The sequence below is a fragment of the Carassius auratus genome, chromosome 7 (assembly GCF_003368295.1).
Source record: "Carassius auratus strain Wakin chromosome 7, ASM336829v1, whole genome shotgun sequence".
Lineage (NCBI taxonomy): Eukaryota > Metazoa > Chordata > Actinopteri > Cypriniformes > Cyprinidae > Carassius > Carassius auratus.
The window spans coordinates 3,550,569-3,622,657 of NC_039249.1; the positions used below are offsets into that span (position 1 = coordinate 3,550,569).

At 36.2% G+C, this 72,089-nt stretch overlaps 1 protein-coding gene across 1 annotated transcript; it reads right to left on the reverse strand.

Annotated features, from left to right (window-relative positions):
* Window positions 1-3,371: 3,371 nt before the first annotated feature.
* Window positions 3,372-53,276, reverse strand: mpped2a (metallophosphoesterase domain containing 2a). Its single transcript, XM_026266670.1, has 7 exons — window positions 52,205-53,276; window positions 49,562-49,808; window positions 38,939-39,120; window positions 31,355-31,580; window positions 8,808-8,923; window positions 7,883-7,996; window positions 3,372-4,698 (listed from the first exon to the last, which is right to left on the reverse strand). Exons 2-7 carry the CDS (start codon window positions 49,687-49,689, stop codon window positions 4,580-4,582), a joined length of 885 nt encoding a protein of 294 aa, XP_026122455.1. The 5' UTR covers window positions 49,690-49,808; window positions 52,205-53,276; the 3' UTR covers window positions 3,372-4,579.
* Window positions 53,277-72,089: the final 18,813 nt, after the last annotated feature.

The window sequence follows — 72,089 nt, forward strand, 5'->3', positions numbered from 1 at the left end:
GAATGCACATTTGATCATATTCAACTGCAGTCACAATTTAAGAGATGCATTATTCAAAAGCTTGGCGAAAGAAATGCGTTTTTAAACATCAAGAGAAAAATATACTGTCGCTCAAAATAGTGATGCATTTATCATGGAAATCCATGGAGAGTCATTTTTCTAACGTAATGAGGCCATGTAATGTCTCTGAGCTTTAGAGAGGCTGTGCGTTTGTAAGTGACCAGGACAGTCATGAGCTGGGGTGTTTTAATTTTTCCAGCCCAGATACGGCTAATCTTTTAATCACAACTGAAACAATAAAATAATATTACAGTGATTTCTTTGATAATGCGCAACACATGGGCAATGAGGAAATGGGTAACAAAGGAACCTAACACGTCTCTTCTTCCCCCAGACTTTCCTTCATTATTTCAAGGGTGAGTCAAGTCAGGCCCAAATTAAATCCAGATTACAATGAAGGCAAGGCTGGGTTCAATTAGGAAAGCGTAAACACTGCATACTAAGCTCCCGGCAGCACAGTCAGACTTATGAAGGCGGTTTTATACACATTTACACACATATGCAGTAACATGTAAGCCCACACAGAAACGACACAAGCAGGAAGATCTACAAAGGTCTAAACATCCCTGTCACATGTATGTTCTTTAAATATTTTGGCTAATTTTTTCATGCTTTTGGTCAAATCTGCATATATTCTAAGTCTTCTGAAGCCATATGATAGTTTATAATAATAATAATAATATAATAATATATATATACATACATATATATATATATATATATATATATATATAAACCAAAAAAAAAAGTACTTTGCTCTTTTCAGTCTAAACCTTATCTTATATATCCATGTAGTGTGCATGCACACACACACACACACAAACACACACACACAAAATCTCTCAAGTAGTGATGGTGGGTATTAGCCTTCAGAGTTGCGTGTCATTCATCACAGTGGCACGAAGGCTAAGTTGACAAATTTCCAATATTAATAGAAGCTGTCGGGGCGTCGTAGGGTAATAGCAGTCCCTGTCACGGGCACCTATTAATGCCTGGCCCCCGCTGCCAGACAAGGTAATTAATACACTCACACATGCTCCCAACACAATTTAGATTGACATACACACTTTCACCTTCATTTAAGGTAGGGACAGCTGGGAGAGAGAGAGAAAAGGGCTATGCTTTAGTGTATCTAGGAAGCAACTTAGCTGTAGTTAACGGCTACTCAAGCTGTGCACTTATATAAATAGTACAGCTAGTAAGCTACACATTTGAAAGCACTCAGCTTGATTAATACACATGAGGAGTGGTATATCAGTCCAATGTGCATTTATTGTGGGTGTGGCTACTCAGTGTAAAAGAGTGCAACAGTGCCCACCCACTTTTTCAGCAGCCTTGTTTCTGAAAGTATTTTCCCATAGGGATTTTTCAGAAGTCTTTAGTATGGTGATAAACCATGACCCAAACCAGCCATGTATGAGGTGTTCACAACATCTGACAAAAAGACAAAGGTATATGACTGTGTACTTTAATGAGGAAAAGAACTACAATCGCATGAAGCATTGTCAGTGACTTAATAAAAATGATAGATAAGTATAAAAATGATTTACAGTTTAAACAAAGTTTATACAATTGATAAACAACCTCATATCTCAAAGTTGGTTTGTCTTTAAAATGTTTAAGTTAGCATTAAAAACCAATTCCCCTTTGGACGGGGACCTGATTGCAGTCGCTAGAAACAAAACATCAAAATGTAATGCTAATCATCACAGGTTGGGACAAAAAATGGAATTGACATGGATAAGAAACGTTTTTCATTTAGTTAGTACACAGTTAAGCGTTGTGTGTGCAATATAATTCAACAAAAACAGCAATATTGCCGTTACCGGGAAATCTACATAGAATCATGCTACTGAAAAATGCTAACATCTTTACTTAAAACTAGATACCACTATCTTTGAGGATGTTTTATCATTATTTTTTTCTGTATAGCAATAATTCTACAATGTATTTCTACCAAACAACCAACAAAATGTAATGCTAGTTGCTATCATGACTGATTAGGAAAGTTTAACAACTGTAAATTAGCCTTTTTATTCTCTTCAACATTTTTATTCTCTAGAATTCTACAGAAATATATATATTTAAGTAGGCATCTTAGTAACCATATAATGCTAAATTCTTCTCAGAAAACTTTAGCAACTGCACGGCAAAAAGCTGAAAAAACATTCAGAACTCCTATGCTGTCTGATTGCAACACTTTGTTGCATTGTGGTGGCTAGTTTTACATGAAAAGCACCACTCACAAATGTAAAAAGTAGTATATTAGTTGCGTTGTTCCTTTAAAACACAGAAAGTGTAGGTGCTTCTAAAAATAGGATTTGAGAAAACAAAAGTGCCAGTGTCAGGCTGCCAGCTCACAGGGTTACACTAATATGATTATGTGGATTATGCCAACGAGCTGGTCCGGGGCTATATTTCATGCTCGCGTTTGGGGGAAGTGTTAATTGGTTTGGAGCCTTTGATGTGACTGCTTTTAATCCGGATGGGGGAGGGTGAATATGAGACTGTGGAAAAGTGTGTTTTTGTGGCCTTGGAGGGATTCAGGTTGGCAAAAAAAGATCCCCCACTTTGACTCCAAGGCCAGAGCGCTGCTGGTTTTCTTTCTCTTTAGCGTACCGCTGGCTCATGTGTATCTCAAATTGGATTACAAAGAGATAAATGTGAAGGAGGTTCCTGTGAGCGTGAAAACTTACATTAAGAAGACGGTTGCTTGGAGGATGTAAAAGATCTTTTGAGGTTTCGCATTGAGGAATGAGGAGATGTCAGATGACAATAACTCCGACCTCAGTTGAAAAAAGATGCAGAGGGCAGTTCTTATTGGTAACAAAGGAAAAGGGCAAATCAAAGAGATGTTCAAATGTATTTAATTTCGATTCAAATATTTACATTCTGAGCTATTAGATTATAAGTGTAGTAGTTTACAAGATATTACTGCAATTTGCTCTTTTAGGTACAATTAAAATAAATAAATAGATGAATGAAATAAAAACAGCGCTGTTTAGCTGTACATTTGACAATTTCCATAAAGTCTGGTCTACTTATTTGCCCACTAAGAACTGTCTGACCAATTACGTTTCAAAGGTATAAACATATTAATATTAATAATACTAACAGTACTACTATTAATATAATTTTTTTCTGCTTGTGAATATCTAATTTGACTGCAAGTAAATCCACAAATGGTCTGAAAAACCCCTTCAAAGATTTTATCACTAACAAGTCACAACATTGGTGTCAGGTGAATAATAAAAACCTGTGGACTTCGACTATGCAAAGCTAGACTAGAGGCGAGAATGAACCAAACAATGTTGAGAAGTAAAAATCTTGCAATTTTATTTTGCATATAAAGGCAGCTAAATATATCACAATGAAACCTGAAGACAAAAAAAAATAAAATAAAAATAAAAAAGAAGAAATGTATCTAAACTATCCCAGGAAGGAGAATGTATCTGAAAGAAAAGCTGAGAGGCATTTACAGTGGCAAGAGTTGAAACAACCATTGGCATCATTTTTTTTGTGCTAGCAAGACTGCATTTACACAGTGCAAAACTATAAGAAAAAAAAAAAAAGGAGAAAAACAAAAACTATCATATGCAAGATATCAAAGGACAACTAAACCTGGTTTCGGCAGGTTCAAAGAAAAAAAAAAAAACAACCTTTGAGATTGTACATTAAAATAATTTTAACTCGAGTACTTGTTTATTGTATGGAACAATACGCCGTAAAGTAGGCAACACTGAAAGAGCTTCAGAGGAACATTTCATGAAAACAGAAAAGAGCATTGTGTGCGCTTCACGCACTTTAAGTCATCACTTACAGGCAAAATGATATTCTTCAAGAGGCTTAGAACAAACACAATTTTAGTTAGAGATTTTACAGCTTACACGCATACATATAGATATACTCATATTTTAAGACATTTTCCAATACGCAGAATGAGGCGCTCCAGAATATACATGAGTTAAAATGCATCCATGTCTTCCCTGCGCTTGTAAGAAAGTGTTCTTTGAATGCAAAAAAAAAAAACAAAAACAAAAAAAAAGCACTAAAAAAAGAGAAACCCCCTTACTTTTGGATAAAAAAAACAATAAATATGACGCTTTCTCTTGGCTAGCAGAAAGAAGGGGCTCCAGCCGGAGGAACTTAAAGCTAGTTTAAGGCATTATCCCTGTCAGCAAAAAGAAAGCTTAATTATCCTAAAAAAAAAAAAAAAAGATTATACAAAATGAACAATGGCATCCCATACCAACTTACTTCGAATATTGACAAAAAAAGAGACAATTTTACAAATTCACAAAGCGTATTATTTTACAGACTTAATCAGATCTTTTCATAAGATTGTTCACCACTTCTGTTCGCGACACCTCCATGACCTCATCTGTCATCAGAAACCTCCACTGAATCTTTTAGCAAAAGACTGCCGGTTTTAAAAGAAACATTCAAATATCTTTTCTTTAAAAAGTAGTTTTAGAAAACATAAGGGGTAAAGGAGAATACGGCAATGTTCACAGGCGTCTCAAGAGCTGGGGGGGTTTGGGAGGTCAAACACGATGGGAGGGTTTGTGGGTTGAAAGCTGACTGTACAGGTAGAGGCGTTGATGAATGTCGTGTACCCGTCTGTCATAATGCCGTAACCTAGAAGAAACCAGGGAGGGAGGAGTTAATATTCATTTCACCAAACTTACAGAACAAATCATCCAATAATAACGGTTTCAAACCATATGACTTCTCTTTAGTTGAATACCATCTGCTGGTGTTTTCCCTCACTTTTAAGTCATTTTGGACAAAATAATCCACTAAATGGTGCAGAAAAGATCAAAAGTTTGGGGTTGGTAAGAATTTTTTGTCTCTTAAACTCACCAAAACTACACTTATGGGATCAAAAGAACAGTAAACACAACTATTGTGGAACATGAACTAACTGTTTTATATTTTAATAAATTTTAATGTGTAATTTATTCCTGTGACGTAAAGGTGAATTTTCAGCATCATAACTCTCTTCAATGTCACATGATCATTCAGAACTCAATCTAATATAGAGAGAATTATTGCTCAAGAAACATTTATCTTCAATAATGATGTAAAAAAATAAAATAAATAAAAATAACAGGTAGCCCATTTGAATTATATAACTTTAGTCCATCCATCTCATAGTAGCCTACCAAAATTGTATTAAAAGTAGAAGTGCAATCTTATTGTACTCTTCAAAGCTGGGTACTGTGTCTTTTTTTTTAATCTCTTACAAAGAATGTTTGGTCCCAGCAGGCTAATGACAATCACTACTCATGCCGCTGTAAGCATTTTCTTTTTATTTTGTTTTCACTTGCGCTCTTTCCAACACACATTACATTACTTATTTCATGGCACACTCATTTTATGCATTTTTGGCGCCACCTATTATCATGGGTGTATTATTGACATGTCAAAATCTAGACCTTGAATAAGAGACGAACGCGTTTTTTCACATGTATTTCCAAGAAAAAAAAACATGGTCTTATATTCGGAACATGCCAATTATCTTACTGGCACAAAACCTATGAACGACACTGTATTTTCTATTATTGAACATTATTTAATTCCACACTTTTTAACGAGACAAAGTATTGTCATGAAACTCTAGATGGCACAGGTCAATGTACAGTAGGTTCTAACTCAATCTGATATAATTACATCATTTATTTTGTATAAGCAGCCAGTGAGCTTGTTGCTTACATATGGGTATCGCTTTCTGTAGCAGTTTTTTGTCATGCGCTTCAGAAACCCTCCACCTCCCCCAGCTCCACCTGTATAGACCTGCTACATAATTTTTGGTACGTTATATATGGGGTTATTTCATATGTTATATGTGCCACAGCAGTATTTCTTACATCACAGCAGCATGTCTGTGGATGTACTGTACTGTTATAGATTGCCCACTGACTGTGAGTGTGTGCATACAAACACACTGAGTAAACACAATAAACCGTACAAGGCCTTTCCTCAAGTGGAGCACTTGTCCAAATTAGCCCCTGGGCCCAGAAACCCTTCTCTGTCTTAAACATGTTTAATTAAAAATATAATAATAATGAAAAGCCTCAGAAGCTGGAGGGAGGAGAGAGTGAGGGCATGCAGCACATCTGGTGAACACAGTCTGAAGTTGAACCCAAAGGCAGGTCTCTCTGATCCCTCTTCCCTCAGCACTGGGTTAAACTTGTAGCCAAATCTGGTGTTAAAATGCAACTCATATCCATATCTATTTATATCATAAACTGCTTATTGGGATTATATGTTTGTGCTGATGTAGCTAATGTTCTGAGACTCTCAATCTATAAAAGACATTTCTGTTACAAAGGCTACGTTTACACTTGGCATCAGTTTTGGGGTAATACATTACAAGTAATGCGAGTTATGTAATCAGATACCTTTTTTTAAGTAACTAGTAAAGTAATGCATTAATTTACAAGAAAATATCTGACTTACTTTTTCTAAAAAGTAACACCAGTTACTTTGTTTTCCCATTTATTGACTGACAAATCTCCTGTCCCCATATTAGGAGAAACAGAGACATTGTGTGCGCTCTGCGATCATGTGTCTTTGCTGCTGACCTTTGATGATCAGTTCAACCATACTAATAAGCAAAAATGATCCTTTATCCAAAAAAACTTTCGATAAACTAACAATTGTGCTTCATTGTTATATTGCTGAAAAGTGTAGAACCGCCTTCTCCTGCGTATACTGTAAAGACGTGAATTTACTTTTCCTTCAGCCTTAGGTTTATTCATTACACTTTGTGGTGTGAAAGGGCTTTTACAATTTCTATACATAAACTTCTTATATTAAAAATAATCAAGCCCTGCTCATATTTAAAAAATAAAAAGTAACTAAGTAATGTAATAAGTTACTTTTTAGGGAGTAATGCAATATTGTAATGCATTACTTTTAAAAGAGACTTTCCCCAACACTGCTTGGCATCGATCAGGCAGATCGGATCATCAGTTAATCAGGACACGGTGCGTTTACACTTGGCAACACCAGCTGATTTCTATATCTGGATAACCGATCATGCAAAACAACGCAAAATAAGTCTGCAGAGGACGGCCCTGGTGCAAAGTCAACCCGAAGTCACGGTACATTTAACAAAAGATAATAACTGTACAAGTCTCCCTATCGGTCCAAAGCCTCTCTCTTCTGACGGTTCGGGAGAGCAGGGGCGGGGTTTTGTGTGACGTTGACCTATGAATGCAGACACGATTGGATTGTGTTTACATTACATTGAGATCTGATCATAATGCGTCCTTGACTACCTCTGGACCACAATCATTTAGAGGATTCAATTAGATTTGAGTAAATATTAAAATAGAAAACAATTATTTTAAACTATAATATTTCACAATACTTTTATACCTTGTTTTTGATCAGATAAATGCAGACTTGGTGAGCATAACAGCCCCCAATTTTTGAATAGTAGAGTATATTTATTTAGGCCTGTTTTGCAGATTACAGCAAAAGATCCATCAGCTGTGCTTATGGTTATCATACAGGGATATTGGTCTGCTCAAAGCTATAAAATTAAAGGGATACTGGGAACCAAAAGGGAACCGTTCCTAAATGACGTGTAGCTGTTATATTAAAGTGATGCTGCAATATTTCTGGCTTCTTTTTTTTATAGTCTTTATTGTGGTTATAATTCATAAAAATGTATTAATGACTGAACTTTTGGTATATTTTATCACATTGCTGTTGCCTCTCTTTTTATGATTTGTCAATGAACACCCTTCAACAATGGAAATCACTGTAGTGCACAATGATTCATTTTTTTTCATTCTTTGTGGTTACTCACCTTCATGAATTCCTCCGAAGACATGGAGCTTGGGCCGGACTCTCCTCTGGACTGTGTTTAACAGCTCAACACACCCAACTCTTTGCAGCTCCTTCGGTACCCAGTCCCTAAAACCTACACACACACACACACACACACACACACACACACACACACACATACCATAAATACCAGCTTCAAATCTCAGAGGAAAAACAGCTCACATTGTGACTCATGTCCAAGCATTAGCGCTTTTTAACATGAAGCATTAAAAGACAAGACAATCGTAATAAAAAGAAAACAACAACTCTAATTTAGTTATTTTACTATCATTGATATTCCATTATAGTTTTTGTTACTATTTGGAATTATATTTTTCTTTTGAAATGAAACTTTTCATTTTTGATTTGATTTTATATATATTTAATTTAATTTAATGTATATTTTATTTCAAGTATTTTTTTTTATGGTTATATTTTTTTTAATTTATTTTTAGTTAACAATAATACCCTGCTCTGAGGATAGATCATAGTTTAAGTTTTGCCAATTTTGTTGCACGGTTTTGTCTTTTTTTTTCTTTTCTTTTTTTTTTTTGCTTGCTTAAATATATATGTTGATATAATTTTGAATTCAAGTTTTAATTTTAACAACGTACTACAGAAATAAAATGTTTTTTAATATTTTATTTTATTTTATTTCAGGTAACATTCATTTCAAGTAATGAAAATGTGTTATTATGGTTTAAATTTTAGTTTTAATGAAATGCTCTGAAGACAGATATTACTTCATGCATGCCAAAAATGTCACTCTTTCCCTCTCCTATAACTTCGTATGACGGGTTTCTTGACATGCATGACAACAGGCTTCATGCGAAAGCCATTTAATGTATTCTCAAGCATTTGAATAATTGGATGGAACTCCATTAGGATTGGTTAATTGAACTCACCGAGGGGTGGCCCATGGGTCATGAGAATATCAATGCCCTCTGGGATGAGGTTCCACTTATCGAGCAGGGACTGTCCCCTGGGCAGGTTAAAACCCCAGCCATTAAACCACGGCGTCCTGCGGGGAGACACAGAAAAACACATCCATAAGCACCACACATGCATCCATCCACGCGGCGGGACAGAGACGTGCTCGCGCCGTTTAAAATGACAGCTGACGGCGGATGCAGAGAAACAATCTCAACCTGTCAAAGTGATCTTCTTTCCTCCATCCATCCCTGGAGGAAGCTTCAAAGTGTGAAATGAGAAGGGCTTCACTGCAGGCTGCCATAATAAATGCAAATGCTCTGGGAGATGCAGCCGCAGAGAGCAAGCAGCCCCCTCTCCCATGACTGCTATAGATTGATAGCTCAAATAAAGCCACGGGGTTAATGTAGGTACGACGCCCAAATGAAATAATGTGAAAAATGAGAGCGCGCTCGTATGCGGCTGTATTTATACATCTATATGTTTGTGTCAAGCTGAGGGTCTGATATTGATGATAAATTGAGCGTCCATCTGTCCCAGGTCTGGTGAAAAACACTAATCACCGTCTGTGGAAATCACCAGAACAGGAAGTCGAGCACTCTTTATAGAAAATTACAGACAGCGCAGAACACGTTTCCTGACGAAAAGCTTTTAGCAAAGCCCAAAAGTGCTACACATGTATGATTATGGATTCGGGTAAACGGATGGAGATCGTGCTGGAGTTTTCTTCTTCTTTTTTAACCATAATAGATATATTCGTGCAGGTACTGTGCTAGTTTCATGTTATACAAATGTGATAGCAACAAAGAAATGAGGAGCAATGTGAGAAACATTTTACAAAAAAAAAAAAAAGTAATCTATCTATCATATAAATCACAACATCCACGATGTGGTTTTTCATAAGCAGCATAATTTTTTTTTTTTTACTTGTTTCCAAACAGGGTTACAATTTTATAAGAGAGCGACAGAGAAAAAGAGAGGCAGGAAGGTTTTAGGTGCTATTTTTGACTTCGCTGCAGTGTTTTTCGTATTGAATTTGACCAGGAGGGGAAATCAGGGCTCAGAAACATCAATAAGCTTTGTTACAATCCGAGGCCGCCACAGCGACAGCCTCCAATGATTATCGAACAGCGATCGAGCGGAGGGGAGACCTGACACATATAAAACACTTCCTGCAGTCGTTCAATCTCTATCTGCAGAGAGAAAAAAAATTAGAGAGTCGGGGGGAAAAAAAAACAGAGAATTTACAGAGGTCTTAGGTTGTTGTCTCGAACAAGGAACTGAACTCTGCAACAAAGTGAACAGATTTATACAAAATTGTCAAGAAAGGAGAAGGAAAATGTGTATGTTAAGCTGACAAGGCTGTATTGCATTTCATCCCTGTGGTGAGGATAAGCAGAAATGTGTCTTGGGGGGGGAAGTACAAGTCTTAAACAGCTCTGACTTGACATAACTCATAGCGAACCAGGCCGTTCTGCGCTGCGGCAGCAATTTGTCACAGACGCTGCACAAAATGGAGCTTTGGTCGAAAACACTCCAGCAACATTGGCTTCTAAAAACGGGAAAAAGAACGATAACATGAGCGCAGACGGTGTGGCGTAAATCCAACCTATATCTCACGACCTGAGCATATTTCAAATAATCTTCTCAAATAAATATATTATCCAGAAAACACAACGTTCGTTCATATCGTGTAGTGCATGGTAGGAATGTTAAGGTACGGACGCTGGGAGATCAGACTGCACAAAGGACCCATTGTTAGTGTCCGTGAATGAAATACACCTTCCGTGCGAGTGCATTTGTTAACCTCCATAAAGATTAATGACATCCCGGACACATTAAGGAAAGCTTGTTTCCTCTATGGACCCAAGCACATAAGTCTTATTATACTGTACAGAGGTGTGAGTGTGTGTGTGTGTGTGTGTTTTGAGTTGGTAGATGCGAGGATGGGATGTGATCCGGCTACACTGACGCACCAGATTAGATAGTCCTCTCGCAGATCCACCATCTGCACAATGTCAGAATAAATTTGTGTACAGTTGTAATTCATGCAGACGGAGATAACATTATTTGACATTTTTTTCATTGCACTCAAAATATCCTTGAAAATCATTTTCAGATCTAATAATGCCAGTACATCCAAAAAACAACAACAACAACAACAAACAGAACAAATCAGTAATGATAGACGTACACCTTGCTAGTACCAGGTTGGACCCCCATTTGCCTTCAAAACTGCCTAAATTCTTTGTGGCATAGATTCAACAAGGTCTTGGAAACATTCATCAGAGATATTGGTCCATATTGACACGATAACATCATGTGGTTGCTGCAGGTTTGTCTGCTGCACATCCATGATGTGAATCTCCCGTTCCACCACATCCTGAAGCTGCTCTACTGGATTGAGATCTGGTGACTGTGGAGGATATTTGGGTAAAGTGAACTCATTGTCATGTTCAAGAAGCCAGTCTGAGATGATTTGAGCTTTGTGACATGGTGCACTATCCTGCTGGAAGATGGGTACACTGTAGTCATCAAGGGATGGAAATGGTCAAAACCAATACTCAGGTATGCTGTAGCGTTTAAACGATGCTTAATTGGCAGTAAGGGGCCCAAAGTGTGCCAAGAAAATATCCCTCACACCATTTTACCAGCAGCCTGAACCATTAAACCAAGTCAGGATGGATCCACGCATTATGTTCTTTACGCCAAATTCTGCCCCTACCATCTGAATGTCGCAGCAGAAATCGAGACTCATCAGACCACGTAACATTTTCCAGTCTTCTATCGTCCAATGTTGGTGAGCTTGTTCGAACTGTAGCCTCTGTTTCCTGTTCTTAGCTGACAGGAGCGGCTCCCGGTGTGGTCTTCTGCTGGTGTAGCCCGTCTGCTACAGGGTTCAGAGATGGTATTCTGCATATTTTGGCTGTAACAAGTGGTTATTTGAGTAACTGTTGCTTTTCTACACTCTCTAACCAGTCTGCCCATTCTCCTCTGACCTCTGACATCAACAAGGTTTTTTCGTCCACACAACTACCGCTCACTGGATATTTTCTCTTTTTCGGACCATTCTCTATAAACCCTAGAGATGGTTGTTCGTGAAAATCCCAGTAGATCAGCAGTTTTTGAAATACTCAGACCAGCCCGTCTGGCACCAACAACCATTCCACTTTCAAAGTCACTTAAATCCCCTTTCTTTCTCAACAAGTCGTCTTCATCACATCTAGATGCCTAAATGCACTGAGTTGCAGTCATGCAAAAGGCTGATTAGCAATTTGTGTTACCAAGCAATTGAACAGGTGTACCTAATAAAGTGGCCGGTGAGTGAGTAAATAAATAAATACTAAGTACACACATGGAAACGCGCACACGCACACACACACAATTAACATGATAGCTTTAAAATCAAGCATTATTTATATTACTTGTGTTTTTGTTTACTTTTCTTAGTTTTTTCGTATTGATCATACAATATTGTTAGTGAAAGAATAGAAAACAATGAAGAAATTATTGTACTTGCACAATCCTATTGCTACAGAATAATTATTAGTACTATGACACATTAATAATGATTTCAAACTTTTAAAGTTTCAATTTTCGAGTTAATTAGTACAATGATTTTGTAGTGCAAGAATTAATGTTCCAACTTCAGTGGATAATTACATTTAATCGTACATTAAAGTGTCCTGTAGTATGTGATTACTTGCAATATAGGCTACATTTACAGCGTTACAGAGACTGACAAGAAATATATGATTGAAACAGATGTGACTCAAACTGCCCTGCTTACACAACAGCTTACAGAAGTCAATACTCTCAGTATGAAAAACTTCCTGTCCTACTAAAATTGACACCGACTTCTGCAAAAATGTACAATTATTTCAAATATACATATTAGCAATTTGGTATCAAAACACTGTAGGAAGGTCACTTAATGCATCATATTTGATGAGTGTTTGTCCCCCTATGTCAATCCCAGTGAGTTCGATCATCACACACAGCCTCTCTGTCTCCTCATATACTGCTCTCTGTTCATGTGTGAGGAACGGATGGAGTATTACTAGCTCCAGCTGTCAGGAAGCAGGACATTACACACCGAGCAATGCAAAGGTCAGAGGCCTACAAATATAATAGACAAAACAAACATGGAGAGAGAGAGAGGGGGAGCGAGATAACATTAAACTCTCAATACACAGCGCTCCTCTGACCCACGCCACAGCACCACAGAGCAAAATCACAGTCTTCCCGAAATGTTTACCTCCTCCACCATTACAAAGGAAGGTCCACCGAGCTTATGAACACAAACACTCCACCCTCACTCAGCACGAGCTCTCGCTTGAACCGGTTACACGATTAAAAAGTCCACCAGGCTTTGAGGTCTGACCCTGCCATGGCCTAAGAAACAGCACTGTTTAAACAACGTCTGCCGCCAGGATGGGAAAAGAGTCATGTTTTGTCATTGTTGAACTCTTTCAGGCATAATGCTTTGACTCTCAGGTCTGAGAGCGGGCACGGTGAGTCGTTCATGTCATGGATTACGGCACGATATGAAAGGGTCGTGTTCAGGTCAGGGGTGAAATCTGCCTTCCTCTGGTAAGACAATCTGATGTTATTCAGAGATAGGCCTGGAAGTGAATGTGGGGGTGTGTATTCACACGGTGCATGCAGGTTCACGTGGCTTTTGTTCAACCGTGTGGAGCGTTGCGATAAGATCAGAAACCTAAGTGTGATACTCATCTGAGACACCATTAATCTGCTCTACAATGGAGAAGGGAATAGTGGTAGTGCTGGATGGGGGAGAAAGAAGAGGCATGTGTGCGAAAGAGAGAATGAGATGAAGAACTATTCGAGGTAGACGAAAGGCAAGAAATTATGCTTAGAAACCAAAAGGGAAGAGAGAACTAAAGCAAGGAGGAGGCAATGTAGAAATGAATGAGAGAAGAAGAGGACGATCAATGATGAATGCACGTAGGAAGAAAGGAAAAAAGAAAGGAAGGGTGAAAGCATGAAGTAATAGGTTGAAGAAAGGAAAGAAAGAGGAAGAGAGACAAAGGAAAGAAGAGAAGGTAAAGAAGGTGGCAGGAAAAGTGAAAGAATGAATGAAGGGAGGGACAGAAGAAAAAAGGAATTAAGAGGAAAAGTACAGAAGAAGGGATGAGGAAGAATGTACACAAGAAGGAAAACAAAAAAGAAGGAAGATAGGAAGGCTAGTAGAAAGGAAGTAGATCAATTGAAGGAGGAATGGATGGATGAAGAGAAAAAGAGGAAAGAAAAAACTAAGCTACAAGGAAGGGAAGAAAGGAAGAAACTAATAAGGATGGAACGGAAGATAAAAAAGATTACAGGAAAGGGGAGAAAGAAAGAAAGAAAGAAAAAATAGGATGAAGGAGGACAAGAAAGGGAGAAAATGGGGAAAAAGAAGGAAGGAAGACAGAACTGAATGAGAGAATAAGAACAAGACAAATAATAAAATGAATGATGAAGTGAAGGTTGGAAGGGAGAAAAATAAATAAAGAGGTGGAAGGAAAGAAGGAAAGAGAGAAAGTAGGAAAAATATGGAAGTATTAAAGAAAGGAAGGGAAGTTGAGAGAAGGTGGAAAAATGTGGCAGTGATAGTGGAAGTAATGATGAACAGAACAGAAAAAAGGATGGAAGAGGAAGAAAGAAAAAACTAAGAAAATGAAGGAAAAGAAAGAAATTATAAACGGGTGGAAGAAGGACAAGTGTGGTGATGAATGGTGGAAGCCACGGTATCAACAAAGAAGCAGAGGGAAAAGAAGAAGAAAAAGGAAGCAGGGAAGTATGGAAGGAAGGAAGGGGAAGAAAGGATGAACATGGGATATAACTTATATCCCATGTTCATCCTTTCTTTCTTCCTTCCTTCCTTCCATGGGTCTTATATCATATAAGACCCATGGAAGGAAGGAAGAAAGAAAGAAAGAAAGGAACAGAAATTGCAGAAGGAGGTATGGCATCAATGAAGCAGCAGAGGCAAAAGAGGAAAGGGAAGAAAGGAGGCACAAAGGAAGGAAAACAGGCAGCACGGAGAGCTGCAGGAAGTGTGAGGAAGTGAAAGACGGCTCATCATGTGACAGTGATCCAGCACAGAGCAGTGCACTGCAGTCCCCAGAGAGAGCTCCAGTGACCGCTCCATTCATCTGCTCCCTCACCTCACTGTCACTGCAGCACACAGGTCACCTCAACACCCGCCTAATTGATTCGCCTGTCAAACGCAATGAAGGGTTGGATGTTAATAGGGGTTTTATTTGTCCCGAGGGGGGCCGACCCGACTGCCACAGGACAGTATATTTATCTATCCCCACACACGTGTAATGCCCAGTTTCAAAGCGCTCATCTCCAGTTTATCAAGCACCCAGAGTCCCGCCATAATGATACCCAATGCACCGACCCCTGATAAATGACCTCTCGGCCCAAAGCCACTCGCAGCTTAACTTAGGGGAGGAGACATGAGCCGGTAATAGTGGGGTTTGTCTCTGTTTGGGATGCTGATAATGACCTGTGCTGGACTGTAACGGATGGATGCGGGCAGAGGGCGAGGGAACGGCCGAGTTTAAAGGTGTCCTGGAGGACAACACGAGTGAAGAGGGACAGATGCTTAACTGTGGGGCAATAAGATGGTGCTGTCCTCAGGGAGAGAACGGGACACTAAACAATAAACCCCAAACATAAATCCTTCTTTTTTTAAAAAAATTTTTTTTTTTACATTGAAATTCAAACAGCATCTTCTGATATTGTACCACGATACCAAAAAAAAAAAAAAAAAAACGGTGAATTAAATAAATAAAAAGTCTGATTTTTAGACAGGCAATTTTTGAGAACAATCGCTTGCTTTAAAGCAAGTGATAAGTAAATTTTAATTAAAAAAATGAAAAATCATAATATATATACACACACACACACACACACACACACACACACACACACACACATATATATATATATATATATATAAATATATATTATTGTAATTTATTTATTATTATTTGTATTATTATTATTATTTTATTTATAATTTACAAACTACCTTATGATTGAACCCAAGACTCACGGAATCACAGCTGTATTTTTGTGCTGCTCATTTGTGATTGGATCACCCAAGACAGATGTTAATACCAGGTGCTATCACAGTCTTTGTAACACAACCTCCAAATTCAATGCGTTTTGCAAAACAGTGTTGACTACGTCTCAACATTTTGGAAATGAAAGGTACATCAGGGATGAAAGGTATAAACACGGTTATGGGAGGAAGGAAATTAAACAGGTGTAGCACACAGGAACTGAACGAAAAAAACACACCCGCATTTTTGATTCTGAAAATACCGGATGTGAGTTTTCAGGAGAAGTGAAAGAAAAAAATAGCATCAGACACGACTCAAGTTTTCAACAAAAAATATAGCTCATTAAAACACATCCAACACATACGCACGTGTGTGCGGACACACACACACACACACACACACACACACACGTCCCCTGAGAGCTCCTCCTGCAGAGCGCCATGAAGGATTAAAGCAGGCATCAAAGGGCACGGTGCGCCAGTGAAATATTCAGCAGTCTCTGCGGGAAGCGGGAGCTCCGGTGAATGTGTGTCTTGCACATGCACACTAAAGTCAAAGCCGAGGGATTCAGTACCTGAACCCTGTACAGAGAAAGTGTCAGACACATATTAAATATTTAACCAGCTCAACAGCGCTGGAAATGACTTCACACTACGCACATGAGCTCCACAGCTGAGGTGAGACGCTCACGAGGAGATAAAAAGGTCTACGAACTTCAGCAGAATTATTGGAGTAATTAATGATCATTCAGGAGGGAAAACATTTTGTTCTGTGCAGAATATAAAAAGAGTTCAAGAGCAGGCAGTAAATAATTTCTCAGTGAACCTCATTAAAAATCACAACAAAATCTAAAGATAAAAAAAAGGTGCTGAACACCTCTGCCATAGGTTGACAGGTTTCAAATATTTGCAAAATGTACTTTTTTTTAATAATAATAATAATAATAATAATAATAAACTATTTTTAATGGTATACAGACATTTAATCAATTTTAATATAGATACAATAAAGTTTTACAAGCTAAAGCAAGAAAAGACCTATGTTTTTTCTCCTATTTTATTTACACATTCACACACACTTACATATATACACATATTTTATATATGTACGTATTATTATATAACATATTACTTTATACAAATATTTTACTATTTTGCACAAAATGGACCATTCATAATAACTTTTTATTCCTCAATTTCCTTTACCATAAGTAAAAGTGAACAAAATAAAATAAAATAAACAATCCAAATATTTTAATAAATAATAACAATAATAATAAAAATCTCACTTATTACTGCAATTCATTTCTTGTTAATTTTTATTTTTAATCAGCATAAATTAGAGGCAGTTTAGCAAAACTACCATGAATTACACATTTTTATTAATATATATATATATATATATATTTTTTTAGCTGTATTTAAGTAATTACTTTTTTCCCCATTATGGTAAAGAGAGTTTAAATGTGTCATGAAAAACAATGTCATAATGCAAATATTTCTCAATAGCCCTTTATAATATATCATCTTTTGATTTTGGGCTAAAAGACGACCCTGGCCTATTTTTGACAGGTTTAGTGAGTAAGAGACATTAATGTCAATATTCACAAGGACACAAAAGATTTACCATCTACAGCAGTTATTCGAATAATTAATGTTCATCCAGGAGGGAAAACATATTGTGCAGTGCAAAAATAAAGAACAGTTCAAGAGCACACGGGTAGATAAATGTCTCGCCGTGCCAGAGAGAACATGAGTGTGCGTGTGAATACACAGACTGTATGTTTTTCGGGTCACGTAACAAAGAGCAAGTGTGCTCTTTCCAAGCCCGTACGCTTCCATCTCAGTCCTTTTCTTCCCTCTTGGCAGGTATAAAAAGCCTTGCGGAAAAGAAAACGAAGACCTGTGCATTCACACATCAACGCAGGACGACGCAACTTTGAAATATGGATCATTTCAGGAAGCCAAAGAGTAATGAGAGCCCTCTCTGATAGACAGATGGAGAGACACAGTTAGCCCCATTCACCAAACTCAACCCTGTTCACACACTAAAGCCCTTTCACACACACAAAAGAGCCACAGAGACACCGGACTACACTCTGTTTAACTGAAAGAGGGCCAGAGGTGCGATAAGGTTACCTGACCCACAGCACATGACACAGAGGAAAAAGGTGAAAGAGCAGAGTGCAGATCTGGTAGTTCGTATAGTTTCTAGCCAAATAACTTCATGTAACTACAGAAGAGTCTAGTTTAAAATAGGAAAAATATCGAAACTCTTCGCTCATTTTGGAGCGAGATGCTAAATGTCTAATCAGATTCAACGATCTATGCTAAGCTAAGCTAAAAGTGCTAGCGCCAGACCAAGAGATCGGCTGCATGGATTCAAAAACGGTAAAACTCAACTCTTCGGGAGTTGGAAAATTAGCCTATTTTCAAAAATAGAGGAGTGTTCCTTTAAGAGACACTTTGCTAATATTTTCCCAACATATTTTCAATCACACGCATGTCTAACAGACACCTGTTCGGTGTGTGTGTGTGCTATTAGAGCTACGGTATGGAAACTACGGTTACTATGCTAAATGTTGCATGGGTCAGTAGCACATTGGTGTTTCAATTGTTGCATAGTTGATACTTGCAACCTGAGGCCATAACATTTTATAGACGGTAGACGTTAAATCAACAGCATTAAAAAAAGTAGGACTAACTACTGTCTGATTCTCACCAGAGTGAAGCTTGTGTGATGCATTTTACAGAGATGCCTTTCTATGCCCCGGTTTCAAATATTTAGAAGAAAAACATTCACTATGTCCTATACATAATAAAGATGTGAAACTTGGATTTAAAATATTGATGCTTTAACATTTACGCATTTGACAGACGCTTTTATCCAAAGCAACTTATAGTGCATTCAGGCTATAATTTTTTTTTTGGTTATCAGTATGTATTTTCATTTTAATGAAGAAATTCAAACTGAGGTGAATCTTCAGAAGCAGGTAAAGGTTTCCTGCTCATTCCTATGGACTGAATGTATTGTTCCAATCATGGAAATGTTTCGGGAAGAATTTGGAAAGAGCCCAACAGAAATTCCTGTTTTCATTCTCCTACTGTAAGCCAAAGATCAAAAAGAGGCGGATGAAAAAAGATTACAGAGGAAGATGAGAAAGAGAGCAGCTCACAGGCGGTACCAATTAGCATTTTGGCATCTGCTTCCCTTTATCGACCTGAGCTTGTTTAATCTACCTCCTTCACCATACCGACATGAGTTACTGTTCAGAGCGGATTCAGAAATCCACAAACGAGAGGCGTTGAAAAACAAAAAGATATTTTTCTGAGGAAGTTCAGAGGGCTCAAAGACTGACAGAACAACAGAGAAAAGACAAAAGACGCCATGTTTGTTCTACTAGCTTAACTACACCTGCTTTTATAATAGAAATGAAGTGTTATTTTTTAATGCTTAGAAAGTGGATTTAAACTTGAAGAGAGAAAGCGACAAACAGCAACTGAATTCCAAATTGCTTCCTAGTATTAGTTGCTAAAAAGACGTACATTCACTAGCATCCAAAAGTTTCAGTGCATTTTTTAAAGAAATTAATACTTTGATTCAGGAAGAACACTGAATTGATCAAAAGGTACAGTAAAAACATTTATAATGTTACAAAAGTTACTATTTTTACAAAAAATCCTCCAAAAAATGTATCATGCTTTTCAGAACATGCCATCAGAAGAATATATTAAAGAGAAATTGGCTCCATCGATTTTGAGTTTTTATAACCGATATCGATATAGACAGATTTATTTATAAAATTTTCAGTCATCTTTTGGTCATCTTAAAATTATTCTAATTATAAAGTATATGAGATAATGTAAAATGCTTAAATATCTGGAAAAATATCGGTAAAACCGATAATCGGACAATTTCTACTGTTTTTACTGTATTTTTAAATCACAAATGCAATCTTAAGCATCAGAAATCTTTTTTTCAAAAACAAACACTTTACAGACCACAAACCTTTAAATTGTAATGTAAATATTAATATTTAATTTTATATATTTTTTAAAATGCAAAACTTCTGGCATTGGAAATCATTGCATTTAAAGGATGGTAGGATATATTTTGCTAAAATGATGGCAGAATTTATACCAGAAGAACAGCACCAAAGTGCTGTCTAACATACCATTTTCAATGCATTATGATTTGAAATCATCTAATTATTATCTATTTATACTATGTTGTCTGTAGTAATATATGCATGAGTGTGTATAATACCAGAAGAAATCTGTAATTCTGTAGACTTGGGCAATTTAGGGAATTCATGGCAGAAACATATTGGTCATAATTATTAATTTGTTGATGAAGGATGTGCATAGATCTGTAACTGATGTCATATCTAAGTACTTTTTCATTCTTATGCTATCACAGGGAATGATGGGAAATATAATTTGGTTGCACAAGTCAGTTTCGTAATAAACCAGCTAAATGAGTCATGTTTTCATGGCACTCTTTATCACTACTCTTTATCAGCTGTACACAGAATGCACACAGACTAAATGGTCAACATTTACATCTACATATTGTGATCAATAACAATCTGCTTCGGCTGTGATTCTTTAATTGATAAGCATCCTCTTTGGAAAACTTTCGCTAAAAGAAAGACCACATCTCCACTGCACTCATTCTAACATGACAGGAACACACCAACATATAAAGCATCAATTAAACGCCTAATGTGCATCTTTCACTCTTCATTCTATTGTATTAGCATTACCACTAAAAGCTAGCGCTAAAAGCTTCACGTCTTTAGCAGAAAGTGAAAAAGGGAAAGGAAGAAATACAAAATTGCTTTTTTTTTTTACCAAAATGACTCCTGAACTTTTAAGTAGAAACTTGAAAGAAGGCAGTACTATTTACACAGGTCTCCATTCAGTCTGCAAAAAGAAGTGGCTGCTGGGAGGGAAGAGATTAGAATCAGTCTGAGAGGAGGGTGGGCGACACTACAATCCACTGAGCCGTGCACCTTATATCGCTTGTAAGGAGTCTAGGGCAAAGGTTTTAGTAGTCAACAGGAAAAGGGGGTAAGTGAATAAATGCCCATGCGAGTGAGAAAGAGAGCCAGGGTGATAAAGGGTATTGTCTTAACCTTTCTATATTGGGTGTTGCCAGGGTCAGAGAGAATAGGCACTTACAATGGACAGGATGTCATATAAATTGGCAGTTTTTTTTTATCCTTCTGTGTCTCAAGGATATGAACAAGTAAAAAGACAGTAAAAGGAACAACACAAAGCATAAATTATTTAAAAAATGTAAACACTTTTTTTCTCCCACACAGTGAGGAATGGCTCTATCTCTCTTTCTATATCATATTATAATATTTTAGGAAGATTAGAAAAAATACAGAAAAAAATGATTATATATATATATATATATATATATATATATATATATATATATATATATATATATATATATATATATATATATATATATATATATATATATATATATATATATATAACATCTCAGCTTAAAGTTTGCGACATCCACCAACCCAAATCCGTGAACTAAACTCAGGACCTTTGGTACTAAAATAAACGGATCTGAAATCTTATAAACATAATGAATGGTTAAGTCATGTGAGGTCACGATAGTGTGTGGCGTCTCGTTTTTGCATTGTGCATGTAAAATCCCCGGTGTGTATGGTGAACAACGGCCTGGCCAACAGCAGAAACACTATGTTGCTCGTTTCACGGGTAATTAGATTCATGCAACTGTCCTAGTTCTCATTATAGCTAATTCTCTCTCTCTCTGGCTGCTTGGACCCAAGACTGATGGATTGAGGGTGGGGGGCTGCGGTGTGGTATGTAACTCGTGGCCGGTGCGGGGAAGGTTAGTGTTTAACATATGTGCGTACACGTAAACAAACACTGGCTCCGTTTGACGTCCTGTCAGCACAGACCTCCGTCTTTCTAATCACAGATCATCGATGTCTGCCATATGTTTCCCTTCACCTTTTCAGAACGATGCTAAGCAGTTTTTTGCTACGTGAATGCGGTTTAAACTGGAAGAAAGAAGGCAGGAGACGAAGAAACACGTTTTTAAGCACAATTAGCAGACCGTGGCTACACGATGACCTCTGACACGAAAGGAGAAAAGAGTCATTCAAAGCCGAGAGGGGGCGGTCACCCGCCTGCCGCTGTGGGTCTGTCTGTCTGACGGTCATGGCCGAGGGTCTGTGGAACATACCCAGACATGGGCCGCTAATTAATGTTGACAAGCCGCCACTCCCCCCGGTCAAGGGTCACCTTGCAATCACTGACAAGTGCAGGTAGTGTCTGCCCCTGGAAAGACGACACAAAGATTCCCAGACGACCTCCTCCGACCCTCCCTCTCCTGTTGGGCCACTCCTCCCCCTCCTCCAGCACTCGCAGAGATTTCTACCCCATAACCGCCCCCCATCTTCTCCTTCAACAGAGGGCAAAGTGTTTTTGTTCTTTCACTCTGCGTCTTAAACACGCAAAGAAGACTCCATCCCATTCATGCACTCAATGAAAGGAGGAGGTGCAAAAAAGGGGGATATAAAGAAACACTATAATGCAAAGGTATAAGCAATTATATATATATATATATATATATATATATATATATATATATATATATATATATATATATATATATATATATATATATAGACACACACACACACACACACACACTGGCATGAGAAAGTTTGGGAACCCCTTGCAGAAGCTGTGAAATGGGAATAATATTAACAAAATAAGAGGGGACATACTAAATGCATCTTATTTTTTATTTAGTACTGTCCTGAGTGAGATATTGTACATAAAAGATGGTCTCAAACACAAGTATAAAAAAGGTTTAAACATTCACTGATGCTCCAGAAGGAAACACGATGCATTAAGAGCCGGGGGTGAAAACTTTTGATCAGGATGAAGATTTCTTATTTTGTTGAAATATCATTTTTTTCCATTTTGTACTGCCCTTCAGAAACAACAGAAGATACTTGCATGTTTCCTGGAACACAAATTAAATACAATTTAGCTTGATCTTCAAAGTCCAAAAGTTTTCACCCCCGGTGATGCTTAATGCATCGTGTTTCCTTCTGGAGCATCAGTGAACGTTTGAACCTTCTTTAATTGTTGTGTTTGAGTGCATCAATTGTTCCCACTGTGAAAGATGGATCTCAAAATCATACAGTCACTGCTGGAAAGGGTTCAAATATGCAAAAGATGCTGGAAAACTGAAGTAGTATCTGCAGGACCTGGAGGATTTTTCTGAAGAACAGTGATCAGTTTGTGTTCTGTTCAGAATAAACAAGGGACTCATGAACAAACTTCACAAAAAATGTAGGTCATCCAGGTAACCACACATAGTATTAAGAATTAAGGGTTTCCAAACTTTTGAAGTTTTTTTTTTTATATAATAATTTTTATAATTTTTTTTGTCTTGTGGACGGACTATATGTAAACACCTTTTATGTAAAATATCTTACTCAGGACAGTACTGAATAAAAAAAATAACATCATGATCTCCCTTATTTTATGAAAATCATACACATTTTCACAGATTCTGCAAGGGGTTCCCAAACTTTTGGATGCCATTGTGTGTGTGTGTGTGTGTGTGTATATATATATCACAGACATTTAAATGGAATAAGAGAGTAGGAGACCTAATGGAAAACAACCAACCAATCCAGAATTAATAAAGATTATAATTTTGCACAAAAAAAACAAAACAAAGCAAGCACATTTCCAGCAAATCCTAATTAGCCCTGAAGAAAACCAAACACTAAGACCCATTTATTGAAGGCTAAATAATTAATGCACGAGGAAAAACAAACAAACAAATGTTTCCCCAAAGTTTCCCTGCAGTCTGTGGTTTATCAGCTGTGACCGGACGCTGATGGATAAATCTGTGTGGGGAACAAAACTGTAAAGCCTCCTTTTGTGGACACCCTGAAATGTAAACAGTAATCATAAATAAAGTAAAAATAAAGTTTTTATACTCTTCAGTCATTTCAATTAGTTTTCTATAAAACCATAGTGTAAACGGTCGTGTGTGTGTGTGTGTGTGTGTGTTGCATGTGACGGGAAGATCTCAAACAGTAGCTGCTGTCATGACCCTTCGCCTGACGGAGAGAATGTGACAGAGGAGTAACCCGTGGAGAGCAGGGGGTCGGATGATGAGCCAATGATGGAAGAATGGAGTGTGTGAGAGTGTATACGTGAGAAGGGCTGCGGGAGGTTTTTGAGGGGGAGCTCTGCGTCCCGTCACACTCCGTGGGGCAAAGGTGATGACAAATGCGCCATTTAAAACTCACTCAGTCAACCGAGCGACTCGGCCTGGGAAAGCCATTCACACACACACACACACACACACACAGTTATAGAAACCCTCCCCCTTAGCCTGTAGGCTCCATAAAGTCTGTATGAAGTCCGACTGTCTAAATCCCCCAGTATCAGTATCCTGACTACATTATGAGCCCCGCTTTAAGCCCACGGCTCAGTCGGGGAACCGTAGAGCGCTCGGACTGTAAGTCCATCACCTGGTGCCACCATTTCAAAGTTTCCTAAACTAAAATTACCAAATCACTTGAGACACATAACCCTCACACCTTCTCATTTGAACAGTTCTCTCAGTAGGAGGCCAAAATCTGAACACAAACCCAGTCAGCCTGCTCTAGTCACTTTTTGTGAACAGCAGAATATGAAGCTACAAAATATATGATCAAAACTGGATGTGTAACTCATCCTGACACGTTCATGCTATGGACATGGATTGTGACTAAAGTCATGTGGCTTGATCATGATTGTTCTCTAATGGACGACAAAACAGGCTAAAAAAAAGGGATGGGAGTCATATAGGGTCAGTATGTTTTACAATGTTTAAGATGTTTTAATTGCAATTTTTCTGATAAATATATGAATTTAAAATGTGATAAAAAGCGCCTGCTTTGATGTGCTAAAAAAATAAATAATAATAATAATAATAATAATAAGTGTATATATATATATTTTTTATAATGATTATTACTACAAAATAAAAAATAAAATAAACAAAATAAATATTACTACTGTATTTTTTCATGTAAAATAATTTTAAAAAGTAAGAAAAATTCTAAGGTTCTATTTTACTGTACGACTGTAAAAAATACAGTAATATTTACGGCTGTCGTATTTTTCTTCATTTTGAAATATTAAACCCCAAGAACATCACAGCATCATGGTGTTGAGTTTGGCAATATTAGGTTGAAGATTAAGAACTAACTTTTCTTAGTGTGAAGAATATTAAAATAATATGAGAACCTTTTTCCCCCCACTATAAAGAACTTTTTGTGCATTAGAAAAGTTCCATGGATGTTAAAGGTGCATCATGGAACCATTGAAACATTTATTTTCAAGAGTGTATGATGTTTCTGATAGAAAATTGCTATATTGTTGTAAAGATTAAGGTCCTGCTCAACTGTCAGTTTGTGAAATTACGATGAAGCTACAATATACATGGACTGTCACTGCACTTAAAATAAGGGGATTGGATGTCTCGAATTCAATATTTTCTAGCAGTTATCAAACGTACACAATAATCTGGAAGTGCTTGAGAGAAGCGATCATTTCTCTCTCTGGTTCTGTGAGGTCTTATTCCACACACTATCAATCACTCTGTGTTCAGATAAGGGCTGAGGGAGACAGATATTATGAACGGCTCAGGATTACTCTCACTGCATTTAAGAACAGTGGAAGGGGATAAGTGTCTCTGTGCCTGTGTACGAGGGAGCATCGGAGCAAGTGCCTGTGGACGGAGGGGGATTTTCACATTATCGTACAGAACTGGACGTGGGCTGAGGGCGCCGGGCCAACACAAACGAGAGAAGAGGCTGGCGCCTGCACCACCAGCCCGTTTGAGCCACAGAGAAATATTTACTCAACACAGCCAAACTCTCACAGCATCCAGACGAGCGCTGAATACACTCGAGCAAAACCGTTCAAGATCTGGATGAGTGCTATTTAGCTATTTTGTCTACTTTTGAAAACTTGGTATTGCTGTACTTTTACCAATGCTGGCTTCATCAGATCAATAAAGATGCAGTATTTTAGACAATTTTGTAAGTCATATTAATGGTCTATAAAAGTATATATATATATATATATATATATATATATATATATATATATATATATATATATATATATATATATATATATATATATATGTGTGTGTGTATATATATGTTTATCTTTTTGTATGTAACATTCACAATATATATATATATATATATATATATATATATATATATATATATATATATATATATAAACAATGTGTGTGTGTGTATAAGTAATTGATGACATGACAAGTTATATTCAAATAAATATAAATTTTTTATTTTTATAAATATATTTCTGTAAAAAAAAAAACATATATATATATATATATATATATATATATATATATATATATATATATATATATATATATATATATATATATATATATATATATATATATATATATATATATATATATATATATATATATTTATAAAAAAAATCCAGAACTATATTTATAAAAAAAATGTAATATTTATTTGAATATAACTTGTCATGTCATCAATTACTTATACACACACACACACATTGTTTATATATATATATATATATATATATATATATATATATATATATATATATATATATATATATATATATATATATAGTGAATATGTTACATACAAATAGATAAACAAATAGTTTATGTAAATTAGTTATTGAAAATTTTTATTATAACCTCAATGTACCGGTCATATTAATTCCTTTTGAATCGCATATGTAAGTGAATATATATGTATATATATATATATATATATATATATATATATATATATATATATATATATATATATATATATATGTGTGTGTGTGTGTGTGTGTGTGTGTGTGTATTTGTATACATTTATTTATTTACATATGATTATATATTTTATTCACCAAAAAAAAAAAAAAAAAAAGAAGAACTTGGCAATTACCATTATGACTTTCAATCAACAAAGCAAAGATTTGAAATGAATGATGATGAATCAACCTTTTTTTGGCCCAATTTCACTCAAATTTTCATTGGTAAGGATATAAATTGAAAAAAGCCATTTTTTTTTACTCTACAAAAATCAGTCGTAGCTTGGCATCTTTCAGGCAAATATTTATTGTGCCCACGAAAACATGCTTGAAATGTTCTTCTGATGTTTAAAGGGATTGAATCTCACAAGAGCGTATAAGAGTCTGTCTTAACCCCCGGGGAGTGGCGCTGGTCTTATGCCCAGATTGACTAGCAGAAGGACTCACCCCATCTGAACTGCATCACATGACCAGACGGGTCAGGCCTTCGGGGAGATTACTGCTTTAAAAAGCCAGACAGACAGACACCCCACCCTTCTCCTTAATACCCAAACCTGAGTACCTCGACCCCTCACACGGCTTTCACTCAGCGTGCTGCATCTGAAGGCATCCATCAACCATTCAAACTCGAAAATCACCCAAGAACACCAGCCGCTTGTTGAATGCTGGTTTCGAAATGGCTTCAAATTTAATTCCACCTGAAAATGGAAATGTTTCGAGTTTCTTAGGTTTAAATTTACATACTCGAGTGACCATTATCTAAACATAAGGGTCTTAGTCGATCAAAGCCGGTGCATATGTCAACTGTTGAGTCTTTTTATCTCAGTTCATGGTTTCTTGTCCTTTCATTTCCAAGGGTTTTATGGTGTTGTGTGAGATTGTTTGTGGAAGTGGCTCTCTGAGGTCAGGCCAGGGTCTGATCTCGTGGAGCAGACAAAAGCACCAGGATGTTCCTGAACAAAAGGCCACTTCCTGAAAGATGTCTGGGTTCTCTGTCGCTATGCAAACAGTAGCTGGCTTAAAAAATATATATATAATTATAGCATTAGAACCTTTATCATTACATTTGTAATTGGTTCTTAGTTCGCTATAATAACTTTATTTAATCTTTTCCAAAGTTTTAGATATAAGATATACACTATAGTGCAAAAGTTTGAGGGCAGTAAATTACCATTTATTTTATTTTATTTTATTGATTGATTGAAGTTAAAAAGTAATGGCTAATAAAAACTCAGCTTTGCTATAAAAGGACTAAATTACATTTTAAGATATATTAAATTGTAATAATATTTGACAGTAGTCCTGTTTTTATTATATTTTGTTCAAAGAACTGCAACCTCGATGTTTTCTTTCAAAAACATTTGATAAAGCTTATCGTTCCCAAATGTTTAAACAGTAGTGTACATCAACCCTTCCTGAAACATGTATCTTCAAAAGTTTTTTTTCTCCTCTTTTTTGCAGTTTTTAGGGCTTTTATAGCTTAAGGCTGCTAATTTTCTCAACACGTCACCCCGAACTGAAGACTGGTGCTTTTAACACTGGTACATGTCCAACAGATCATCATCACATGGAATATGACTATAATGAAATAGTCTAAAAAGTATTATACTTTATATTGTATTTTCAATAAAAAAGACAATTTAAATAAAAAATAAATCTATATAGATTTATATAAAAATACAAAAAATAAAATGACTCATTCTTAAAATTAAAAAATGCTAATTAAAAGTCAGCAGAAAATATAAATATGAAAGGTAATTCAATCAATATAAATAATGCTAAAGCAACACTGATTTGCTAATAAAACTATAACAGGTTTGGAATGAAATGAAAGTTAAGATAATGACTTTTTATTTTTCGTTTTAAGGTGAACTATTCATTAAAAATTAATGTTAAATTACTTATTAAGTGATATTACTTCTCACTCGGTTCATGCAACACTACAATATCATTATTATTTTTATTACTTTTCAACTATTTACACGTAATGCTAAATTACTAAATAAGTGACATTAATATTATAAAAATAAATGTATTTGTATCAAATACACAAAATATATTGAAAACAATTAGCTGCACATCTGATTTTTTCAAACAGACTGAACTACAAAATATAAAATCCTCTTTTTTTAATATCTCAGTGAGATAAGATCCTGGTGTGAAGATGTATTTGATTCCCGGAGCGTGTCTGTGCATGATGTGTTCCCATCAATAAAGCCACCGCCATGTCTATCTGCATCAGCAATTTCTGATTTCTTTATGCATTTCTCCTCTTTTTCCGACACCTGTCCTTTCGCTGTCTCTCTTTCCAGCCCTTCCTCTGTCACCGTTTGTCTCTGTGTCTCAAAGTATGCCATTACTGTCTCCCATCTGTCCATCAGGATAGCTTTATGGATACCTTTCTTTTCTTTTAAGACCACTTTCTCTCCGTTTTCACTCTCGGGAATGAGTCAGCAGCGCTAGAGGCGAACGGCCGGTCTGCCCTCACAATATTCACCGAACTGGTGACTTATGTTACACATTCGATGGTGTGACAATATGGTAATACAAATTAGCCGGCTTCTCAAATTTCTTGGCCAGATGAGACACATGCCACACCAGGGCCACCCAAATGGTTTTATAGAGAGACTTAGCGCTGCCGGTCATACTGACCACCTCACGACCATCTGTGTGTGTGTGTGTGTGTGTGTGTGTGTGTGTGTGTGTGTGTGTGTGTGTGTGTGTGTGAGTTATCAGTATCCACCCACCAGGCCCCTCCTCCCCGTTTCCCACAAGACCCCACGCTGTCACAACAGACATTTAGCAGCTTTCACGCTAAAGGGCCACGGGGGGCTTGCTTCCTTCCTTCTCCACTTCCTCCCTCTGTTTTCCGCTTCCCCACTGTCTGTTTCACTATATTTTGCAGGTTTGCCCTCTGCAACGCCCTCTTTAACTTCATTTCACAGCTAATTATAGACAAAAAACAAGACAGCGCAAGAGGTGAATCTCACAATGGCTCTTAAGAGGGGAAAAAACACACAGGAAAACAGAGTCTAAGGGGCAAGACGTAAAAATAGAAAATGCCAGGAAGCATTAAAGATGTTGTGCGGGATAATTATAGTTCAGGGCCATTCTATCTTTTTAGTTGGACGCTAGGAAAACAGGAAGTAGGGCAGAGGTGCAGCTAAATGGGCTGCCCAATAGAGCGCGAGGCGAGCGATTCCCACAGCAGCGCTAGAAAAACACGCAGGTTCCAAGAGGATCAGAGCATCCGAGGAAATTCAAACACACGGGGATGGAGTATGGGAATGACGCGGAGGTGCTTTCTCAGGCCGCTTGTTTACTAATGTGCTGTGGCACAGAAACGACATCAAAAGAGCTTTAGAAAGTTCATATGGATTCAAAATTTCATATTTACAGTATTTTAACTATTAACTTTCTGAGCATGTTGTTTCTTGGTATTTGTTAATTCCATAATTACCTTTATACAGCAAGGATACATTAAACTGATACTAAAGATATTTATAATGCTAAAGGATTTATATTTCAAATAAGTGCTGTACTTTTGGACTTTCTATTTATCAAATAATCTTGAAAAAAATTCATTATTAAAATATTAAGCATTAAAATTGTTTTCAAAATTGATATGTTTCTTGAGCAGCAAATCGGCATATTAAGGCCCGTTCACACCAAGCACGATAAACTATAAAGATATAGTTCTAAAAATCGTTCTCAATATTAAAGAATAGCGGAGTCCACACCACAACTATAACGATAAAGGCAAAGAGAAACGATATCGTTGGAATCACTTTCAGAACAATTTTTTTTTTCCTGATGAACGATAAAAACATTGCCAACCAATCAGAATCAATCCTGCTGTAATGAGCTCGAGATTTTAAAGCAGCAGACATGCGTCCGCTTAGAATACACAGACAATATCGTTCGCTGGTGTGGACGCTAATATCGTTATCTTTATAGTTATCGTTCTTGGTGTGAACGGGCCTTTAGAATGATTTCTGAAGGATCATGTGACACTGGAGACTGGAGTAATAATGCTGAAAATTCTGCGCTTCATCACTGGAATAAATTGCATTAAAAAAAATGAAATAGAGGAAGATTATTTTAAGTTGTAATAATATTTTACAAATTTAATACACATAAACTTAATGTATAAATGCATAACAGACCTATTTTAGACAATATTTCCCATATACGAAACCTTTCCTGCTGATTTAACTTTGTAAAAATGTATGGAAAGGAAATAAATTATGCAAAAATCAGTAGTGAATAATAATATCAGACCATGATAACTGAATCTAATACCCATGGAAAATATCGAGTTCGATCCCGCATTATTGCCCACTGAGAAACAGTCACGTTACAGAAGTGGACGTATCTAGTCTAAAGTTGTTGTGAACTCAAACCTGGAAAAAAAGACTAAATCACTGATGCAAATTCTCTTAAGTCTGTTAATTGGTAAACTATTTGACATTGTCAAACACTGATAAACTAACATAAATCTTCAAAAAAGGAATGATGATGATGACGACAACAACTTACCATGGCGCGCCATATATTCGAAAGCCTTTGACGGTGACGTCAGAGTCCTGCAGGTAAACACAGTTTGTCAGGAGAGACTGAACATTGTCAAAGTCCTCGGGTTTCAACTTGGACACGGAGGGAAAGCGATAGTAATCCTGCTTGACCAGCTCCGACATGAAATCCTTATCGAAGGTCAGCTCATGATTCCCAGCGATCACCACTTTAAACTCATATGGAAGGCTGCCTGCAACACCACAGAAAAGCATACATGTTAAAACAGAACATTAAACCTAGATATTCATATTCAACAAATAATGGCAACTAAAGGAGTGGTTTAGAAGAATTGTGACAATATAGAAGTTGACATTTTTACAATAATAGTGCAACCTAACCATGCGCCTACAAAGAAATCTCATTGGTCCAAAATCATATACCCCATTACTGCATGCTAAACATCACAACATCTTCTGGTTGGACATTGTTTCACACTAGTTTGCATTCACCATTGACAGACATATTTCTTGTCAATGGAACTCGCGTCTGGTCACATATGAATTTATCACAAAAAATGTTCTGTTGAAGTTCATGGTTTTTGCTTATTGACTACAAGGACATGGTTCTTGGATATTGACTACAAGGAAATAAAAGCTAAAACATATCAGAAAGGCTTTTAAATCAAGGATAAAGGTACTGTCCAATGGCCTTTCTTTTTCCTTCTACAGAAAGTGCGATAAAACTCAACATACTCCAGACATTTATTAAAGTCACGCTTCCACCCCGTTTTCTCTTTTCTCTTCCTCACTTCATCTTCCATCGTCACAGCAAAGCTCTTTTGTGCTGGTACATCAGGAAAATGCAACAGGGGAAGTGGTTCTTCACAGAACTCAAACAAAAAGAGCGACCCTCTCTTTCTATATGACAGGAAAACACACAGTCCGTCGCTCAGGGGATTGCATAACACATATGGAACGCTTCAAATGCGGAGTGAGTTTGAGAACAAAACAACTCACAATATTTCACCAACCAAAAACAGATTAAACAAGGTGCTTTTCAAAGCAAAATGGGACTAAAAATGAAAAAAGCAAAGACATAATAAAAGTCAAAATCCGGTTTGATCAGAAGCTCTATGAAATATGTCTGCAGGTGCTGTTCGCAGCCCATTATTTGTTCACTTTCATGAAAGAGAACAGTGTGAAATAGCCACTTTAATAAAGGCTTTTCACAATTTGAATTGGAAGTGTGTCTTTTTTGGAAAACAATAAAAACCTATTAAATCTGGAACTGTAAAGGCATCAGAAAGGAGCAAAACGCTTGACCGAAAGTATAAAGAAAATAAAAAGATAACCCGATTTAAAAGTAAACACTTTCCTAGCAGTTTAATTTACTTTCTTGCTCCTTCCATGCGCTCGGCACTATATAAACTGGGATATATCATAAATCCCAGTCTAATCTAATAACAGGAGCCCATCTCTCAGCTCCGCGGTCCGCAGTCAGCCGAACGCCATCACGGATCCATTTACATGGAGCTTTCCCGTCGCACAAAACCGAATCACAATCCCCCAGCGGACGAGCTTCATGCCAGCATCTCCATGGCGGAAAGAGGCCTAGAATGCAATTACCTCCCCACCGACTGCATCTTCTGCATCCCCGCAGGGATTTTTACAACATTTTATTGCCATCAAAATGTATTTTTCGAAGAGGACTGTGGATATAAACTCTGTTTATTACTTGGAAGAAGCTACGGAGGAATACATAGGAAGGTATGTAGCGTATGGGAAAGCGCTTACAGTCAAAGGAATCTGGGTTTAGCCTCAGTGTTTGAATCTGATTTACATCAGAGGACCAGCACGGGGCACAGTTTTGGCAATGGCTGCGCGTAATGAATGTAAATCAAATTAGTGAAAATAAACTACACACCGTAAACATCTGAAACTGAAGGATGACTGGTAGGGAACATGTGTATTTTGTTGAAAACAGAGCGGTGCAATCACATTCGTCAAGTTTTTCAACCGCTGCACAAAAAAAAAAAAAAAAAAAAAAAAAAAAACATGTGGGATTTGATGAATAGAATTAAAAACAAAGAGCAAATGGCACCAGAAAGCCCAACAGCACAAATCACCAAACGTTCAATCATGAATTAAAGCAATAGTTCGCCAAAAATTACATTACTCTTCATTATATTTTTCCAAACTAGCATGACGTATTTTCTTCTATTACGTTAACACAAAAGATTCATTTTTTTAAAGAGTATGCTTTAAGAATAAAAACTATTTTTGTGTAATGAAAGGAAATGAGAACTGGGGGTGTCAAGCTAAAAAAAAAAAAAGGTCAAAAAGCATCATTAAAATGGTCCAAATCGTGACAATCTTCTTTGTGAATGAAACTTTTATTTGAACTCAGATATTTCCAATGAATCAGTTTATTTGGTTCATGAATCCACAAAACGATGTATGACGGGTAAAAATTTAGAAGAGATATTTTGATTTTAATTTAGTGTCTTATTAAGCCACAAATTATGCTATTTAGCAACTTACTGCTTACATGATTTGTTCATGAATCTGACTGATTTGACTCTCGAGTTCCTACTGAATCAATGATCAGGTCTCCGCAGAAGATTTTTAGCAAATAAGAACTCAAATTATGGCAAGTTTCATGAATCATATGGACTAATTTAAGACTAATTAAAGTTTTGTAAATATTTTGTGTCATTTGAGAAGCCTATTGTAAAGAGCAGGATATTCTTTAAAAATAAACCTTTCCTGTTTAATACAAGAACAAAAAAAGAAGTCATACAGGTTTGCAATGACATGAGAATGAGTGCACGATTCTCATTTTAAGGCTAGCTATATCTATATCTCAGCATTGACAGTTTAAAACATGCAAACACTTTCTTTTTCCACCCTCACAACACTGCAAAACAAAGGCACAAAGCTGATCTATTGGACATTGGATCTATCGGCTGTCCTGCATTGATCAAAGAAATAACCAGTGAACTCAGACAAACGAAGTCGAGACCTAAAAAAGCTCCTTATTTACGGATCACAGATCCATGTTTGCATCCGTGAATCCCACACGGAGGAGTACAGGTCAGATCTCACGGGCAAGATATCGAGCAGTACTGAACTTAAGCAAAGAAACCTCATTCCCAGCAAACGATTCCTGAGAATCGATCCCACTTATCAACAAAAACCATGATCAATGACAACGATTAGCAGCCGGGCTTTCTGTGCCAGAAAAACAAACAAAAGTGAGCTACGCTTCACGAAAATGCATTGTGAATGAGGCAAATTCAAAAAAAAAAAAAAAGAGAGGGAGAGGAATGAGAAAACCGGCAGTATTTAGACGGCCTAAAATAAACAACACCACTTGGAAGTTTAATTTATAGAGGCGTTTCATGTTTTTTTGTTTTTTTTCTCCTGTATCATTTAGCCCCTACTGCTAAGGAACAAAGAAGTGACCTTGGAAAGAGACGCAAGCATTTATGTTCTGGAACTCTCCGGAAAATACTGTATAACCGGAATGCTTTGGCTCAGACAATGAAAACACAAAGATTATTTTTCCCAACGATCCACTTCAGGCTCATCTGAGCAACTTTCTTATGGAGTTTGTCAAAAGGCTTATATAAACTACTCCATCATCGCGTCATGTTCGAGGGAATGATTTGTTTTAAACCGACTAAACTCTCCTCTTCAAACATGGCTTTTGACAGAAGACAGCTTTCAGCCATGATGAGGTTATCTATCAGCGCCCAGCTGTGTGTTTACAACAAAAAGCGATGATGTGGAAAATAATTTCATCGTCAGGTTTCCTTTGAGACGTGAATAATAAGAAAGTCGGTGCATTCTCTGACCACCAGGCACTTCAAAAGCTGCTGGGTGTCACATGCCAGATACAAAAAAAAAGTGGCGTCAAGTACATTGATAGATGGAGGGATGGAAAGATTGCCGACAGCTCTCTCCGTTTCTTGTCTTCCAATGCACTATTTCAACCGCGTGTGACACGAGAGTATGCATGGGTAGAATGACAGCGCGAAGGACAAACTAAGAGCCTGTGACATCAAAAACCAGGCTCCTGCAAATACAAATACAAGTGTCTTAGAAACTACTTTGAAATTGCAACTTGCCAAGATTCAAGTCACTTGTTATTTAAATGATCAACTTATAGTAAAAAGTAGTCATCGATTCTACACTGAATATATTGGAGAAACAATTTGAAAGAGCAGCAATTGTTTTGTAGGCCCAAAAATTAGGATCTAAATACATATGAAATACTAAACATGACCCTGGAGCACAAAAAGTTGATAAAAATGTTTCGCTGGGGAACATTTGTTGCAATAGCCAAAAAAAAAAAAAAAAAAAAAAAAAAAACCTTATATAGGTCAAACTTATCGATTTTTCTTTTATGGCGAAAATCATTATGATATTAAGTATTAAGATCATGTTCCATGAAGATATTTTGTAAATTTCCTACCATAAATATATCAAAACTTAATTTTGATTAGCAATATTCTTTGCTAAGAATTTATTTGGACAACTTTAAAGTTGATTTTCTCAGTATTTAGATTTTTTGCACCCTCAGACTCAGATTTGACATTGACAACATTTGAACTACTGTCATGCTACTACAGAGATTAGAAGAAGCAAATTTTGTTGCAGTACTTTTATATTGAAGATATTTATAAGAAAGTTATCATAAAAACGGAGCAATAACAGTTGTGTGGGTCCAAAAAACATAAATACATAAACTAACAAAACCTATAGACACTGCATTGGAAATAATGACAAACTACTTTGCTAAAAAGTAAACAAAGAAAATGTACAAAGACATTCTTCATTTAGCAAAAAAAACTATATACAGTATATGATATGAATCAGTGAATCTAATTTCTGAATGAACCTATTCACTGAATCAAACTGTTCACACCAAGTTGCAACCATATTGACTTTGAACTAACTTCGTATCAAGATTTTCTTTAAATCATTGCTCAATAAAAGAGAAAACCGACAGTTTATGCTACTTTTGGCGGGAAAACTACCATTTCTGGTCACTTAATGGTCTGAAACATTTTAGAAAGAAATTACGTGCAGTATTGATTTTGCATAGTTGGAAATGTCCATGTTCATGTTCTTGCGAAAGTAATCGCAATACATCAAAATGACAAAAAAAGTTTTGCAATGCTTGCTAAATTGCTACTTAAAAACTAACATCTAAAATCGTTATTTTGAAACCAGCTGAACTAATGTCATAATATTTTTAAAAAAGTTACATTTTGCAATTTTAGTACTTTTTTTTAACTTATATTTAGTTCTTCTCTAACACCCGCACATTGCTTGTGGCACACAGCTCATGTAGAGAGGCCACATGGATACACATAAAAACAGTATGACATCACACTTTACGGGTCAGTGTGATCTCTTTATGTCTGTGTCCGGTGCATGCCAGCATCCCAAACCCTCGGCACCAACAGAGCTCCGGATGTCGGCAAGCGTTTGATTTAATCACGTGTTTTGATCTACACCTCAACTAAATCACAGGATCACATAGGACTTGAGGTGCAGGAATTACTACACACTAGTACATAATTACTACATAATGGGTCTTGTTCAGTCGTGCATGTGCAAAATTCATGCAAACAAGACTCAGAGTCAGTAAAATGATCCGAACTTCCCATCACTACTACACACATGAACAAACCAAAACAGAAACCTTCTAAACTACATTTCTAAGAACAGAATTATTCAAGAAAACAACTAAAACATCACTAAGAATTTTTTTTTTTGACCTGAACCATGGCAATACCATGGTGTGCAGTACTTTGAAGTAATCCCACAGTATTTTGAAAAGAATGGTAAAAAGAGTGGTTTTATAATTTTAGCTTAATTTCTTTCAGTCATGGTAAGTAAACAAAAAACCACATGAAAGAAATGTATAAACAAAATATATTGTAAACAAAATACAATATAAAAGCTTAATTTAAACTCAAATAACCCACAGTTCAAATCCCGAGAAATGTATGACTTTCTTAACTGAAATGAAAACACATGAATTTCCTAGAATACAATGAGATTTGCAATGCATTACGAAAGCCAAGACTTATGCAAATTACAAACTCCATGCATGCTAACACACAGCACATAACAGATTGTGTGTGTATATGTGTGTTATGCTCAAACTAATGACAGCACGTCACGCATCAAGGGCCTCCAAACAGATATATTAACAAGAGTTATGGAAGTCAGGACTGATGTTTCAATCTCAAATCTATCAATCTCACAGTGTGTCACAGTAACAACATCCGTGACGGCCACGTGCTGCAAGCTGGCTACGATCTGGGGTTCTTTGTCGACAACAAATCATACTTTTTTGTCAGGAAATGTACTTTTTCAATAGCTATTCTGACAGCTGGTTATCTAATATACTGCTAATCAGCAGACAACTGCCTATAAAATAGCAATTTATGCTAAGGGTTTCTAAAACCCAACATTTAATACCAATTTGTGTAAAATGTTAACAAAATCTTGACTCTTTCCTCTAGGCTGAATAAGTAAACAAAGCTGAAAATTCTGATCCTCACAATTTTCAGCTTTTTCTTCATCTGTATTCTACATATTTTTCTCAGAGGATTGTTCCTACACGTTAAACCATGTTGAATTTAACCCTACATAAATAAGCATAATTAGTTGCTAATGAAGTTCCATTGCTCTCCTATGAATCAGTAATTAGAAAGTCTTGTAGAAAATACTAAATAATTCTTACACCATGTCTACACCAGATAAAAAGATCAAAATAGATCTCAATGATTATAAGAAGCAGAGTATACTATACTAATATATTTTTCATATTAATTTAGTTTGCTCATTTTAACAAATTGTTACTGTTAAATCAAAGCCTACTTCTTTAAATTAAAATTTTTGTTTTTTTATATAGAGTTTTGTAAATTTGACATTTTTGTGCATTTCATTCCATTACAACATAGTAAAAGTTAATTTTTAATTTGTTAATTTTGATTTTTTGTTGATCAAATTAGATATACTATTATTTTCAATGGATTTTTCTTCATTTTACTGTCGTTGAAGTGTGGCTTATTGGCAACACTGGAGACTTCTACTGTAGACAGAATTACAGAGTAAAAATTACATAAAAGCAAACATAAAAATGTAAAGGATTCTGGATTATAAATATGTATCAATCAATCTGTATGAGCTACAGTGGCACAGATACACTACCATTCAAAAGTTCAGAGTTGTTTAAGTTTTACAAAAATGTTTTTAAGAGTTTTTTTTTTAAATTACACTCACCGTTGCCGAATTACTTTACAGTAAAAACAGTAGTAATGAGTACAAATTATGACCAATAATTTGTTTAAAGGTTGAGGAAAACCAGCATTAAAAAAAAAAACTCACAAAATGACTAAGAGTACCCAGAATTCCTCACTGAACAGAAAAAAAGATTCAGTAATGAAACGGACAGCCCACTGAACACAGATGCTGTAAGGAGAAACTAAACCTGTCACCACCCCTTCACACGTCGCTAAACCCTGCGTGTGTGTGAGGGTCAGCTGAGATGCAAGGGGTTAAGCTGTGGTTAATCGCAGCTCTTTACCTAACCAGTCGTTAAACTTCTTGACCTCCGAGGGCAGGCCCAGCTCGGTGAAGTCCCCCGTGTGCAGCAGAACATCCCCGTAAGGCATCTGGATGCCATCTGTCCGAGAGTGTGTGTCCGACACACACACAAAACGCGTGTGGCCACTCGGCTTGGGACTGTCGTACGAGGTGGGGTCCACCCTGAGAGCGAGAGAGAGACAGATGGAGGGAGAGAAAGAGAAGGAGAAAATCAGCAGAAATAACTGTACACAACTGCCGCATGAGCTCAGTGACGTGCTTAAAAGCAGTCTGTCATTGCTATGCTCCTACCATGACAGAACCAACCACACAAAATACAAATTTAGTGAATGAAGAAGTATCACTATAGCGGCAAAAGATTGTATCTAGAACAGATGCATGTGTGACGGAAACATTAAGAAACTGGATTTGTGATAGTACTGGAATTGATCCATATTTCTTAAGTCTGGGATTGGTAAGATTTTGTCATGTTTTTGAAGGAAGTCTTTAATGGTCACCTAGGCTGCATGTACATTAAAACAGTAAATATTATGAAATATTATTAGAATTTTGAATCGCTGATTTCTATTTTAATTTACGATATCCTTCAGAAATCATTCTACTTTGATTGACTTGGTGCTCGAGAAACATTTCTTATTATTATCAATGTTGAAAACAAGCATATTTTCAGTATGAAGATCATAATTTCTTAAACATATGAAATGTCCTATTTGTCAAATAGTATGCATCCGTGCTGAATAAAAGTATTATTTTTCAAAAAAAATAAAATAAAACTTACCGACCCCAACCTTTGGACTAATAGATTATACATTATAGCCTAAATATTCTTAAATTAATTACCAATATCTAAATGAATATAAAGACCAAGCATAAATTATATTCTTATAATCTGGAATACAAGCATTATAAATTTTGTTTATGTCCATAAGTATGTAGGTAGGCAGACAAATAGAACAAGAGATGGATAGATTGATATTTTGGAATTGGAATACAAAAAAAAAAAAAGCCTGTTGTAGCAGAAACATTTTCTCATTTGCATTCACAGCTTTTGTGAAAAAGTGAAACCTAGAGCAGAATCTTTTGTTGCAGAAGCTCTGGAAATGGAAGCAGCCTTCAGAAATTCTCACATTTGATGTCTATTTAAGAGAATCACTCTCTTCTTGTCTGAACATCCTTTTATTTATTTTCCCAAAGATAGTTTGGGGGGAGGACGCGGGTGGAAGAAATTCTCCTCTATAACTCAAAAGGAATGAAAAAAGGATCTTGGCTGTAATTGAAGTCAGAAACGTGCAATAAGCCGCACACCCCCCCAACTATTATTTCATTACTAAAAGGGTTGTCAGTCGACAAAAAGCCCTCGGCTCTCTAATTAACACTTACATCTCCTGTCCGACTAAAAATATAAAGGACCTTAGGAAGGGAGGTGGGCCGCTGTGCACAACACACACTCTCTCTCTCTCTCTCTCTCTCTCTCTCTCTTTCTCACACACACGCACACACACACACAATTCCATTAAGGAAAACAAGTATGTTAAGCAGTTGTACATAAAAGAGAATAGATTCATATGAAAGAAAATAAAAAAAGCGAGTCGACAAAAAAGAAGACCGATAGAAAAAGAAGAAATATACAAAGACATATATAAGGAAGAACAAACACAATAAAGTAAAACGGAAGAATGAAGAAAAAGAAGAAAAGAAAATCCGCCCATTTTCCATCGTCACTGGCTCGTGCATCAGTCTGAATTGTGATTACATTTATATGACCGAGTCATATCTGAAATGAACCACCTGCACAGAAAATCATGACACTTTAAAAAGGAGAGAGAGAGCGAGAGAAACAGGCAGAAGGAAAATAATATTTGTTATTGATCACAATGCAGTAAATAAAAGCAGGCCCGTGCACACACACACACACACAAACACACACTTACACAATTATTGATTAAATGTGGTCTGTGGTGGTCAGGCCAGCCACGGATATATAAAAGACTCGACAGATCTAGTTATGGAAGCGGCTGGCGTGCTGAACTCTGTGGCCTACACACACACACACACACACACACACACACACACACACACACACACAAAGTCATATGAATCTATTAGAGTCAACAAGGTTTTTCCACATGGAAACAGAGCTGCATGTCTGTCAGTTCGCAGTCACCTGAACATGCGACTCAAGGATTTGTTTCACAAGCAAACCAACATTTTAATGCCAACATGAAATAAAAATGGACATTTGCTTTCTTAAGACACTTCTTATGAATTGTGAATAATCAGTTGAGGCACATAAAAAAAAAAAAAAAAAAAAAAAAAACTTTTACATGTAAATCAAACCAGTGAGCATAAAACTAAGTCTTCCTGACCCTTAAAAACCGGTTGATTCATTGATTTTTAAATATATATCCACTTGAATAAAACCGATTTATTTCCATAAAGCACGTTGTACCTGACAAAACATTTACTCAAGGTGCTTAGCTTTCTAAAAGAAAAACGAAATCACCGCAGCCACAAATATAGCCATGACCGGATGGAGCCTTTTGAATATTTGCTCATTGTTTTAAATATTCATTCAGTCTTTTAAATATTCATTAGGCGGGGGGAGAATAGAAAGGATTATTCGGACCAGGGGCTTATGAAGCCACTGAAATTGCATTAGAGGAAAACTGGAATGTGAGTGTGTGTGTGTGTGTGTGTGAGAGAGAGAGAGAGAGAGAGAGAGAGAGTGTGTGAAACCGAAAAAGGAAAGATATATCTTAGGAAACTGAGGGAATAAAGACAACGTCGTTCGAATCCACAGTAAAAGTAAGGTAAAAACAACACTTGGATATGAGAAGCACACACTTCCTCATGCCAGGAAAAGACCTTTATAAAACACACAGGTTTAGACTCCGGATGCACCGCGGCTCTTTTATTAGATACATGTGTCATATTGCACAGGAAAGCGTTTTGATTTCTGTTCAAAGATACTCGATTTGACAGCGCTCACTTGATTCTTTAACCTTCAGGAACAACAAACGATTGAACTGTATCAAAGCTTCAAAAACAGCCACAGACAGTTCATCTACTTCAGAGAGCCGAACACACGCATGCTATTTGTGGATTGCTCTTCCATTATAAGAAATAACCAAAAAATTTGTAAATAGCACTACAAAAGTAAGGTAGGAAACAATTAGCTGGTTTCTATTTTGACTTTTTCCTTTTATAGCACAGTTAACATAACGCCCTCAAGTCCTCATGGGAAGAAATAAAGTGACAAGTGATTAATTATATCCGATAAAAGGTACATCTGGCATACAAATCATAGTTTTTGTGTCAATCAAGTCACAATCAGAGCTAAAAATGAGTGACATTTTGTTGATTGCTTGGTTTCTATTTCTGTATGCTGTGCTGGGTAGCTCCGCCCACTGCCCACTCTCATTGGTCGAAAATCCTGCTCTGATTGGTTGTTTAGCATCGAGCAAATTTTCCAGATTATGTCTAAAGGGACTGTTATCAGAGCAAAATAGGTTTAAACTTCTCTTTTTCAATCAGTACTTACATAGGCAGATTTACATAGTGACCCCACCCACTCTTCATAATGGACAGAGGAAATGTAAGTCAGTGTGCTTTACAGCACAGAGGCACCTGCTGTCCAATGAGAAGAAAAGAATAATTACGTTAGACCCTCTGTCCCCCACCCCAGCACTCATTATGACATACTGATTGTCCGGTCAATAGGCGGTTAATTTAGAGCCTGACCTCTGCTCTATGGGTTTAAAGGCAGTGTTCCAGCTGCTAATTAACATCAGATGCCCATTATCTGGCTTCTTATGTTAGTCAGAAATATTCTTTTTTCTAATATTATTCTTTGCTAATGTAATTGAAATCATTATCAAATTACAAAACGGACACAAATCCAGACAAACAATTAATTGTAGATCAATATATCTGGTAATGAGATGGTATTTTGCCAGTGGTTTTTGAGGTTACAATCTATCAACTAAGTCTATGCATGGAAAAATCACCTGTTTTCTATTTTTGTGTTATTGTGTTTTTGCATTTATCTGAAACTAAATAAATAAATAAATGAAAATGATCCTGGAATTAAAAACAATAACCTGTTTTAACAATAAAATCAGGTTGCTGCATTAATATTAAAATATCCAAATAATAACATCACCAATGTGATGTTTACACATGTTTTACATAGAGATGATAAAAATGTAATATTAATGTTCATTTTTAAACAACAATTATACTAACTGGAATAGTTCTTATTGATTTAACCTCACAAGTATAACAACATCACGAATATGATACAGACAAGATAGGACATTATATCTGTCAAATAATAAAAAAAAATAATAAAAAAACTAAAAAGTATATTTTACAGCAATTAAAAAAAGGAATGTAATGTCTTCATAGAAGGATAAATCAGAGCTCTGCACAGACTTCAAGGAAATATTTCGCATTTCTCTCCCGCCATGGAAAGATTCCTTTTTAAATGTAGGAATTTGGTGAGAGAGTGACCGTGAGTGAGAGACTGAACCCTCTATGTACAGTATGAATATTTCAGAGGGCCGTGTTTTGTAGATGTGGGGCACAGGGATGTGAAAAGAGTGCCCTGCAGTCAAGCCTTTGATGATGATAGCACCGCCACTGCACTGATCTGCAGCAGGAAATGGACTTTTCAGCCTTATCTGCCTCACTCAGGGCCACGTGTGTGTCTGTGTGTGTGTGTGTGTGTAAGACAAGCAGGGGCAGGAAGCTCCATGAACCAGGGACAAAGAATAAAAATCATAATGATAATCATCAAGAGGAGCCAAATATTTACTGGCTTTTCCACTCACGCAGCTAGGATTGTACTGCTATTGGTGAAGAAACATAAAGCCGTACGTGCAGTCCACCACCTTCCCTCATACATAGCAATGAAATCCATCTCAGACAGAGAGAGACACAGCGTTTCTATCTTATCTTGTGCTTCTCAGCTGTCGGCACTAATTCAATAAACTTCAGACTAAAACAGAGAGCACAAAACGAGAGAGAGAGAGAGAGAGAGAGAGAGAGAGAGAGGGGCTGGAAAAACAGGTTGGAGGTTGGATGAGGGTGAACGAGGAAACACTTCGTGTACAAACATTTCTATTAGAACATGATAATTTGCAGCCCTTTTGGAAACCACTGTGTATTTCCACGGGTTGTGTTATTATTAAAAAATCTGCTGTATTGTAAGTCTAAAAATCTGTTCAAAATTAAAACCGCAGTTTCATTTCATATTTCGCCTACCTCTCAACTTTTCATGTCATTTTTAGCCCTTTGCTAAAAAACATCATTCAGATTCACCACTGACGTGTGTAAAATAAAACAATCTAAATGAAGTTATTAGACAGGATGTGAAGTGTGGTAAAAATGACTAGCTATATTGTACAGCTTCCAGAGGATTACTCAGTCTATAAAAATGGTGACAATACCGTATTGTATAATAAACATCAACTATGAATTATTATACTTATCCATTATATTTACTCAAATAGTGTATGTTGATATTAATTTACAGTCATTAATAGCTTAGCTACCATTCAAAACTTTGGGGCCAGTAAGATTTTTTAAAGAAAAAAATGAATAGCCTACTTTTATTCCAGAAGAACTGATCCAAAATGACATTTGTAATGGTTAAAAAATATTTCTTTTTCAAAAAAAAAAAAAAAATCAGCATACTGGAATGATTTCTGAAGGATCATGTGACACTGGAGTAATGATGCTGAAAATTCAGCTTTGCCACCACATGAATAACATTTCAAAATGTGTTCAAATGCAAATAGATTTCACAATATTACCGTTTACCTGGGTGAGCTAATCACACTTTGTGAAATTCATTTCAGAACACTGTAGACTTTAGAGCTGAAACAGTAAATAATGAAGTGACTGTTATAAAACTGATTCCTTCAATCTTACAGAACCAATTGAAGGAAAAGTTACAGAGCATGCAATGCAGTCCACTGTGACATCTAAAGCAGAGCACGAGGCCAATCTAATCTTAACGAATAATCTATTCAGAAGTCCTTTATCTGCGACAGAAGTGGGAAATTTTAGCCAATCGATTTAACAGGATCCTCACTTGTCTCTGTGTCACAGTGGCATTTGTCTGGAAGGGAAGTGCATGGTCGCCTGTGCTGAATGTACAAAAACAACTTCAAACGTACAGACCTGTCCCAGACCTGCCCAATGTCAATTGTCACTTGACCCCTGTGACCTTGTGCAGTGGCTGCCGCGGCGGACAGGAGCTGTGTGAGGTTAATCAAGGGATCTCTCATTTCAAAGGCCTCGGGAAGTCCTGTGTAACCCTCCCCCCCCACACACACACACAAGCTAAAACAGATCCCCTTGATAGAAAGCGTTCAGGCCTTTTGGAGGAACCGCCGGAACGAGAGAGAGTTCTGATTTAATTCTGCGGGACATCTGCATTACTGAGGCCGGCTAGAGTGCTTACTGCAATTACAGTCCACGCAAAGCCCCGCTAGTTCCAATATTTTCATTCCCATGCACTTCCATTACACGCAGATGCACACACGAACGTACGTACTGCACTCAATTCCTGTCGTTTGTCACTCATGTGCTTTAGGAAGACGATGTAAATGTGCCGAACATAAATCTCTAAAGACAGGTTCGGTAAAACCTACTCGTACACAGCACATTAATGCATCCGAACTAGGCTAGTCCCCATATCCTTTCTTGATATGGGGACTAGAATTTTCTGCATGCCTTTTGATCAATGGGGGAAAAAAAAAAGCTACGATTTTTTTTTCAAACGAAGACTTCGTAAAGCAACAATATTCTTCTTTCTCCTATCCAGCAACAAGATAAATACATGACGTAATTCAAACAACACTGAATTCAAAGCGGATACAAAAGTCTGGGGTTTGTTTGTGCTCTTGAAAGCATGCTTCTTCCCCGTGGCTGGGATGAAATGAACGTTGAGTTGAAATTCTTAAACGCTCCGCACTTTTATGAGCATTTTAATTATTCAAAGGTTGAGAAATTAACAAGGCTAGAGGAAGCCGATCAGAGCCGCACAATGAAGAAAAGAAGAGAGAGAGAGGGGAAAAGTGAGGGATAATTTAGTCTTGCAGACTTACAAACGAAGTGCAGTATCCTGCAATCCTAGCAAAATTTATTTTTATTATTTTTCTGTTAATTGATTTTAATTAATTAAGTTAGTAATGTTAGAGAATTAATTCATAAACATACATAAAATGATTCACTAGTCATTGTTTATGAATCACAATACTGGTCAATTTTTTATTTTTTCTAAAAATCAATCCATTCATAAAAGGCCTTTGTTGTTACATTGGACATGCTCCATGTTTTCTTGAATTTTTAATTTTTTATATATCATTCAATTCAAACTGCACATTCTCGTTCACTACTTAAATCATAATCCCACAGATGAATCTATTGAAAACAGGACTATCGTTTTTTCCATTTTCTCTTTGTGATTTCATAATCAATCTAGTTGGTATTGAACAGCCGAGTATTTTTAGGCTGGCATCAGCTCAGGCCTGAGCATGTGCACATTAAAGAGCAGGGCAACGGAGCCAAAGATCAATTACACTCTTATTAAAGAGAGCTGGAGAAATAAAGGCACAGGAGCTGCCGGGCCGTGCTCGGTTATTTCTGTTAGATCAGGTTAAAAAGAAAAAAGGCCAACAACCAATTTCAGGTGGAAGGTGGCTGTGGGGAGGGAGCAGGTGAACAACCGATTTCAATCACAAAGAAGATAGAAAGAGAGGGAACAAATAAAAAAGGATGTAGGGGAGACAGTAGATAAAAATAAATGTAACAAGCAGGGCTTACAAGGCAACAAAAGTATAGTTAAAGCTTTAGGTAATTTGGAATATAAACTTTGGTTCTGTGTAAATGCTGCATCAGAAATGTTTCATTGAGAATAAATATAAAACGGAACGTTAACTTCAGTGCAAAGCTAGCTATGTGGTTAAACAGATGTAAAAAAGAAAAGGCCTATCACATTTCAATATGCAAATTAGCACAAAAGAGAACACCAATTGCAATGCAGTATGCAAATAAATGCAAGAAAGATCAATTCACAATGCAGTATTTTAGATTTTGAAACACGATCAACATTTTCAAAATTTAAATCTTACATTTCTTAATTTCTCTCTCTCTCTCTCCAAAAAAAAAAAAGTAATTACAGGCTGGAAAACTTTGTAGATGAGAAAAAGAGTTTTAATCTATTGTCTTTTAAACTCTTTAAAAATGAAAGCAAAAAAAAAAAAAAAAAAAAAATTGTTGGCTTTAGCTAATGTTAAACAATGTGCTCAGAATATGCTTTCCATAAATCACACAAGCTCCACTAGTTGAGGCGAAATGACTAGCACCAGAGCATATGCTTTCTGTTGCTTTGAATTTGTTCCATGCAAACGAGAGAAAAAAAACAAAACATAGGTGCCTAAAAGAAAGGGGATGGAATCAATACTGTCAAACATGCTAGTTCTCGGCCAGAGTGTCAAACAAAAGAAAAACGTTTTTTTGCTAAGTCTTCCTCCGACTCCTGAGGTCACCTTGGCAAGCCTTAACGAGTGTAATTGCTGTCGATGCACAGAGGCCATGTGCATAACTGGGTCACGGCCACGATCATATGAACTCACAACGTCTACTGTGTAGCGTCACGAAATTCCCTGCTAAACCACCTACATGAGGGCTGCATGAAGTCAGCGTGGGATCCAAACTGAGTTCATGTATATTATTCCAAAGTAAAAAAAAAAAAAAAAAAAAAAGCATTAAACATCTTTTCTTCTTAGCTGACACCAACCAACTAGCTAGTCTTTTAATTTTACTGCGAACTCTAGCGTGGAACTGCCACAAAGAATACATCCCAATGGACAACTGTAAACCTACATTTTTATACATTTAATTTTTTTTGTATCCATTCACAAAGAAATATGCTAATGATATAAAACAGGTTTCGAATGTCTGTTCACACTGTGAAAAAAAAATCAATAATTGTTTTTCAGGTAATCTAAAAATGTACCATTTAAATTGACTAACGATACGATAATAAATTTACTCACTCTATAGTGAAAAGCCGTGAAAATGCTAATGGGATATTTCATGCAATTTACAGTAACATACTGTTAAATGTACAGTTTTTGAAAGTGTAAAATAACTCACAAGAAAAGTCATCTTAGAATTCACGGTGAAAAAAAAAACATACACATAAATTCCCAGAATTCTGTGTAAAAGCTTACATTCGATGGGTTTTACCTAAAATTACGGTATTTTCTTTGTTTTTCTAATTAGCCATGTACATTACGGATTTACGTTTCATCTTCTCTTGACCTTATGTGTTTTTAAGGTGGTTGTCAGTATATTATAAATGTAAAAAACAGATTTTAGTAATTTGGTATATTAACATTAGTTCAGCTATACATTATTTACTGTACATTTCATTTCAATATGAGAATATTGCATCCATATTTTTACAGTAAAATTCAGGCAACCACAGCTACTGTTTTTTTCTCCATAAATTTCACAGATCTTTTTTTAATCATTTTCATTTTTAATTTCAGGCGGACTTTAAGGAACAGATCAGGTAGATGAAGCTTTAAGGCAAAGCAAATCACAGTGCATGCTGACTAAAGAAACAAAAAGCGTGGCCTTTTCTAAACGTCCCCCATTTCTTCAAGCAAATGTGCAGTTGTGTGTGTTTATGTCCGGCAACGCTAGCCTCTGGTAAACACGATCATTATCTCCCAAATCTAAACAAGTCTCTGCCTTCCCAGAACACACTGCTCTATAAGCAAGGAGGTGATTAAAGAGAAAGCAGTGGACGAAGCAGAGCGGATACTAGAAAGGAATCACAGGCCTCGGTACGTTAAATCGCGGGTGATGCAAACACCAGTGGCTTTAAATAATGATGCAGCCTTTTTAATCTTCATCATGTTACAGCTCAAAAACACGTGCTGTTGAAACATCTCGGTTTATACCTTAACTGAACAGATCGTGCTAAATTATCAGCCTATCAAATAGACAATAAGAATTTAAATACTGTTAAAGCTTTTGTAATAACACCAGCATGCTACAGTAGTAATTTTATCATCATATTCATCCCAAAAATGAATAATGCTCAAGCGGCATGTCTGCTGCAAAGACTTTTTCCTCCAAACCACAAACCGCTGCACGTGAACAATCCGGCTTTAAATTGCACATAATGCAGTGCATGAAAATGTTTTTGACAAAGAGTTTGGTGTACGTTTCACCTGAAATATGTAATATTGTGCCACAGCTGAGGTCGATATATAAACCAAGAGCCTGAAAATCGTAACTCGTGATCATAACCATCTATTTCTGTCTGACCCACGTAGACCATTATGCTATTAAAGGTATCTTGATGCAGTCCAAGCCTATTACAAAGTTTGCTTATTCAGGAACAAACACCATGTTAGACATATAAGGCTTTGTGATACAGTGAGCCTGACAGACCAGGAATAAAGTATGAATTGATGCATTTCAAAGTTAGCGCAAAACAGAATAGCTAAAAACGAAACATGCATAAAAATAAAAGCGAACAGAACTGTATTTCTGTGCTTTGTCACTTGTTACTCACATATGCACGTGTGGCGGTTGAAAGCGGCTCTGGTTAATGTTGTAGTGGGTGAAGGCCTGAGTGGGGTTGGAGCTGTACTCGTCCACCGAGATGGTCACTTTGCCTTGTGACGGCATTCCGTGGGCCATTCTTTCTCCACGTGACACATGAGACACTTCACCAGGACCCTGGAGCGACCCACGCAGTCAACATCCTTAAACACGGAAAAGAACCCTTGAAAGTGCCGAGATGGAAGATGAGGTACTATCTGTAAAGACAGAGTGACAGGAAAAAAGATTATGATTTGAAATCGATTGCATAAAATGAATAGGTGGTAAAACAAGGGAAGACAGTGATATGACTAAATAACTGCAGTTGTATTGCGTAAAATTTTACATTTACATTTATTCATTTGGCAGATGCTTTTATCCAAAGCGACTTAAAGATGAGGACAGTGAAAGGAATCAAAACCAACAAAAAGAGCAATGATATATAAGTGCTATAACAAGTGAAAAAAAAAAAAAAATTAATTATGTACAATAATTACTTGCTTGAATGTCCATTATGAATATAAAGAGTAAGTCACTACAAAATGGACAATTACATTTCTATCTCAAAATTACTTTTTAGGTTTATTTAGTCATATTAAAGTTTTTGTTTTTTTTTCTTGTAAAGAACAAACTGTTAATTTAGATGTTACTTCAATAAACACACACAAGTTATTTTATTTTTTGCAGTGCATATCAATTTTACTTTCTAGAATACATCAGCCTAAATGTTTAAAGCTTTTCTGGCAAACATATCGAAATTACCATTTATAATACTTTTTCATATTTTATACTCATCAATAATAAATTTGTTCAGAATCTTCTCTAAAATCAACAAAACAAACCCCAGCTGCAAACTTAACCGAAACTTTACCGCGGTGTCTAATGACTGAGCAATATAATAGTACCACCACGATCCAAAACTCAACTGAACTGATGACAAAATCTGAGCAAAAGTGTCGAAAACTAAATCTTAACAGAGAAGGCTGAGAAACAGAAAGGTGAGCAGCAAGTCAACTTCTCCAGAGGGACAGTTAACTACAACCAACTACAAAATCTAACCCTCTCAAAACAACTTTCATTCATTTACTTTAAAAGATGTTACAACATATTGACTGTGGAATCTGTATCTGTAAGCATGTTGCTGTCAGTTTGTATTATATTATTTGAAAAATATTTAAATATAATACAAATAGAAGAAAATAATATATATGGGAAACGATTACAATGACCAGTGTGCATAAATTAATTCATAAGTAATAATCACTCATTCTGCAGAGGAACACCCACCACAAAGTACGTTTTTGTGTTTCTGATTAAATACTGATTTTCCGCACTAGATTTAGCTTTGACACCTTGCTAGAAATCATTTAATGAGACAACAAGCCATCATCGTACATCCTGAAGATTGAGTAAAGACTGACCCTGCTCTCTCCATATTATCTGCTGTACCGGCCAGGTGTGTGCAAAAATTATATTTATCTAAATACAACATATTTAAATGTGTGCAAGCCTGAAAGCATTTAAAAATGTGATGCAAATGAATTCTGAATTATTGCATTTTGCTCTGTAGTTCTGGACATGCAAGAATTAGTCAGTAGTATTCGGTCAATAAGTTATATGTTTTTTCATTTTTTATTATCTTGTCTCATAAATTAAAATCTTGTCTAATTTATGATTCTTGTTTTCCATCCCCTCTTCAATATCTCTGTTGCTTTACTGCATACCATTATTATTATAACACGTATTACTTTGCAAAAATCCATAATTTCATTTTTTTTTTACTTAACTGTAACACATTATAGTTAGTTAATGTTAGCTTAATGTATTTAAATCTACACTACTGTACTAATGACATACAAATAACAACCAAAATTATAATTACTTTAATTTTAACTTAATTTAAAAGTATTATCATACACGACATTATACGATATGTTGTATACTACTAAACATATTATTTTTACGTGTTTGTCATTAGGTTATCTTTAATTTCAAGTTAAACTCTTTCAGTAAATTACAATTAACTCTACAGGTGATATACTAGTTTGTTTAACGTAATTCAAACAGTTTTTAAAAATGCTAAATTTCTGCATAAAACGATATTCAACCTCATTAATCGAATAAATAAAATAAAAAAATCGCTTTCCTCACCTCAGCTAGCTAGCAACCACTAGCATAGCTGCGTAAAAACCTGCCGTGGCGTTTAATATATAACGTCTTTATCGCCGCGTGATATTTATTTGCGCACAACTCTACAGCTTCCGGCTGAACAATGCGAGGGAACGATCAAAATAAAGACTGCAAATCATGCTTCAAGTGCGGACTACACTCTTCAGATAGAGAGCACAGGAGATCAAGTTGAACCTACATCACCCCCGACTACAATATCCCCGACATTTCTTGTTAAAAACACACAAAGTCGCGCGTAAATGTGTCCAACACGCCTGCCGCGAAGGGTGATCGTTCCCTGGGTGAGTGGCCACACTGACACCGCCGCTCAATGACAAGCCACCTCTAACCCTTTTGTGTCTTATTTTTTTTCTCGCTCCCTGTCTAAGCGTACATTTCCAGGCTGCATAAGAGGTTGGAAAGACCCTCTTTCTCTCTCGCCCACCTCTAAAGATGTTGCTCCATACACGCCGGGGAATGCAGATGTCGGTAGCCGAGGAGGTGGCACTCTGAGCCCGGCAGGGGCAGGACCCTCGACCCTGGGAGACCCTCCGGCGAAGCTGGCGGCGAGACGCGGAAGAAGCGGCGCAGGCAGGCGGCGAGACCCTGGCTCTGACTGGCGGAGAGGGGGATTGAGTCTAGACCGCAGTAGAGGAAGAAAGGACTGCCACTGGGGTCAGAGAGCAGCGACGAGAGCATAGCCTCCGTACTAGCATGGCGGAGCGAGTGTGTGTGGAAATGTGTGTGTGTGTGTGTGGTTACTCCTCCCCTCTCTCCGAAGAGGCTGCCATGATATGCGTTCACACGTGGAGAGGAGAGACCCTCTTCTGCTGCTTATTTTCGCGTCTTTCTGCAGTGTCCTTTGTTGCATTTTAGTGCATTGATTTACCTTCAGTACCTGGAGAAAGTGCTTATTTGGGTTGCATTTTACTATAGACACCAAGATTTACTTCACACACTCTGTGTGTGTGTGTGTGAGAAACAGAGCACTGGGTCTTTGTTACTGTCAAAATGAAGTGATGTTTGCCAGGTTTTCTATGTATGACTGAATGAAATGTAAAATTAGCGACTTTTTAGTCAATTCAGGTCTTGTATCATTTAATGTTGAAATTGTGTAACAAAAACTCAAGAGCTATTACGATATCTGAAAACCGAGCTACTTTGTTCATAGAAAATATACAACAAAATTGTGAACAAAGAAACAAACCCTCTTGCCATTGAATATTATTATTCCTTATTTAATTTGAACATGACATTACATTATAGGAAATGCATTATGGTATACCCGTTAAATGTGTTAAAGTGTATGTGAGCGATAGGTTCAGTTCAGACTGACTGTTTTACTTGTGGGTGGCAAAATAAGAACAATATGAAACATAACATTAAAAAGCAACTTTTCTTGCTAACACTCAATTGAACCATTTAGTGTGTGTAGGTGTGTAAGAGACAAATTAGTTTAGTGCTCTAAAGAAAAATTGCATATATAATTTCTCCTAAACAATTTATAGGCACTCGAAAAGACGGTTTCATAATTTCTTTTAAATTGTAATTTTATGCAGTTGTGCTTTTTTTTTTTTTTTAAACAAAAGTGTAATGTGAGTTTCTGTGTGTCTATATATATATATATATATATATATATATATATATATGTGTGTGTGTTATAATCATGTGCAGTGGATACAAAATATGGTTCATGTATGTGTTGACTATTACTAAGCCTTAAAAATCATGACAGGGCTATTTAAAAAAAAAAAAAAAAACGATTTCATTTCATCACGCATGCAATTAGTTTGTCTCAATCTAAAGTCACACTGAAATCCTTGCTAATTGAAATGACGGCATTGTACTGTAGCTGCTTTGCATTACTGTTATGTGATGCAAGAAGGTGAATGTTTGAAATGTGGATTTTTCACTGACATGTTTCAATTTTCCCAAACACACTAATACATGCAAACCACACACAACTAAGCGACATTTCTATTTGACTTTTCTCTTATCTCTGGAAAATTTGTTTTCATCGACTAGCCGGCAAGCAATAATGTGAAGCCAGAGTAGGACGTTCTTCGCGGAGGCCGCCGTTAAACACTGCACCATCATTTGTCCTCCTGCCTGTGCTAGAGAGAGAGAGAGAGAGAGAGAGAGAGAGTGATGATAGATACAGCTTCAAATGTCACTGAAGAAATGGCCTCTGACATGAATGTTTTATTCAGTCTCCTTTCCCTGATCACATCTATACAATAGAAAATGTAAATGTTATGCAGAATGCTTAAAAATTCACTATATATTTTATGACCTTCTATAAAAGAGGGGCAAAATGACTCCATGAAAATGGAAATGGAATAAGAGCCATATAAACCGGGAGGGTGGGATAGATTCTGTGTGACGAGTGGTTGGTGATTTTCACTTAACCCAAATCTTGCAGAGGGTGCACAAGGAGCTCTCAGACAGATAGAAGCACACACAGATGTATGTGTCAATCACACATATTGTCACTCTTTGGATTAGGAAATCAAGACTATAGGGAATGAGGGGAGAAGAGATAAATATAATTGGATTTCATATAATATTGCACTGCATGCCTGACTGAATAAACTTGTCAAAAGGATTTATTTTACAAATCTACATCTAAATATATTCAATTCTTAACAAGTAGGTCTTTAATACCTGGAAAAGGATATCCAAAAACATTCATATTCACCACAATGCCTATGAAAATACACAACCTTGGATCTTTGCTCATGCTCAGTAATTTGAGCCAATCACATGAGCTATAATATGTCATGTGGCTAATCCTTCAATAGCCAAAATGACATCTTGATGCTGATCAACTGATGACAGAATGGACACAAACCCTGAGGTGTGATGTCTTAAATGTGATGTCGAAGGTTTCTGACAGCAAAACAATATATTTGACATTTTTAAAAGCACCTAAAAACAGCCTAGCTCTTGTAACAAATCTACTATATTACAGTAAAATATCTGCAATGTATATGTGGCTTGCAAGCAAAAGACTTGTTCAGAATACACCAGCCAATTCAGAATGGCCTTCAAAAGAAAAATCAATTGGTGTAGTTACGAGATCTACCAGCAGAGGCTGACTGCCAATCTTAAGCAGCCAAATACTGAAGCTGCCTGATATCCATCCAATTTTAAGGGTCCCAATTCACACCTTGAAATTCAAAAATTAGCATTTATTCTTTTATGAGACACTTTCATTCATAGCAACTTAAGGCTGGAAAACACACAATTTTGAATAGTTTCTGAACACAACAAGCTCACACAGAAACATGAATACGTGTGTGGAGCTACAAAATGTTACCAAATTGGTTTTAAATATCAAACAAGTTCGATATCCTATGACTGGATTGAAACATCCTGAAGCTAATAGAAACTTGCAATTCACACACACCGTGTGATTTTCTGTAAAATCATTCAACTCCAACTATCCAAAATCTTCAGACTGACCCATAGATTGTAGCAACTAGCATCGACTCGTGTGTTGTATTCTAGTCTTTATAAATGGTGAACACAAACAATCTTTATAGTGCACAATTTCATGTTTAAAAACTTCATTAGTACACCAAAACATAGTAGAGATGAGAGGCAGAAAAAATGGGAGAGAATTTTATATAAATAAATTATCATATGTGTCATGAAACGGCATTCACAACTTAATTAATATAAAACATTGAATGCTAAAACAATATTTTCGCATTGACAGTAAAACAGCACATTTGTATAACACATTTTTAGACTTATGTTCAAAATTTTTGGATCAATATGATTTTTTAAAGAAAATCATACTTTTATTCGGAAAGGACAAATTCAATTGATCTAAATTGACAGTAAAGACTTTTAAAGGCAGTTCTTTTGTATCAAAGAATCCTGTGAAAATATATTATGGTTTCCACAAAAAAAAAAAAAAAAAAAAAAAACTTAAGTAGCACATATGTTTTTAGTATCGATAATAATAAGAAATATTTCTTAAACAGCAAATCAGCAAAGTACAAATGATCATGTGACCCTGAGGACTGGAGTAATGATTCAGAAAATCAGCTTCACCATCACAGAAATAAACTGAAGTATATTTAAAAGGGTCATCAGATGCTACATGCACTTTTACAAGTTGTATGAACTGAATTGGGTTTTGGCAGTGTGTATAGACAACCACCCTATAATGATAAAAATCCACCCAGTATTTATTAGATCGTTTTCCTTTTCTCAAATCCATCTGATCTCAGATGCCTGTTTTTGTGACATCACAAAACAGGCCCCTCCCATGACAGTTTGATTGACAGTAGTGTTTCAGCACAGACTGGACTGGCGTCTTATATAGTTCTGCCCAGAGTGACTGTCTTCAGTCCACCACTGTTTCACCGCTGGAGCAGATGTAGACAAGAATGACTCCTAAGCGACTGATGTGTTCTGTTGTTGGATGTAATAATGAACATAGAACTCGTAATTTACTCCCGACATCTGAGCCGCTGAAGATGCAGTGGATCTCATTTGTTTTTGAAGGGAATGCACCCCGGATCTACCTAAATGTGTCTATGTTCGCGTGAATCATTTGTGTTCCAGCTTCACCTACAGAAGAAGTGAGCATAAGGTTTTTTAATATATCTTTGCAAATCGCCTCTCCTAATAATGTGCTAATTAGCAAGTTTCACGATGAATGCATTTTCATTGAGAGCAGCTGTAAGAGAGGGGCGGGGTCAGCAGAGCTCATTAACATTTAAAGGAAAATGCTACAAAACTGCTTGCTCTGAAAAGAGCTGTTTTTGAAGGGTAAAAAAATATGTTTTTCACTCTACTATTGAGCAATTTTAACCATTTTCTTTCATTAAGACCATAAAGAATCATATAACATAACTTGTGAAAAATGGCCTGGCTTTAAGTTGAAAACAGATTTTTAAGTAGTAGAGTGTATCTGTAAAATATCAGGTTGCATTTGTAAAGTTTAACCCAGTGTTTTGTTCACTGTTGCTTTGACAGGTCAGGGTCTGTGGGTCCAAAGGGTGTGTGCCACACTCATTACCTTTGGGAAGTCATGGAGAACTGGAGCACTGATCAAGGCGAGAACTCACTGTGTCACAATGCTGCATCTACAAAACATGGAATGGCCTCTTGTCATGTTTTGACAGGGTTTACAAAGGTCTGTTGTTCTTTAACAGCACATCTCATAGAGACAGCTCAGTCGACACTGAAGTTGTTCTTTCGCTAAGGTGCAACTGACATTCGACCAGAACACCTCAACTCCTAAACACAACAGAATGAGAGAACATTAGACAGACAGACAGATATATAGATAGATAGATAGATAGATAGGTAGGTAGGTAGATCTATCTGTCTATCTATCTATGAAAAAATAAGAAACTTGGAGTGTTGTCCCTCTTTTCACCTCATTCTTTTGAATTCTTTGAGTGTCTGTGTTTGAGAATTCAGAATCCAGAGTGAAGTTGATTCTCTTCGGAGAGACTGAATGAACTCTCAATCCCATCCCTCCCCTCTGCTAATGTTAGACCGCAGAGATGGATCAATCACTCTTCTATCTGTCTCCCCATCGGCTGTGAAAGTGTGACAATAAAACAAGGAAGAACAGAAATCAGGTTTATTGTAGAGATGGGATATTGACAGCACCTGTGGTGTGAAACAACAATGGCTTGACGTGATTGTGAGGGTCACATGCAGCAAAAGCCAGTAGCAAATGCAAGTTTATATGTTGCATAATAGAATATGGAACAAAGACTTTGGCCAATTTTTACCCATTTAACCCATTAAAAATGAATAGTAAATGATGTATTTATTATATATCTTATCATTTGTGGGAAGTTGTGGCCTAGTGGTTAAAGAGTTTGACTCCTAACCCTAGGGTTGTGGGTTTGAGTCTCGGGCTGGCAGTACCACGACTGAGGTGCCCTTGAGCAAGGCACTGAACCCCCAGCTGCTCCCCAGGCGCTGCAGCATAAACGGCTGCCCACTGCTCTAGGTGTGTGTGTGTGTGTGTGTGTGTGTTCACTGCTCTGTGTGTGTGCACTTTGGATGGATTAAATGCAGAGCACGAATTCTGAGTATAGGTCACCATACTTGGCTGAATGTTACGTCACTCACTCATAAAATATATTAAGTCTTTTAAAACGTTTTTTTTTTTTTAACTAACTGTAAAAACATAGGTAATGTTATACAAAATAATTGTTATATTATATATATTCTAACATCTCTATATATGCACTCACACACACACTAAGAAAAGTTATTAAATTTAATTTGAAAAATTCATATATTATTTAAATGAAAACTTATTTCAGCATCATTGAAGCATTTTGTAATCTCAATTTATTCTGATATTTATTTATATAAAATATCATATTTTAAAGCTGCGGTAGGTAACTTTTGACACTCTAGCAGTTAATAAACAGAACTGCTTGCGTCTTGCGGAAGAACATCGTAGCCGGAACTAATTCTCTCTGTTTATGTCTATGAAGAATCACAAAGGTACTGGGTTACTCCGCCGCGGTACCCCCGAAGCAATCTGAAATAGTCCGAATATAAACACTTATTATAGGTGCACCCTAGTGATTCAGGACAAGCTAAAAACACGGTTTGGAAAATGGATTCATGGTGTACTCGCGTATTACATACATTTTTCTACATTTTGAACACAAACAAAGTTACGGACCGCAGCTCTGATTGGTTGTTTCTTACCTGGCGCGGATGACTTTCTGCAAATAGCAATAGGACACTGGGAGGAGCCAGAGGAGCTTGATTTTTTTCACAGATTATCTGTCTCATGTTCTACTGTCAGGACATAATGACAGGTTTAACAAATATGTAAAAAATATTTTTTTTTTTTACAAAAGTTCCCTACTGCACCTTTAATAAAATAAAATATTTTTTATATATATTTATTAAAGAAGTTATATATTGAAAATAAGTTATAAATTGCCATATGAACAATCATTCTTATATGTTAGATATATTTATTACAAATGATAAAGAATAGTGTTCTTAAAAAATCTAGATAATAGTGTATGTGTAATAATGCTGGGATCTGAGTGTAAACATACATTTTAGTCAGCGGTGAACCAACTGCACTTTTACTACATGATGGTCATATATACACTTGCAATAATGCATTTAGACTTTATGGCCTCCGATATACATGGAATGGTCTCTCATGTGAATAATGCATGTGAATCATGAATACATGTATATATTGTTTAGCTTTAGATAGAAGTGTGTGATAGATCTGGACCATGAAGTCTGTGCGTCTCAGACGATATAACAGTTTCATTGCTTTCCACCCTGCTGTGGTTGTTGATGGTGTTTTGCTCTGAGAATTGTGTGAGTGTGTATGTGTGTGGCAGGCAATGTTTTTCTCTGTAGCATCTTTATTTCACTCTTTGTCAAACATTCAATCTCATCCCTCTCAATCACTCAACAGACCTACAATGAAACACAAGGTTGACGTCCCCAATAATCAAATAAATCAGACTGCAGGCTCATGCACTCCATGATTGCACATTATATTTTGAAAGGAACAAATATGAAAACCAATTTGATTTAGAACGTATTGATTACATTTTTATAGTCTCCCAATATTCAACGAGAAAAGAGAAATCATGGGTGCTGTTAAGCCTATTGAGAGGCTTGATGTTCTCGGGCTCTCGGTTCTAATGAAATTTCAAGATCATTTGGAATGAAAGCAAACAAACCGCACTGTTTAATTTCTTGAAAGCTCAGAGCTCTCAGTTGTTTGGATGCATGTTAGAGCCATTTGGCCAAATACACGCTGCGGTGACAGGCTTTGGCAGTGAAAACTGGAGTGAATCCCTTAAATTATGAATGTTTTGTCATGTAACCTAAAACAATGTGCTCTGTTGATCCAACCATAATCTATGAGCCAAAACACTCTATATCTGAGACAGTATCAGAAATGATAAATAAACGATTTACTCATCTCATAAAATAAGACAACCTAATAAAAAGTCTTTAGTTTTATTATATTCATAAGGTAGTCTGTACCGATTTTTCCCGGAAAAAACACGACTGGCTGGAGGCGCGACGTGTGGGCGGAGCTAAAGAATCACGAGCGCCAGTAGGCTTTTGTGTTGAGAGCATGTGGAAGCTGTGACATTACCGTGAGGGAAAACCCATCATCCAAAACAAACCATGGCTAACAGTTAGATTCAGCCGTTTATTTATGGTCCAGAATCAGATCCCGAGGCTGAAACTGAACGAGAGCAGCAGCAGCAACGGCTCGCTCCGAGTGGGGCTCGAGCCCCCTCCCGGCATGGGAGGGGACTCACTAACAAGGAGGCAGAGATATTTTTAGCAGTTTTACTCACCGCCTGCGGTTCCAACACACGATCGTGACCCTTTTTCGTTGGGACTGCATTATCCTTAAGAAATAAACGATACGCAAATCCGTCGTCAAACTGGGCCTTGTTTGTAAAACAAGCATCTTCGAAATGCAGAGAACAAACACAAACACTTGCACAACTCCGTTGATGCTCTGTAAAAATAAACTCCATCCACTGGTCCCTTAATGCTGTTTTTTTTTTGGTAATCTGTGCAGGGTTGTCTTGCCCTGGCAACCAAAAACACACTTCTTTTGTGACTTTTCACGACGCTATCGCTCTGATCAGTGAATCGCTCTGATCAGTGAAATGTCTGTGCTCAGCCTCGCTATACGGGAGCGCGCGCTCTTCCGGCAGAAGTGCCCTAAGGACCCATATAAGGAAATTCTGCTTCATCTAACGTCACACAGAGCCATACTCAAAAAAAACTTTCCGAAACTTGTGACAAACCGGAAGGAGTATTTTGGGAACAAAAATACTCCTTCAAACGTACAACTTAATTTTTGAAACTTTGTCCATGTTTAGCATGGGAATCCAACTCTTTAACAGTGTAAAAGACTCAGTATGCATGAAATAGCATTTCACCCCCCCTTTAAGTCACAAATTATTCATATAAAAAGGTAATTTTATAAACATTTTCAAATACATCCGTTCAGAAGTTTAGTGTAAGATCTGTCTCTAAACAAAATTAATACATCTATTTTAAATGAAATGATTCAGCAAGGATGCATTACATTTAGCAAAAATGGCATTTAAAACGTTGTATAATGTTATAAAAGTTTAAACAAATTTGATCAATTTTCTTGAGCAGCAAAGGAGTTTATTAGAGTGATTTCTGAAGACTGGAGTGATGGCTGCTGAAAATGTAGCTTTACATCACAGGAATAAATTACATTTTATAAAAAAAAATTAAAATAGAACTTGGATGTTTAAAATTCGCAATATTGCTGCATACTTATTTAATATTTATAATATTTTGCCTGGTGGCAGTGAGTTCAGTTCCTCGCCCTATTCAGTGCAATACAGCAGCTCTTAAAAGACTAAATACTAACATTTGTTAGGTCAAAACCAGCTAACAACCAATAGTTTAAACTGTTTAGATCCATGTGTCTTCTTTAAAATTGAGAGATGCCAAAAAACTAGTCACCACACACAGAATCAGATTAAGAGGGATTCGCACTTGTATTTAAATGTAGTTGTCATTAGTTTGGTTCTCCACACTCAGCGTGGATTTAATTTGATCACTGTTGTCATTTCAGGAGTGAATTCAGTTATAGAATGCGGAACAGAATTACTTCCCGTGTGTGATACTCACTCTGTCTCTGCTTCCTGAATGTGTCCATTTACCCATCGCTCCATCTCTACACATCCGTCTCTATCTCTCCTTCCCTTCCCCCCATCCTTCCTCTCTTCCTACTTCCATTTAACTCTCTATTCCATCTCGAGAGGAGATGGTAGATGGTCTCTTCATTATGTGGAACACAGAGAGCGTGATTGTGTGTGTGTGTGTGTGTGGAATGAGCGAGAGCCAGCCGAGTACATGCAATGTTTTATATCCTGTCAATGGCATTCCTAGTTGCTGTCCCGTGGCCATGATTTACCATGTTTTAGCCAAGTCCTCACTGCAGAAAATGAAAGAGACGTTTTACGCCCCTCTGTGCCTGCTTCCAATTCATCTCTCTTTCTTTTTCTCCCTCTGTCTGTCATATTTTGCGGACAGAAGGCTGTTCGTACTTTCATGCCATGCAGGAACTGTGAAAAATGAATATGCCTGTATGTTAAGTATGTATTTCTAATAAAGGGTATTCAGACTTCAGGGACTTTTACATTTTTTAATTAATTGATAAATTACATAAAAGCAGGAAAATGAATGGATGTCTAACAGGACTGAAATAAAAAGCTAAAGTTAGCCACTGATAAATAAGGGATTGACATTTAGCATGCATAAAGATTTCAACTTAAGTTTGGTAACTTTGTATTCTATTGAAATGTTGATATCATGCAGATTTTTATAATATTATCAGTAGAAAAGTAAAATACCAGTATCTCAATGTCTCATTAATCGCACTACATATCTGTGTGGTTTTGGCACCAAAATGTTGTCACTTAATGGGGAGCTGAAATCATTATTAAATTAATATTACAAAAGACTTTTAATGCACAGTAAATGAACATTTTGTAAGAAACAATCACTTTGTAAAAAAAGTTAATGCATAACTGTGTAAGCTTGTTTCCACTTTAGGGGTGAAAAATTTAATCGGTAATTATAAAGTTTAAAATAATAAAATATGTCACAATTAAGATAAATAAATGTGAAATTGTGAGAAATGAAGTCACACTGAAATATATTAAGTCATCTGCGAGTTTCTTTTTCTTTTTCTTTTTATGGCAGATGGTCCCATGACACATGACATAATCAAATTAGAAAGAGAACAATGCAAAACTACTGACATAATAAATGTACAATTCTTCAAATTAACTACTGTTCTAAAGTTTAGGATTTGAAGTCTCTTAAGCTTAACAAGGCTGTATTATTTGACTAATAATACAGCAGAAAATAGTTGTATTTTGGAATATTATTATAAAAAAATTATTTTTTTCTATCTGAATATATTTTATGTAATTTATTCCTGTGATGCAGCGCTGAATTTTTAGCATCATTACTCCAGTCTTCATTGTCACATGATCCTTCAGAAATCATTCTAATATGATTTGCTGCTCAAGAATTTTTTTTTTCCAAAGCGACTTGCATTGCATTCAATGTAAACACTTTACCAGCACATGCATTCCCTGGGAATCGAATCCATGACTGACACTGCTAACATCATTTTGAAGTAATGAAAATAAATGAACTAATATTATTTTCATCTTTAAAAGGCACGTTCCATCTCATCGGTTCAGGCCAGTCAGATCTCCTATACACCTATTACAGATATATAAAAAGCCTGTTTGTAATCTATGAATAACACATAACTACTCACATGCACAGTCAAATAAATGAAAGAGAAAGAGTGCACTGATGAGGGGCAGAGATGTGTTTGTGTTGTGTGTTTATGTGCGTGGGCAGAAACTGAGAGTAGGAAGAAAAAGAAACAAATAAAGTCTGTGTTAAATTGATGACCTCATGTATCTGTGGCACAAGCCTCTCTAGCGTCTCACAACCTCAGGGCCATCACACACAATCGAATCTGCCGCTCACTGATGTGTTACATCTGGGCTTGTATAGCGCTGCCCTGCCTCTCTCTCTCTCTCTCTCTCTCTCTCTCTCTCTGTGGAAACAAATGTAGTCTGTACAAACAGTCAAAATAAATACACATGAAGACATGAAAGAATTACAAAGACAAGCAAAAAACTGCATGCATGTGCGTGTATATAGTTTGCAATATTATTTGCCTTGTAATGTAGCAAGAGTTCATGTTTCCAATCACTCACTCAGCAGGAATTCTTACAATAGTATGATTTTTACCTTGATGTGGGAGGCTCTAGCTTTGCTTACGGATTGTATGTTTTTAGTTTTTATTTAATCTCTACTTAAGAGTTTCAGTTCAGTGGAAATAAAACATATGGGAAGGCCCTGTCTTATGATACATATATGAATACATGCATATTTTTTGCATACATAACTACCCAAATACGCTGAACGAAATTATAAAGGTAGCATTTACATTTTTGCTCCCATTTTTCATGAGCTGAACTCAAAGAACTTTTTCTACAGTATGTACACAAATGGCCTATTTCTCTCAAATATAGTTCACAAATGTGTCTAAATCTGTGTTAGTGAGCACTTCTCCTTTGCCGAGATCAGTACCGCCACTCCCTATATACGCAGCTTTCATTCTTGTATTAATATATTAATATTAACATATGCATTTACATAAATAAAAATATAAATGTGTTGAATTAATAACAAATAAAAATATTTTACGGTCAATGCGACGCACCATTCCCACATCCGCACCCATGCCTCGTGTTTGCAGCTGACTGATGGACAAGTGTGTCCTGGAAAAAACATCAAGAAAAAAAAAAAAGCCTAAGATGAAGCCCGTGCATCACTTTCAGTTTCAGATACATTCTTAATAGTGTGAAACATTTTTGGCTGTTGAGGTTAATAACGTGTTTTAATGCCGGTAATAATTTCACCACCATTAACGCATCTAATATTCTCTCTTGAATGTTCCCTAACAAAAATTAGCCATGGTTTTACTGCGAATAAAACCAAAAATCATGGATCTTTAGCCATGGTAACCACAAATTAACAATGGTTTTGTTACTTCAAATAATAATTTACAAAGACGTACTCGGATAATATTTTTTGTGGTAATAAAAACAGACCTAATCGAACAACAGGCTTTAAAATGACTTCAAGTGCACTAAAAACAATGACTGGTTAATTAATAATAATCATGTGGCTTCACTGAATGACACTGTTAAAAACACATACAAAATAAACAATTTATGTACATTACATATTATTCCAAATGTCTGCAAAGGGAGCCAAAGGCTCGCTTATTGCTGTTGTTACACTTGCAAAATGATCAAATCCTTGTTTAATATTGAACAATCATTTAATTCCAATATCCACTTAATCATTCTTTTTTGGCCCATTCTCATGATAGAAGGGCAGAATTGTACGTTTATCTCGCATATCTGACTTTTTTCACAGGATTTTAAACAAAGTCCGAATTGTTTATTTTATTTTATTCTGTGGGTACTATGCACTTTATGTACAAATTTCAGGCATCCCACTCTGAAATTATTCATTTGCGTAAGCATGCCTTCAGTACTATACTATTTGTGCACCGTAAGTGAAGGTGATATAATTGAGTGTGATGGAAAGAAAGGCGAGGGTCTCCAAAATCAGAAGGCATGCGGACACAGAAAACACATTTAAAATGCATAATAATACCAGATAATGTGTCTTGAATGCAACATTGGCATCACTTCACCAAAAACACATTTTAATATCATTTCTGAGAATCTCTGACCTTCCGGGAGAAGTGGGATGTCTGTAATCTGTACATTCAAAGTACTAATTTGGAGGTTTATGGTACTAATATGTACCATTTATGAGTGAATAAGGAACAAAGATATACCTTTTAGCTTTTGTAGCTCTTGGGTACAGCACCAGTGGCTCTGTATGTTTTTTTCTCTCCTTGGATTTCTATTGACCACATGTTGTGTTTTCATGCAGAATATTTCTACAGTTTAAAGCTGAGACTAAGATGATAATATAAGCAGTTTAGCAGCTTCAATAAATATAAGTCTATTTTCATTCATGTGCAATGTGGGTGCATAAATATGTATGTGTGGCATTAAGACAGACTTGCACAGAATTGGCCAAACCTGTCCTGAACGTCTCTGTATGTAGTGAACCCAGCTTCTGTCGGTTTAGATTCTGAGCGGTCCATAGGCTGTGTGTGAATGCCTTACACAAGAATAAAGGAGAGAGAGCTCTTTGAGTGGGCCTTGGCCTGCCTGTGTCTGGGGAGGGCCCCGGAGGACTAGTAAGCGTGTGGCTAGCTTTATGCAGTATTCATATGATGTAAAGAATGGAAAAAAAGAGGAAGAAATAGAAGGAGGGTAATAGAGAAAAATAGAGCCATTATTCCAGGCCTCTAACGGGAGCTGCTTGTTTTTGCAGCACAAGCAAGGGAGCATGAATATTATTATGTACAGAGGAAGCTAAGTGTGTGTGTGTGTACGTCCAGATGTGTATACATAAGGGGTCATTATACTGAGAATTGCAGAATTTACATTATATGTATATACAGGACTGTGTGTGAGCGAAAACTCACGACATCTGCTGTGCTAAACTTCAGACGGAGCGGCTGAATATACATACATGATACATATATATTATATATATTACACATACATACATACATTCAGTTTCTAATCAGAAATCATCTGTGACGATTGAATGACTGTAAAATTTACGAAAAAGAATTTAGCATAATTTATTAACTATAAATTTAATTTAATGTTATTATTTTTTATCATTTATTTACTATGAATAAAATTATATACAGACAGACAGACTGATAGACAGATCGATCGATCAATAGATAGATAGATAGATAGATAGATAGATAGATTTATATCTCACAATTCTGACTTTATATCAATTTTATTTATTTATCAGAACTTGCAAGAAAAAAGACTGAATTTATATAAATTCATAATTGCAAGAAAAAGTCTGATTTTGAAATTTACATTTCAACATTTTTTTATTTCTTACACACACGCACACTTCTTATATCTAAGATATTAAGCAACAATTATTTTCTTTTATTAATTTTCTAGTATTTTTGGATTAATGCTACTCTTTTCAATACAAACTTCAATATAAACCTTAAAAAGATTTTCGTGAATCTAGCTATATTTTGACACCTTAGACCACAATATATGTAATTTCAAAAGCTGCATGTCACATTTCATTTAAAACTGATATCTGTTGTTGTTGTTGTTATTGTTGTTGTTGTTTTCTATATGGAAGAGAGGAAATCATTTGAAACTGTAATTGATTTTTTTTTTTAATTTGCATTTTATTATTAATTTTTTTTCCACTTCAAATCAAAATAAGTAATTGTGATTGATCAAAGTTCATTTGTAGAGTCATCATATCCTCAGGCTTATGAGTGGAGTCTGACTGGGCTTGCAGTGGTAAGCGCAGGCTTCAGGATACAGTGTGTGCTCACACACACCTTACCTTTTCCTTTGCGATAATGCGATAGAACAATGGTTTGATTGTGAGGTCTGGTAGAGTATTGTGGAAGGGTGTCAGGCAGGGGGCGGGAGGATGACCCCTCTTACAGGTTCACAGCATCCCTGGACACCTTCTCAAACAAATCACAGCGGGACACAGAGAATACTGTATGAGGAGCAAAATAAAGAGAAAGTGATCTAAAGAGAAAGTGTAAGGGCTACAAAAGAGGTACAGATAGTGAATATAGATATGTGACATGTGGCTAATCAATCTAGAGCCATAGATCAAATAAAATAATCAGGATATAGAGTTATTTTTGAAGGACTTCAAAGGAGAAATTGTGGTTTGGGTTCAGAGGGTGTAGTTACAACATCTACCAGCAGGGGCTAACAGGGTCATGCTAAGTACCAAGTAAACATTTAAACTAGTTTTATGCCGCCAGATGTTAATCTGTCAACATATGATCTGGTCCTATTTTCAGCTAATCACCCAGTTACAGGAAAATCTATATGGTTACAGTTCACGCTGTTTGGTGTGTCATTTAGGGATGGGTTGATCTAAAATAGTTGATGCCAATAATAAAGTGGAATGGAAAAAATATGAATATATGAATATATGAAAATATGAATGTCACGTAGACCCATATCTAAAGTAAAGTTATAAAATTAGTAATGCATATCATATTTTACTGAGTGCAGGTTTAGTGTTTCCTATGGTATGCAAACTGTTATGAATAGTAACTTACAATATCTATATTTGTATTTATTTATTGTGTATTTTACCATGTATCAACAAGGATATAGGAACAAAGATACATGTTTTCCTTGGAAATAACAGCACACAGACATCAAAGACAGCATTCACTTCATTTTTAGGTTACTATGTTAATTGCATTTATAGTACATGATTTGTAGTCTAAATATGGGATTAGATATAAAACAAAATATATTGTGGTGTGCAATCTAGGTCATATGGCTCTGGGAGTAGGGCAAGCTCTCAGACGTCCTTACGGGACATGTTTGGACAATTAAACAAGTGATTCTTTATTAGACTATGAATTAGCATATGCTATTAAGATTTTTTCTTTCTGATGAGTTGTGTAACTTTAACTTTAATCTCTCTCAGATGGCTAATTAAAAGGCTAAAATATTAGTTTTTTTTTTTTTTTTTTTTTTACTGTAAATGGTCTTAAAACTGACACAACCTAAAATGTGAGCTACTACAACTCACTGAAAAGTTGTGATGCATAATATGAAAAAAAATAAATCGAATAAAAAAAGTTTTTACAGGAACAGCAGCACTATTTTCTAATAAATGTCTCAGTTTCAGTCTCAACTCACTGTTTACATATTCTGTGTTTATTCTGAATATGACGACATACTGATTAAGCAGTTTATCTAGGTTGTCAGTTGTTTACATGGGTTGTTTGTACAACTGTTTCATTCAGATTCCCCATTTTCGCTCACTCTTTGCTCTGATATGGACTGCATATAAGGAATGTAAAGCATGTGGCATGAAGTGAATGCCATATGCTGCCAGTCGCACACAAATTAGGGACTTATAGCCTGATTAAAATGTCTACGTGTCTTAAATAACACGACACAATTCGAAAAATGTTCCACGTGCCTTATTACAGCAATCGTCTCATCCAAAATATTGTCTGTGGTCATATTACTGCTGTCTATGTAAAAACAGCCACCGTCTGATCTTTAATCACATAATTGACACCACGTGTGGCAGAAGTCAGGTGCAGAACTGCAGCAGCTCACCAGACCAGGTATAAATCATGTGTGATTGCTGTAGCGAGCGCTCGGCCTCCGCCAGCCAGGTAGCCTCTGGCTCTATATATGGAGATCTATTTATAACCCCCTGTGTCACTGCCGCTGCTCTTTGCTGTTTTGCAGTGCACTGCAAATCTCTGTTCTTGTTCTGTTCTCCAACCCATCCGTCGCCTGCCGCTTACAACCCATCCCCATTCATCCAAGAGAGCCAAAACAGCAGCACTGTCACTCTGAATATGAATTCCGAGACCAGAATAAAGCATTATGTCTGGAAATATGCAGCTGAAGCGGAGAACATCTGACATATGAAGAGTTTCAGTGATGTGCGACCGAAACATGACCTGAAAGTTACAGAAATTGCAGAACGTGTATGTGCATTGAATCCTGTTAATGCATGATATGCAACTATATTATATGATCATAATATACAGTTTGTAATTTAAAAATGTATAAAACAGATGTTTTTTTTAAATAGTTTTGCTGTATTACAGGTATACTCAAACATGTTTTAGAAGATTTTCAATCATTAATTTATTAAATTCACAAAGAAATGGCAAGTATTGAACATTGAATTAAAAGTTACATTTTATAGTAGAAAAACTGGAATAGCATTTTCTTGTAAAATGCATAATCATCTTTAATTTATTGTTTTATTTACAACTTTGAAAAATCATAATATACAGTGTAGTTATGAATTTAAAATGGATTAAAGTAAATTTGACCTATAATAGCATGCATTTAGTATTATATTAATGTATTCAAATACATTGTTATGAGGATGATATTATGAAGACTATTTATTAATGTATAGTTAAAGCATGTTTTTCATGTGTTTGTTTAATTAAAATTGTATTATATTTATTAATAAAGTAATATGATTGTACACTTGTGCATTTGTTAATTTATGCATTTGTTTAATTTAAATGTAAATTTTTATAGAATTTTATTAATAGATTTTATAAAATAAATATCAGCTTTTTTATATGAGAGATAAAATAAAATGTGTAATTGTATAAATATAAATCAGCAAAGATTTCGGAACTATGTTATGATATGAAGCAACATTTAAAATCACAGTTAACATGGCACATTCCTCCAAAGACTGCATAAAAAACACATTAAATAAAGGTTAGGCATTCTTTTATTTTGCACAATAAAAGAAGAATAAAATCTTTTAGTTGTCTGCCTGTTCTTTTGCAGAAGAGGTCACAGGACTTTTTTGTGTGTCAGGGATAAAGAAAAGAAGAAGAAAAAAAAAACTGAGGAAAATTACCTGCCTAATGCTAGTGGCAGCCTGTAATTTCTGAGAATTTTTCATGAAAGCTCTGAGGTTAAGTAGGCAGGCCTTTTCAGTTCTGGTATTGACGTGTTTCGCCGCTCACAATGACTGACTAAAATGGCAGTTCCTTTATGGACCAGCCATGCTGCTGCTTCTGAACATCTTCACATACATTTCCCATAAAGCCTTTTAAAATACCTCAAGTCTCAAAAGCCATATTCAAGACAAAAAAAAAAAAGGAAAAAAAGAAAAGGCCAGAGACAGAAGAGGGAACAGAGAAGTAGGGGTAATTTATTAAGTGCTCTTAGCCTGAAATGCAAGTTTTGTCTTACATCTAAAATTGGACCAGAGGAAAACGGGAGTGAGGTAAGGGGTTGAGATGACATCAGCCGAGGTCAGCGGGTCCGAGGAGGACGTGAAAGAGTCGATGTTTAATCTGAGCCTGAGACACAGAGGTCAAACTCTGAGGTCCCATATGACATAAGAAATAGCAAAAGATCGACGTTTGACTTATTTAAATAAACAGCTCTTTCCTGTTTTTTTTTTTTTTTGGCTTTTTTTGTCTCTCAAGTAATTATACAGTATATATATATATATATATATATATATATATATATATATATATATATATATATATATATATATATATATATATATATATATATATATATATATATATATATATATATATATATATATATATGTATATATATATATGTTCACAGTGGCATGCGGAAGTTAAGGAACCCCTTGCAGAATCTGTGAAAATGTGAATAATTTTCAAAAAATAAGAGAGATCATACTAAATGCATGTTACTTTTCTATTTAGTACTGTTCTGAGTAAGATATTTTACATAAAAGATGTTTGCATATAGTCCCATTCAAAAGTTTGGGAATCCATAGTTCTTAATACTGTGTGTGGTTACCTGGATGACCCACGACTGTCTTTCTGTTTTCTGATGGATGTCCATGAGTCCTTTGTTTAACTGAGAACTGTTCTTTAAGGTCTAAATCTTTAAGGTCCTGGAGATTCTTCAGTTTTCCAGCATCTTTGCATATTTGAACCCTTTCCAGCAGTGACTGAATACTTTTGATATCAACAAATGTAAAAAAATATGGCTTCATGTTCATCATGTTCAAAAGTTAATGCAACTCTTAATGCATCGTGTTTCCTTCTGGAGCATCAGTGAACGTTTGAACCTTTTTTAATAGTTGTGTTTGAGTGCCTCAATGCTGTGACACTTTTAGCTGTCCATGGGGCACTTCCTGCTTCCGACTGCTCTGCTTCCTGTGTGATGGGCATGACCAGAATAAAAGCAGAATATATAGATCCTACCCATACAAATATAGATGGTGGCCTGAGGGAAAAGAGGTGGTACGCATCACTTCCTGTCCACTGCTAAACATACATGCAATGCACAAATTAACAATCACTGTGAAAATAAGACTAAAGAATAGTTAAATATACACAAAGACACTAAGATGCCAATCAAATGTCAACAAATGCTGCAGGGTAAGTTACCTTTAAAACATCAAATCTTCAGTATCAAATTGTTTAGAACTCCATCTCTATGAACTTCATCACAACAAAATATGATAGGACAAAATATTTCAAAAAATGATGTGGTATTTATGTATTTGCAATAGGCCTTAAGTCAACAATTCTAATTTGGGAAGACCTGAAAGAATAGATAAATAAATAATAAAAAATAAATTGGTGAGTGCACCTCTTCTCTCTTTGTTTCCATTCTCTCACATTCCTCCTGCATCTCTTTTGTTTGTGAGTATGTGCATATCTCTGATCTGTTTATTCTGTCAGGGTCTTGAAGAGATTGACAGTTCTGACAAAGCCAATCAGCTGCTCGGCAACAAGGTCACTTGTCAGGCACAGCTTCTGATTGGCTGCAGGTAAGAAGAGTCTTATTTGATAGAGTAGGTGACAGTTTAACTTCACCAAGGACAACTTGCTGCTAAAACGAGTGATTAAATCTTTTTGTAAACATAAACGAGGTCTAGAGGTGTAACTATGCGCACTTGTGTCATCTTGCATGTGTTGCTTGTGTAGGGGGCATAAAGTGGCATGTACTGTACATCACGTGTGAGTCTCAGTGATAGTAAATGGCTATTGAGAAAATAAGACGGAGAGAGCCCTGATCACTAATACTAAATCAGTTAATTAAAATTAAATTTAAAAAATTAAAAAAAAT

Excerpts from the sequence above, each read along its gene's own strand:
- mpped2a (XM_026266670.1), bottom strand. The coding sequence starts at position 49,689 with ATGGCCCACGGAATGCCGTCACAAGGCAAAGTGACCATCTCGGTGGAC. Across the intron at positions 39,121-49,561 it reads CAACCGCCACACGTGCATAT|GGTGGACCCCACCTCGTACG; the intron begins GTGAGTAACAAG and ends TCTCGCTCTCAG. Across the intron at positions 8,924-31,354 it reads CGAATATATGGCGCGCCATG|GACGCCGTGGTTTAATGGCT; the intron begins GTAAGTTGTTGT and ends GTCTCCCCGCAG.